The sequence below is a fragment of the Mesocricetus auratus genome, unplaced genomic scaffold (genome assembly GCF_017639785.1).
Source record: "Mesocricetus auratus isolate SY011 unplaced genomic scaffold, BCM_Maur_2.0 Super-Scaffold_100003, whole genome shotgun sequence".
Classification (NCBI taxonomy): Eukaryota; Metazoa; Chordata; class Mammalia; order Rodentia; family Cricetidae; genus Mesocricetus; species Mesocricetus auratus.
The window spans coordinates 469,249-541,337 of NW_024429188.1; the positions used below are offsets into that span (position 1 = coordinate 469,249).

Below are 72,089 nucleotides of genomic sequence, written 5' to 3' on the forward strand. Positions count from 1 at the left end.
CCTGTCTATCCTTTCTACCTGACCACTAGCCAAACAGTGTTTTATTCATTAACCAATAAGAGAAATATATATACATAAGGATATCCCCCACCATTCACAGGTAGGATTAACATAGTATAAATGGCAATCTTACCAAAATCAATAAATGGGATCTCCTGAAACTTATAAGCGTTTGTAAAGCAAATTGCAAATTTAGTAAGAGAAACAGCAGCTATAGTATGTGAAAATATCTTTACCAACCCCACATCTGACAGAACACTAATCTTAAAATATAAAGAAGTCAAGAAATGACATCAAAAGACCAACTAATCCAATAAAAATTGGGGTATAGATCTAAACACAGAACTCTCAACAGAGAAATTGCATATGGTCAAAAGACACTTAAGGAAATGCAGAACATTCTTAGCCATCAGGGAAATGCAAATCAAAACAACTCTGACATTCCATCTTATTCTTGTCAGAATGGATAAAATCAATAACACCAATGATAGATTATGCTGGAGAGGATGTGGAGAAAGAGGAACACTCGTCCACTGCTGGTGGGAGTGCAAACTTATGCAGCTACTTTGGAAATCAGTGTGGTGATTTTTCAGGAAAATGGGAATCAGTCTACCTCAAGATCTAGCAATTCCACTCTTAGGCATATACCCAAAGGATGAACACACACACACATACACACCACAAGGAGATCTGTTCAACTATGTTCATAGCAGCATTATGTGTAGGAGCCAGAACCTGCAAGCAACCTAGATGCCCCTCAATTGAAGAATGGGTGGAGAAAATGTGGTACACTTACACAATGGAGTACTACTCAATGGAAAAAATGGAATCTTGAAATTTTCAGGCAAATACACAGATTTAGAAGAAGCCATCCTAAGTGAGTTAAACCAATCCCAGAAAGATAAATATAATATATTTTCACTCATAAGTGGATATTAGCCATAAAGCAAAGGATAACCAGCCTACAACCCACAATCCTAGAGAACCTAGGCAACAAAGAAGACCCTAAGAGAGACATATATTGAACCACCTAGGAAGTGGAAAAAGACAAGTGTGAATTGGAAGTGTAGGAGGTACAGGATGGGGTGGAAGGGGAGGAGGGAGGAGAGAGGGGGAAGGAGGGAGAGGGAAGGAGGGAGGAAGGAGGAGGGAGGAGTGAAGAAGACTGGGGAAAATGTATAGCTCAATAAAAAAATAAAATTTATAAAAATAAAAAAATGGCTTTTAGGTTTATCCTATGAGGAATGTCCTAGCATCTCAATATGTTGTTTGGTTTCCTTTGTTGTCACAAGCTGTCGTGAGCCGTGATGTAATTACAACTGATGACACCTCATATTTATAAGGTGGAACCAGCAGGTAAGCAACTAATCTGACAGAGGAAATTCATAGGCAAGGCCCATGAAAATATTGCCTCTAAATACTGACTGCTTCTTTCTGTAAATTCACATGTTAAAGACAGATTTGGTATCTCCCCAATACCTCTACTGTAATGTTTAATCTCATGTGATGTGTATATGTAATCTCATGATTACATCTCAATCTTTTGGACACATATATCTCTAGATAGTCAGGAAGATAATTTCTCATTAAGAGTATAATTTTGATATATACAAAACATACTAGGATATGCTTCGTATCCAGATCTATTATTCCACAAGGACTATAAGACACTTAGGCCCTGCTTTTTATCAGTAGCTCAGGCTGGCATAAAGAAAATTTCTCAGTTCCAAGATAAGCCACATGCAATTAATTGGTTCATAACCTTAAGAGCAAATTCAAACTAGACTGAATGTCTCTGTGAACAGACTGTAAGAATTTTGCACATGGACAGAATTGCAGGTGTCTAACAAAGGTTAATAACACAAAGCAGCCTAGAACTGCTATGCCATCTTCTTTAGCCAGATCTGGCTGACAACAAAGACGGGAGACCCGCCCCCTGTCGGTTGCCATGGTTACTTGCAGACTGCTCAAAAATGGCCCCCAGCAGGACTTCTTTATTTCTTCCTTAGACCTCTCAACAGTTTAGCCTTTTCTCTTCTGTATCCCCTTGTAAGCAAACTTCTTAAGAGATAACACTACAGCCAATACCCCCTTTTACAGCTGCCTACTAATCAGAAGCTGACAAGTTTATTTCTCAGGTGTCCCTTATAATTTACTCAAGGAATACATTGTCACCCTGAGAAGATTTTATAACCTTTTTTATTGAAAAAAGTTTGCTGTGTAATGTATGTATAAGCTGTATGAACAAAGGACCTAGAGAGAATTGGAACAGAGAATTAGATCGAAAGAATTAGAACCACAAGAGCTAGAAATAAAAATAAAATGATCTTCAGATGTATATGTCTTTTTCTTTTAGATAGATAGGAAATTTCCCCAAAGTCCTCATTGTTGGAAGGAGTTCTTGATTGCCACCCTGGAGGCAGCCTGGGGAGCAGGACTTCACAGGCTGCTACACTTTGTTAAAAGATTTTCAGCTTTTAAGGCTTTACAAAAACAAAAATTCTACTCACAGACAACAGTTCATATAAAGTTTTAAAAACACACAACCAACAGGAGTAGAACTGCTTTGAAAATTAAGTAATTGTATACAGATTATAACTATCTAGTACCTATGAATCTTTAGAAGGTTCAAATAGTTTAAGTGGCCTCTTATACATAGATCTATCGAAAATTAGTATGACATAGAACTATATAAAAGCTACTTCTAAAGAAAATTTTTAAAATTTGGCAGAATATGTTTTTAGCATTGACAATCAAAAATTTAAATCTCGTATAAATTTTGAGTACAGTGCTAGTTATTACAGAGTATGAGTAAATATACCTTATATATACAAGAGCAAAAATGTTTACTATCAGAGTGTACACACACACACACACACACACAGAGAGAGAGAGAGAGAGAGAGAGAGAGAGAGAGAGAGAGAGAGAGAGAGAGAGAGATTTTAATTAGCAAAATTTCCAGAATGACAGCTTTTGATGCACTTAAGTCTGAGTGACAAACAGAGATCAGCATTACACCATACAGGTCAGTGAAACCTTTGGGAGGGACTCTAAAGGACCATCATTATCCATCCTAAACAGGTGTCAGTTGGTTTCAGAAGTCAGTAGTTAGTTTTGTGCTAATCCAGAAGTTCTCAATTTGTAAGTCTTGACCCCTTTGGGGGTTGAATGACCCTTTCACAGAGGTCTCATGTTCCTTTCACTGGGGTCATCTGTCTGTGGAGGTGTGAGTGAGTTGGCTCTGAGGGTGTGAAAGTGGGATAACTGGTCACTCCCCCTTGTCTCCCATGTGGTGATGAGGGTGAGAGAACAATGCTTTCCTCCCACTTGCTCCTGCCACCTATGGGGAGCTGAACCTCCCCCTTACCGTCTGTAGCACTTGGGAAAGAGGACTTTGCACCTCTCCTGGGCAGCCCAGCAGGTCTGACCGTATTGACAGGGGTACCAGTGAACCAGCCTAAAGAACTTAAGCTTAGGAGATCTGCCCACATCCCTCATCTGCCATACGGTGGGTGGTGTGGGCAGGGGAGAGATGACCTAACCCCCTCCAGTCTCCACACCTTGCCACCTGTGGTGGGTGGGAGAGTTGACCTGAGATCATAAGAGCAGCAGAGCTGTTCCTGCCCCTCACCAGCTGCAGCACTAAGGAGAGTAGCCCCTGAAGCTCAACAAAGCAGCACAGTAGAGATGGACCCCATGGTTCAGGTATAGAAGATCTTATCTTGAGAATGTGAAAGCAAGAAAACTGGCCCACCCCTTCTCGTGACTGCAAGGGGTGAACTCACCAGGGCAATGCAGGAGGGCTCATCCTGGTGGTGAGGACAAGGGAGAGCTGGTGGACTGACCAACTCTGCAACTACTCAGAACCAGAACTAAGATAATGAGTTGTCTCTCCCCAATATCCACCCCATCTGTGATCTGCTGGGGCATATGAAGAAGCCAGTCCTGCAGACCCAAAGCTGCAGGATTTCCATGACCCAGGGCAACAGTAGGATAACCAAGAAGAGCACCAGTGAGGGCCCAGCATTGATAGTGTAGCAGAAACCTGAGGCCTCCAACCAGACCAATGGTTCTTTATAATGAACTCTTGCAAGATATATAGGCAAAAGGGTTTAATGTGTGATTCACTGTGTCACACTATTTCCGTTTTCTTTTTTCTTTTTTTTTCTTTTAAATTTTATTGTATTTTATTTTGGAGGGGAGGTTGTAAGGGCAAAGGGCAGATAAAAGATGGGAAATGAATGGCATGGAGGTGCATGATGTGAAAGACACAAAGAATAAATGAAAGACAATAAAAAACAAGGGAAGGAAGGGAAAGAAACAGGGCACGTTCTGTTCTCATGTGTCCATTGCTCAGGTTGGTTCTGACTGACTGCAATCCCTGTTATTGTATCTCCCATTATTACACCTGGTTGCTTGCTGAGAAGGTACTGAACTGAGCAATAGTACTTGTTGGTTATTTTGCATTTTTACAACTTACATTCCTTTAAGTGGATAAATTTGGCATAATTTAGATACATGGCTATATATGTTTCTCACCACAGATAAATTAACTGTATTAGCAGTTATCTAAAGCAATTGCTTACAAAGAGGTCATAAAATACTTCAATATAAACTGATCCATAAATGAAATTATATATTGTTAAACAAAGTTCATACATAGCCAAAAGCCTGAAACACAAACAGCAGAAAACAAAAACAAATTAACAAAATATAAAATCTTATGCTCATCACAAAGAACAACACAGTCTCTTTAAGAATGTATTGTTGTTTTAGAGGTAATAATTAGGTGCATTTCTTACATTGCTATTTTTACATGAGAACATTTACAAATTTGAAATAGATTAATTTTATTATTTCTGAAACTATAGATTTTATGATTGGGGTGTGGTACAATTTTCTTTTATATTTTAATCTTTTGTCTTAATCTGAATTATACCCAGACTAGATTATTAAAATACAGAAACATTCAAGAGTATCAATTAAATGATTTAAGTTTTTAATTGTCAGAATCTCACAGGCAGCCATTTGTGGTGTGTGTGCGTGCGTGTGTCTGTGTGTGTGCCTATGTGTGTGTGTCTGTGTATGTGTGTGTATATGTGCATGTGAGTATGTATATATGTGCATGTGAGTATGTGTGTGTATATGTACGTGTGAGTATGTGTGCGTATATGTGTGTGTGAGTGTGTGTGTGTATGTGTGTGTGTTATGGCACACAACAAATACCATATTAAGCAAAAATATTATTTTTCAAATAAATGTTTAGGTAAATTAAAAACAATCTTATTTTACATAACAATCCCAGGCCCTTCTCCCTCCTATCCTCCCATGCCCCCCACAAATCCCCATACCACCCCCCATCCACTCCTAGGGAGGGTGAGGCCTCCCATGGGGGATCATCAAAGTATGTCAAGTCATTTGGGACAGGACCTAGGCCTTCCCCCATGTGTTTAAACTGAGAGAGTATCCCTCCATAGGGGAATAGACTCCTAATGTCCATTTGTGCACTAGGGATAAATACTGGTTCCACTGCCAGAGACCTCATAGACTTCCCAGGCCTCCCAACTGACATCCATGTTCAAGGGTCCTTGTTTGGTCCTATGATGATTCCACAGCTGCCAGACTGGGGTTCATGAGTTCCCACTTGTTCAGGTCAGCTGTTTCTGTGGATTTCCCCAGTATGGTTTTGACCCCTTTGTTCATCACTCCTCCCTCTCTACAACTGGATTCCAGGAGTTTGGTTCAGTGTTTAGCTATAGATGTCTGCTTCTGCTTCCATCGACTATTGGATGAAGGCTCTATGACAGCATTTAAGGTAGTCACCAATCTCATTATAGGGGAACAGCATTTAACGTAGCCTCTCCACTATTGCTTAGATTCTTTTTTATTTGTTTGTTTTTTGAGGCAGGGTTTCTCTGAATTGTTTTGGAGGCTGTCCTGGAACTTGCTCTGTAGACCAGGCTGGCCTTGAACTCACAGACATCCACCTGCTTCTGCCTCCCAAGTGCTGGGATTAAAGGCATGCACCACCAACGCCCAGCTTTGCTTAGATTCTTAATTGAGGTCATCTTTGTGGATCTCTGGACATTTCTCTAATGCCAGATTTCTCTTTAATCCTATAATAGCTCCTTTTATTAAGGTGTCTCTTTTCTTGCTCACCTCTATTCTTCCTCCGACTCAATCTTCCTGATCCCTCATGTCTTTCTCCCCTGTCCTCTTTCTCTTACCTTCCTCCATGCTCGCAATTAGCTCAGGAGTTCTTGTCCCTTTCCCCTTCTCCAAGAGACCATGTATGTCTCTCTTATGGTCTTCCTTACTTCCTAGCATCTCTGGAGGTGTGGATTGTAGGCTGGTAATCCTTTGCTCTATGTCTAATATCCATATATGAGTGAGTACAAACCATATTTGTCTTTCTGTGTCTGAGTTACCTCACTTAGGATGGTTTCTTCTAGTTCCATCCATTTGCCTGCGAATTTCAAGATTTCATTATATTTTTTCCACTGAGTAGTACTCCATTGTGTAAATGTACTACATTTTCTTTATACATTCTTAAGTTGAGGGGCATCTTGGTTGCTTCCAGGTTCTGGCTATTACAAATAATGCTGCTATGAGCATAGTTGAACAAATGTCCTTGTGGTATGAATGGGCATTCTTTGGGTATAAACCTAAGAGTGGAATTGCTAGATCTTGATGTAAACTGATTTCCATTTTTCTGAGGAATCTCAGTACTGATTTTCAAAGTGACTGTACAAGTTTGCACTCCTACCAGCAGTGGAGGAGTTTTCCCCTCTCTCTTCATCCTCTCCAGCATAGACTGTCATTGGTGTTTTTGATTTTAGCCATTCTGACAGGAGTAAGATGATATCTCAGAGTTGTTTTGATTTAAATTTCCCTGATGGCTAAGGATGTAGAGCAATTTCTTAAGTGTCTTTTAGCTATCTTAGATTCCTCTATTGAGAAATCTCTATTTAGCTCTGTAACCCACTTTTTTTTTAATTTTTTTATTAATATTTTTTTATTTTCCATTTTAAATTTAGATAAGAAACAAGGTTGCTTCACAAGTCAGTACGAGGTCCCTCTCCCTTTCCCTCCCCTCCTCCCGTGCCCTCCCCCCCCCCCGTTATCCCCTCATTCCCCCAGGGAGGGTGAGGCCCTCCATGGGGGTGTCCATAGTCTGTCATTTCATATAGGGCAGGGCCTAGACCCTTCCCCAAGAGTTCAGGGTGAGAGTGCACCTCACATTGTTCTATGGGAGTCCAGAGACCGTGTGTATACTTGGGATGGGTACTGATCTGCTGTCCAAGGCTCAATAGATTACTTAGGCCTCCTCACTGACACCCAGATTCAAGGGGTCTTGATCAGTCCCATGCTGGATTCCCAGGCTGATGCCTGGGATTCAAGAGTTAACCTTTGTCTGGTCAGCTGATTCTGGGGGTTCAACCAGCCCAGTCTTAATCCCTTTGATCATCAGTCCTCCCTCTCTGATACTGGCTTTCTTGAGTTCAGCTCAGTAACCCACTTTTTAATTGGATTATTTCGTGTTTTTGTGACTAGCTTCTTGAGTTCTTTGTATATTTTGGAAATTAGCCCTCTGCCAGATGTGGGGTTGGTGAAGATCTTTCCCCATTCTGTGGGCTGCCGTTTTGTCATATTGACTGTGCCCTTTGCCTTACAGAAGCTTCTCAGTTTCAGGAGGTCCCATTTATTTATGGCAATCTCAGTGTCTGTGCTACTGATGTTATGTTCAGGAAGTGTTCTCCTATACCAATTTGTTCGGGGGTACTTCCCACTTTCTCTTCTAAGAGGTTCAGTGTGGCTGGATTTATGTTGAGGTCTTTGATCCATTTGGAGTTAAGTTTTGTGCATGGAGATAGATATGGATCTATCTAAAACCTACATGCCAGCATCCAGATATGCCAGCATAATTTGTTGAAGATGTTTTGTTTTTTTCATTTTATAATTTTAGCTTCTTTGTGAAAACTCAGGTATTCATAGGTGTGTGATTAATATCAGGGACTTCAATTGGATTCCATTGGTCTACCTGTCTGTTTTTATGCCAATACCAAGTTGTTTTCATTACTATAGCTCTATAGTAGAGCTTGAAGTCAGGGATGGTGATGCCTCTGGATGTTCCTTTATTGTACAGTGTTGTTCTGACTATCCTGGATTTTTTGTTTTTCCATATAAAGTTGAGCATAATTCTTTCAAGGTGTGAAGAACTTTGCTGGGATTCTGATGGGCATTGCATTGAATCTGTAGATTGATTTTGGTAAGAGAGGTGGGGTCACTCCTGGTGAGTCCAAGGCTCTCTCCCAGTGGAGGTGCAGGCAGGTCCAAGACTCAGATGGCTGCAGTCTTTGAATGTCTTGGTCTACCTCTATGTCTCTCTCCTGGTGGGTGCAGGCAGTCTAAGACTTTCTCGGTGGGTGCAGGAGGGTCTAAGGCTCTCCTGGTGGGTGTAGGTGGTCTAAGCCTGGATTGGCGGCAGACTCTGAGTGGTTTGGCCTGCAGGTGCACCACTGCTATGTGGGCGCTGTCCCCCAGGTCAGGGGCCATTTATCTCTTAACTCAGGGCCCAGTCTCACACATTCTCAAGATGTGCCTGTTGCTTCATCAGTCTACAATGCAATTGCCCTTTTCCAGAATCTTCCCCAGTGATTACTATCCACCAAAGATTTCCTTGAGTCAAATTAGTAGATGGATGAACAACTGGTCAGATTTTGACAAAGCTCAAATGTGTGAACTTAAATATTTACACACATGCACACACACTACCACAGAATGGTAACAAAAGTAAGTATTAAAGAGGCCACAGACTTCAAAGAGAAGCCTTAGTTAAGGCAAGGAGCTGCCGCTGCTTAAGTTTCCAGCTGGAGAGGTGCTGGAGGAATACAGACCCCAGTCCCAGACCAATCTATAAAGGCTTTGGAGCTCCCAGAAAGGTACAGGACAAGGTCACGATGGGGGGATGGACACTTTCAAGTATTAGGGACTATGCTCACCTGAAGCCCTGAGGACAGTTAAGAGTTCCATACCTATAGGTCCCTTTATTCACACTGCTCACATACTTGATGGTTAGACAGAGAGGTCAATGGGGTGATTGTCATCTCATAGTGTTAGGTGTCCTTGCTTTCATAGATACAAATGGGAGTATAGCACCATATTTGATCTAATATGTTCACAATAAGTTCTCGGCCCTGTTTTGCTATATTGTGTTCATATAGCAATGCACCGATTTGTTTCCAATTTGCTTGAGTAAGTTTACAGGTGGTGCCTTATTACATGAATACATCATCCGTCTGTACCTCACGCTTGATGCAGGACAGATGCTGGTATCTATGTGCTCAAAGGAGATGCAGAGTCATCCAACTTCTGCTTTAGCACTCAAATTTATGTCAACTACTGTTTGTAAGATGGACTCTCCAAGGGCAAGGCACAGTGTGAGAACCAATATTTCAGATATCTTAAATTGGGGCAGTAATGGCAAAGGCAACAGCCAGATTTCACACTGAGTTTTCTGGGAAAGGGCCCAAACACAATGCTCACAGACATCTGGCAATTGTGGGTCCTCATCAGATAGCCTTGAGTAGATTATGCCTCCTCAGACTGGCTGTAAGAGAAGACCTGTTTAAGGGCTGCCTGCACTGATGCACGCTGTCTTTATTTCCCTATTGATTAAGAGATGCGGATGCACTGTCAAGTCAGGCAACCGGATGGATACAGACAAAAAATGCTCCCTATGTTCTCTGCCTCCAGGTATCGCTGTCCATCATGAGAATGACCACATCGTGCCATGACTGGGGAATAGATTAGGGTTCTGATGCGAGCAAGGTTAAAACTCAGTAAATAGAATTGTGGGTCAAAGAAGTAATTTTTTCTTTCTAAAATTAGTCTAATTTGTGTATTTTCTTCTACTAAAAGAAGACCACTAGCATAGTGCTAAAATAGAATTAGGAGTCAATGGCTAATGGGATCTTGGATCAAATATCTTGGCTCAGTGAATAACTATGGTCAGTATCCAGGGGTGACTATAGATAGAGTGTGGTTCAGGGCTCAGAACTGGATTTATTTCGGAGACCTAATGACTGGGGTGAAATGGCTGTGACCTAGTGTTGACTTAGTGTGTAACCAGAATCAAGGATCTATGCTAACAGATTCAGTTCAAATCTTACATCTGGCATATATGTATCACCAGGCGTCTAGTAGAAGGTCAACCATCAAATTAGATGAGATAGTGTATCTCCGGGTGGTGTGACTATTAATTATGACAAGTATTTAATGGACAATCAAGTTTTAGCATGCACATGTATTTGGATTATAACTATTTCTTCTGACCCTAACTCGACCATAGACCATCACTGAGAAGAGATTGTCATGCTGACCTACAATAACCTTAAGCCTGTAGTCATGGTACTAGAACAAGCAGAGCAATAGTGATAGTTAGGTTTATAGTAATAGTGGCAAGGCTGTTAACATATCCTCATAGGTGAGTGGGAGACAGAATCATAGGACCATCACAAGAGGTTCTAGTAATTACTCCCTTCTGGTTCTCAGCTGCAAGTGACCTGGCTTGAGTGGTGCTAAAGTATGTTGGAAGCAGGTAGAATGTTAACTAAAGGCAAAACATCACAAATGCAGCATTCCTAACATCGTCACTCATGCAGGGATGGTACATTTTGGTGATACAGCTTCTTTGAGTCACTCATGCTCCTAGAAGCAATCCCTACTCATGGTCCCATAAGTAAGTCCAGTGACCACATTCAGTTGACAGGCTTGGCTGGAATGGAATCCTTTCTATGATCCTTCAGTGTCCTCTTTATCCAGGGGGGTAGAAATTTATTCACATGCCCCCAATACAAGAAATTCAATAACATGTCATCAGGGAGGGGTCTATTTACTCGCCCATGCCCCACAGATGGAAGAAGGTACAGGGTGGAAGATGACTAAACATGTTTGCCAGAAACATTGACAGATGCTCTTTCATGGACTAGATGGCATTTGCCCCCAAGACAAGGACTATGGCTTCCATTTCTCCTAGGAAGGAAACGGTTCAACAAGTATAGCTTGGATTGGCACAGGGAGCCAGAATCATGGACAGTGACTCTGTTTGCTGTGCCCACACCACTCTGCTGTTGGAGATGACAAACCCTTGCAGAACTCAAGGATCTGGGATAATGAATTCCTTGTGGGAGGCCCCTTCAGGTCATGGTCCCACTGTTAGCCTTCTGTCCTTTGGACTCAATTACAGCCCTCCCCCAACTGGACTGTTCATTTGATTTCATTTTTATTGGGGGAATGTTTTTGCTCAAGCCATTTGGGAGCGACATCCTTCAAGCAATGTGAAGAAAGGAGACACAGTTTGGGTATTTCACACAGTGTTATAGAGGTAATACCTTGCCCTGCTTTGGTTTCTAGTTGATGAGCTAAAATACCCTGATGAAAGCAACCTAAGGAGGAAAGATGTATTTGGCTCACAATCCCAGGTTGCAACCTGTCATTTAGGGGATGTTGAAGGTGCCAGGGACTTGAAGTAACTGGTCACATGACATCCACTATCATGAACAGAGAATCACAGTTTAATGCATGCATGCCAGTCCTTATTTTGTTCTTGCTCTCCTATTCGGTTAGTCCAGCCCATGCAAAGATGCTGCTACATTTAGGGAGGGTCTTCACATTTCATTTAAGACAAATGAGAAAATCTCTCACGGGCATGTCCACAGGCTAACCTAATCTAGACAATTCTTCGTTAACCTCCTTTCCAGGTGAATTGTATACATGACAAGTTGACAGTCACAACTACGACCCCAGTTCCAACTAAGTCTGGCCCCTGCTGCTGTTACTTTCAAAGTTGTGACAGAAAAATGAAGGAAGAAATTAATAGGAATAATGTCAAAAGGGGGGAAGGAACAGGTATGTTAGCTTTTTGCTTTTTGTTTTTTCAAGGCAGGGCTTCTCTGTGACTTTGGAGGCTGTCCTAGAACTAGCTCTTGTTCTTGTAGACCAGGCTGGTTTCGAACTCACAGAGATCCACCTGCCTCTGCCTCCTGAGTGCTAGGATTAAAGGCATGTGCCACCACTGCCCGGCTGGTATGTTAGCTTTTAAAAGACAGTATAACGGTACATGTTGATCAGTGCCTCCAATCACATTTAAGCCACTGAAAGAAATAGGCCAAGGACTCACTCGCTGATTTGGGCCAAAGAAGGATGAAGATCAGTAAAGAACCTAAAGACACCACCTCCCCTGGCACAGCTGTGACACGAGGAGGTGAGAGCATTGTCCAGGAGCAAGAAGGAATATTTCAACAGTACAACAATGGACCAGCCATGAGCAGCCTCAGGACGTGGCACTGGAGTGTAAGGAGGTTCTTTGTAGCATTTAGTACTGTTGAATGCTAGAATACTTAGTGCTATCTGAAGTTTTTCTTGACTCTACTGTAAATCCTTTGAATGTTGCCTATGTGAGACTCAGACTCTCAGGACTGGACTTGTCACAGGCTATCTGTCTGCTTGTGCCAGTCACTCTTAAGCAGCTCCAGTTTGGAAACCTACTGAAATGTCCTGGTTGTGGCCTGGTGGCTTGTATAAATGCCCAGATGCCTTGAGCACATTGCAGTGCAAAGACACATGCATGTCAGTACCAGCTCCAGAAGAAGCTCTACCTACCACGGTGATTTCAATAGATTTCAGGAGATTTTGTTTGGGTTTGCATTTTGGCATCACAGCCCTGGGTATATACATTAGAAGGCTCTGCAGCCATTTCCCCCAGGCCAGAGGGCAACACTTGCCCTGGTGGCCCAGTGGGATGAATACCATTGACACAGTTCACAATACTCCATTAGCATGAAGGTGCCACACCCCCATTCTTGCTGTATGAGTTGGCAGCTTGATTCACTTTCTGGGTCTGCTTGTCCTCTGCTGTTGTAAGGTTAGGTCCATTAGAAAAACATAGTTTTTTCTTGCCAGTGTGGGGTCTAGGCATTTGTCGCTTGTGATACACTGGGCTAAGCTGGTAGCCTGCAGAGGAGACGGCAGCTAAGGCAGCAGGCAGCACACTCATACAAGCAGCATCTGCTGTCCCTGGAGAGGCAGCAGCCTTTGTGGTAGCTCCAGTGGCAGAAGGGGGCAGTGGAAGAGTTCTTGGGGCAGACAGACTAGGGCAGAAATGGTGGGGAGCAGAAGGAGGGGATGCACCAATGGACAGCAGAAATGCAGAGGAGGCAGAGCTCTGATGCTGGAGAAAGACAGATGGCTGTGAAGAGCCAGGGATGAGAAAGGCTGGAATCTCCCTCCCCGGAAGAGTATGAGGAGTCTGGAATGGCCGAAGGTCTTGAGATTCTAGGTCTTCAACCTGTGACAATAGCACCGAACAGGGAACAAGGGTTCCAACAGTGCAGACCTGGGATGCTGGCCTCAAGGAACTGAGCTTCCTAAGGAACACATGTAGAACTTCGAAGTGATTCCTAGTTCTGGTCCTCTCTACTGCTCAGAATCAGGGATTGCATTGGCTCTATTGTCTCACAGACACTGGGGATTAAATCCTTGCGCAATAAGCCTCCAAGCAAAGATCAGGCAGCCAAAGTCTTTAGATTCTTAAGTCTTAAAGAGTATTTACTACCATTATTCTGCATAATTGAAATAATATTAAACTTCCCTCTAACTTGTATTTATTCCACGCATTAGTTCATCTAAGAACTCCGCCTTTTGCAGTAGATGGCAATTAACACAAAATCTCTAATGGTCAACAAGAAGAAAGTAAGCAACTCAGATGCCACCCCCAACCCCCTGAATGGGACATGTAAAGCATGAATCTGTCCCTTCTAAGTCTCTGAGGTCCTCAAGAAAGAACAGAAACAAAGACTGTTAAAGTCAGAGGTGGCTGATGTTTGTAGGAAAACTCTATTTGTTGGACATACAAGACAGAACTGTTCCCCACATGAATTCAGAGGCAGCTGTAACCACATGCACAAGATCAACCCAGGAAAAATCTCAGCATGGATTAGGGAGCAGTTCATGAATTTACACCCCTAGCTGAGGATCTCTAAGCAATTGATGTTTATAGAGGAAGATTCCAGTTTCGTTAGGAATTTGGCTAACGAACATTCAGTAGACATTCTTAAACCCATGCACATGCAGGCACCATTACATGGTGTCAGAAGGATGTGAAAAGGTACATGAAGATGGGAGGGGAAGGTGGCATGAGGGACAGAAGAGAAATTTTATGGTAGGTGTGATGAGAGCAAATTATATGCACCTATGAGACAACAGAATGATAAAAATAGTTAAAGGCCTAGACAGCAAGTCTGATGATCAATTTTCAATCACATTCCAGGTAAAATTAGGAAAGAACCAGCTACAAGTTGTTACTCAACCACTACACATAGGCCATAACATGTATCTCCACAGAGACACAGAGAGAAATAAATATAGGAACACAGTTTTAAATTTTAAAAAAACATATTGAACAATGCTTTAGTTTATGGGCATATTCTTGTGATTGTAGACATGATCACTTCACAGGAAAGTCCGTGCTTCAACAATTTATCAGATGGCTAAAGACCTTCATTTTCCTCAAGTAGCTGAAACTAAATAAAATGGGTCTGCTTTCCAAAAATATCCAAGGAAAGGCACACACAGCTAAATTTGTTAATTATAAAATAACATTATATACTGTGTTTCAAATTTTCTGGCTCAGTAGGTCCCGCCACCATTCTCTGCCCCAAAGAAGCACACAGATGCTATATTAATTATTAAACTGTTGGCCATTATCTAGTGTTTCTTGTTGGCTAGCTCTGTCTTAATTATTAACTAATTTCTATCAATCTAAGTAGTTCCATGTGGTCTTACCAGGGAATGCTGAACCTGAAACTCCTTTGCCTGCTATGTGATGACTACTCAGCATCTCCACAGAGAAGAGAGGAGAGTTATTTCCTGCTTGACCCTGCTTATATCCTGATTCTGCATAGCTACATCACTTCCTGTCTTGTCAATCAGCCAGTAAGTGCTTTATTCGTTAACCAATAAGAGAAACATATATACAGAAGTATACACCCCATCAATACACAAATCCCCTGAATAATTTAGCGCATATAGCATCTGTACATGATGATATTCTCTTATTTAGATGTGCAATATTTCATTTTTTCACCATATGAAATATTTCTGTGTTAAAGAAATCATTGCATTAAAAAACAACTGTAACAAGTGTAGGTACTGTTACTGATTCAGATAGTTTTCTGCTTTAATTTAGATAGAGACACAAGTCAGGAAAAAATTCCAACTGTAGCCAACAATAGATTCAGTCAATAATGTATGTAAACACTTTTTGTCTAGGTATAACTTTTGCATTTTATATTCAGCTTAATTTATTAAAGATTGTTTATTTGAAAAGTGTTTAAACTAAGTGAGATATCTTGCCATGAAGTGTTCTCTCTGACACTAAAACAAGATTAAAGACTACAGAAGGATAAATGAATTTAGACAAATATATGACTAGAAAAAATTAGCAATTATCTTTAATTAAATAGCTGATGCAAAAATATCCCTATAATAACATATGAAGAATATTCAAGAATGCTACCATCAAGTATGACAAACTAATTATTTGTGTAAAGAGGGCATTGGAGGAAGACATAAGGGAATGAAGCTTTAAAGTACATTGTAGACACTGTTTCAGGGAAGCAATCAGTCAGAGTGTCATGGTAGCAGTCAAGGGAACTAGCTACCGTGACATAATAATTGTTGTTATAGCAACAGGAATGATCTCACAGTACACGAGTAGTATCTGTTTGTAGCCACTAGAGAAAAGGACAGAAGAGCAGCTACAGCAGAGAAGCTCTACGTACATTGAAAGGTGCCCTGTGGCAGGGCCTAGAATTCTATACTATAATCTGGAGCGAGTATATAACTGGGTGACAAGAATGGGCCTGGCCAGGTAGAGTTTTAATGTTTGTCCATTAATTTCTTCATGTATTTGGTCCCAAACAGTGGTTCAAATGAATATTCTGGCTTGGCGATCTTGAACTTGGCCTTGGGTAAGCATGGAAGTTCTGCTGGACATGTGTCCTCCACTGCATAGTGCCATCTGCCTGCCAAGTGTGTGAACCCAGCAGTTCTGACTGGTTCATTCCTAGACAAGGCTGCAGATTTGGGTATTCACACAGGGCTGAAAGTTAAACCCCCAAAAGTCAATTGCTGAATGATGACAGATTTTCCTCTCCCTTTGAAAACTATTTTCAGGAAGAGGCCACGAGAGGACAAGGAAGACAATCATGATGCTCCTCATTCAAAGAGGAATAAGAAGGACCAGGCCTTCCAGGACTCTCGCGCTGTAGAGGTAAGAACCACAGTCACACAGCTTCACCGTTTGACTCATTGCTACTCTGTGGCATTCTTTTCCTTCTCCAGGATGGCAAGAAAACCTTCCTAGATGCCCTCATGAAAGTCTCCTCCTTGGCTGCAATAGTTTTGAGACAGCAGGATTTTAGGTGTTGTCTTAAGCATGGATTTACCACACAACACAATGCAACACAACACAACACAACACAACACAGACAGGGCCAACAGAGAGGCTTTCCTGAGCACAGTCAGGAGGAATGGGCTTCCAGGAATTCCCCCACCTTGCAAAGGGGGGAAAATGGAACCCACCCTTCTATGGTTAGAACAGAAATAAACTTGAGGAATGGAGATGCATGCCACTAGCTGCAAAGATCTTGCTTTCTCCCAGAAAAACCTGAAAGCAAAGTGGAGGTTGTGTGAAGAGATTTGGGAAAGCTTTAGCGATGCTTGCACTGAGGAGCTGACATTTCAACTTCAAGAGTCTTAACAACCAGGAAGTGGGTAAAGCAGCATGGTTTGAAAGGAAGAATAACTCAGTGAGGAGGGGGCACTGTAAAGATTTGCTGGACAAGGCTCACCAGGTAATGAGGAAGTATGGTTCACTTTGACTTACCTCGAGAAAGAGATACAGGGCTTATCCACATGTGCCAATCCTCTAGGACACAAGCACAGGTAGGTTTGAGATAAAATGTGCATAGATCTCCCCGATTCAAGCAAAGAGTGTTCTTGACCCATAGAATTCTCTCTTGCATGTGGTCACCAAAATATTAACATTGGCCTGTGTTTCCAAAGTTAGCATCTTTAGACCTTCCCATGTAAATCTGCTCTCTGGATCACAGGTATGAGATATGGTAGTGCAAACATAAAGACTGAAAGCCTCTGTACCTGTCTGTCTTCCTCATAAAGAACAAGGGCTTCACAGTGTTTTCCTGATGACTGGGTAAAGCAGGAAATGAAGAGTGCAAGGAGAGCATGAGGATTACTGGTACAGATCCCAGACTTCACTCTGCTTTTGATCACACGGAACCACTGCTCAAGCTCCAAGGAAAGCAGCAGGAATACAAATGAGAAACATACACTAAGGGCCTCACACCTATTTAGGGTAGACAACTGTGCATTCTTGATTTTCCCCACCTGTTGGGACTATAGCTCTTTGTGACAGCACTGTTTGAAGCAGGGTAAGTTAGGCTGTCTGCTGGAATGTTAGGCAACCTGTTATATTTCTTTCCACTGTTACCAGTTTTTGGTCTGTGCTGCTTAGTTTAATGGTCAGCTTGGCAGGACATGGAACCACCTGAGATGAGAATCTCTTTTTAATACTCTTTTTTATTCTTTGGCATTTCATGCATGGATACACTATTCTTTGTTCATCTTCACCTGTAATCTCTCCCTGCAACTCTATCCTGGACACCCCCAACAAATATCTGTCTCAATTTCATATCCTCCTTTTGATTGCATAAATATGTACCTATTTAACCCACTGTGTCCAGCTAGTTCTTCTCAAGTGCACAGAGTCCTGGGGTCATCCACTGATGACCAGGATCCATCTCCCCAGAGAGAAGTGGCTCTTCCTTCTCCGGCAGCCATCAACCATGCTAGATGTTCAGCCACAACAGCACCTCCAAGGAGCTTATCCTGGCTTTAGTGTGTCAGGTCTTGTGAAGGTAACCACAACTACCATGTGTTCACATGTGCAACAGCCATACCATATCCAAGGGACAGTATGTCATAGTGCTCCTCCCTATAATCTGGCTTTTATGTTCTTTCTGCCTCCTCACCTATAATATTTCCTGAGCTTAAAGACAGGGGCAAGTGGATGTAGATATCCTGTCTGTGGCTTAGCACTCATAGTTGCTTAGTGTCCACCTGTAGAATAGTGTCTGTACAATGACCACTACTCATTGTAACTACAAGTTCCTCTAACCAGTGTGGAAAGCAGTTCAGACTTATGCATGCAAACATGAATGTATGGAAGGAAGTTTAAGAACACGATCATTTAGCAGAACTAAAGTAAGTCCTCCCTCTGAATTTCCAAGGAACTATGACCTCAACTTTATTATTTGGTCACCTCTGGGGATGTCCGGTCAATATGGAAGTAAGCCGTGTGCAATGCTGAGACTTTTATTTAATGATCTATGGCTTTTGGGAATAACATTTAGCACTATCTTTGTATAAAATAGCATCTATTGGGCCTGAAGACATGGTTCAGTTGTTTAGAATACTGTCTTCTCTTCTAGGAGACCTGGGTTCAAGTCCCTGCACCACATCACCTGTCTGTAATTCAAGTTCTAGGGCATCAGATACCTTCACACAAATATACATGCAGGCAAAACACCAGTGCACAGAGGAAAAATGGATCATTAAAAAATAGCACGTATGACCTCGTTTTCCATCTAGTGCATTTGCATAAAGCTTCTTCACACATCCTTAGTTTTCTTTGCATGTCCACATCCTCACTTCTTGTGTCCACTCCTTTCTCCTATTCTCACCTGAACTTGTCTCCCCCAGCATGCCCCTCGCGTTCTTTCCTATCCCATGGCTTCCACCACCTTTTACTATGCATTTTACTTGGGGTCTAAGGTCATCTGTTCTCATGTGGCTTCTTTCTGCACACTTCCCTTTGGTTGATCCTTCCCACAATCCCTCCTTTTCCCACTCTCACCAGTCCACAAACTGCTTGAATCTTTCTGACACCAGGATTTCTGCTCTCAAATTTTTTTTTACCAGTATTCTTCTATTTCCAGTTCTTTCATGTAAACTTCCCACAATCCTATGGCCTATGTCTAGTTTCTTGATTTCCATGTGGATTCTAGGATGAATACACAATACAAAATTGGAAGCTACGACCCACACAGGAGTAAAAAGATGTGGTGTTTGTCCTTTGGGGGTGGGGTGACCTTACTCAGTATAATTTTTTTTCTAGTTCAATTCGTTGACTTTCAAATAGTCTTACTAAGGAATTACTGAAATCATGTTGGGATATGTCTGTGGGAGTCATCTTGATTGTTAGTGAATATGGAAAGACCCAGCCCATTGTAGGTGGTGCCATTCCCTGGGCAAAGCGTCCAGAATGCATAAGAGAAAAGGAAAGGCAAGTATAAGCAAATGATCAAGCAAGCAAGGATCCCTGTGCTTATTCTCTCTCTGATCCTGACTGTAGGTGAGATACTGCTCTTAAATTCCTTCTCCAGCAATGAGGAATGAAAACCTGGATCTAGAAGCCAATGATATCATTTCAACCCTGAGTTGATTTGGTCAAGGTGTTTTCACACAGCAACAGAGATGAAATTAGCAGGGGGCGATTTACATCCCTCTGGATTTCTCTGTATGATCTGGAAGGCAGAACTTCGTGAGAGAGACATTAGAGGGTTCTGAGTCTGTTATTGAGAAAAAGAGATGTCATTAGTCGTGTTGTCAAAGCCTAAGCATTTATATCTTTGAAGATACATTCCTTGAACCTGTGTACTTGGGCAGGGGAGCTCTGCCAAAGATGGCCCAATAGCTTGTAGACATTTTAAGATTCCTTGTCCATGGATCGATCATGCCAGATTATGGCAAGCACTCTCATGTAGAATTTCAAGTTAGAATCTGAGTTGTTGATTGAAGATAAACAAGTCCACATGTTTCCTACAGGTAAGGATTTCCAAGTCATTTTTGTTGCATTCACTTCTTTCCCACAGATGAGGTGATATGCTTTGCAGTTTACTTGGAATTTTGCAGTTGCAAAACTGCCTGATACTCAAGGTCTGTCCCAGTTTTACCTCCTGGTCTTCTGGAAGCCTGAATTAAGGCCGCTACCCACACACAGAATTCCACAAATGGTGCTATTCATTCCCTTGCTCCTTTGCAAAGCGGCAGTAATTCAACACCCTGCTTCCTTGGATGCTCTCTGACTCAAGAGAGTGTGCACTGTTTGGGTGGGATCAGCAAAGGTGGGGCTGCCATTGACAATGTGAGGCGCCTTTGGCAGTTCATAGTCTGGGGACTTCAGTGGGTTTGGTTGGGCTGTTCAGTGTCAGTAAACATGTAATTCTGAGTTGCAGTGGGTATTAAGGATGAATTTTCTTCCACTGTTAGGGTTGAACAAGTGTCTCTGAGGTATACAGGAATGGGATGGGACAGAAAGCTAGAATTGAAGATATAAAAATCTTGAATTTACTTGTTGTCACCTTAGGAAGCAGTATCTAGTTCTATGTCATGAATAAACGTCAATTGCCATTCAGTTTCAGCAATGATATTCTGTATGAACAATCCTCCTTATCGCTTCTATATCCATTTTCCCAGCATTTGTATCATTAGCCAATTGAGGCTGTTTCCACCTACTGTGAACCCTGGAGACCTGCCTTATTTCCAGGTACTGTCTTCCTTCTCACCTTTGATTCTAATCTGCTGCTCTCATTCCCACGACCTTCTGTTTCACAGTTCTTATCTGCAGCTGCTCACTGCACCTTACTTTCTACAGCTGCCCCATATTTGCCACAGCATACACTGGAGGACTCAATCTTAGAACCTGCTAACCTCAAACACGGGAATGTTTAAATTGCCAGGTGTTGTCTGCAGTGGTTAGTGTGTTCTTGTGTGTGTGTTCAGTGCTCCAGCGACTCTTTCCTCCTTCAGTCTCTGGGGATCACTAGAGTTACTTTGTGTTTCTGCCAGCATCACCAAGACCTGCAGGGACTGTTTCTGGTTTCTTTGTAAAACTGTGTAGGAGGCCTCTGTGCTCTTTGTCCTCCTTTCCCTTTCATTCATTAGAGTATCTGTCTGGTTGGCTCAGTAGAATTCTCAGCATGACATCCAAGGTCTCCAAGTGTTCTTGCCTTGTCTACTCTTGCAAGTTCTATGGCTGGAGAACTTCATTAGGGACACAAACGGTCTTCTGATCAGCATCTGTCTGCCCCTCCAAATCTTCCTCACTCTTCTTCAGCTCATGTTCTCCCCAATTGTCACACTCTGTTAACATTCCTTCCATCCTGCACTGCCTGGTACAAGTGGATTTCATTTTTTCTTTGATCATTTATTGTATTATTTAAGGTTATGTTAGAGTTGTATCATTTTGCCCTTCCCTTTGCCCCTTTCACATACCCTCCTTATTTCTCTCTATCAATTTTTGGCATCTTTTCTCTTTAATTGAGGTTACACACACACACACACACACATACACACACACACACACGCATGCACAGAGAGAGAGATTAAAAAGTACAACCTAACCTATTCAGCATCTATAATACTACGTTTATGCATGTCTTCTTTATTGAGCATTTGGTATGGATAACCAATTGGCTTTTCCTTTTCTCTCACTATCAATATCCCTTAGTTGGCCTTAGGGTTTGTTTTAGTTTTGTAGCATTGAAGTGTCCTGGGCATCCCCTGTCCACTTTGCAATATCTGTTGTGGTTGTTCTTCTGTTCATGCTTAGGCCGTCATGGTGGAGGGACTTTATGGGTGTAGCTCCTGACATTTCTAGGAGATACAGTCTCACAGCAAACTCCATGATCTCTGCTTCTAACAAACTTTCTCTCCCCTCTTCCACTATGTTCATTGTGTCCACTGTGACTGGGCTCCACCATGCTGCACTTTTGTTAGTTGTGCTGTTCTTGAATGGTCTCTGTCTGTTAAAAGAAGTTTCCATGATGATGCATGGGGACTGCACTTTTCTGTAAGTATAAGGATAATATTTGGAATGTAGTTAGGGATTATGTTGTCTTGGTAAAGTGGCAGTTACTGGTTCTCCAGATTCCATTACTGTATCTACCCCTGGGTAGTTGTTTAGGTTTCCTGTACCAGGTCTGACTTCCTTTTTCTTGAGTGGGCCTGAGGCTGAATAAGGATCTGTAAGTCACCACTAATGTATGTATATTTAGTGTTTTCTTACCATGCTAGGCATTGCAATAGCATGTGCTCACCTAGCATTCTTTCACATTGCAGCCCAGGTAAGGAAGGCTCCCAGCCACTGAGAAGAAAGTTCCAGATTAGATTCTGTGTCTTGTCCTCAAACACAACTGTGGCAATTCTCAGGAAGCCATGAAACTTCTTGGGCTCTGTGTTAAACATGCAGATTTTACTAAGGCCTTGAACAAAGCATAACAGTGATTTGCACATGGGCCTAGGCCACATCATCATTGTTTAGCATTCTTGGAATTTTTAAATGGTAATGGCTTCCTCCCCAGATCCATGTTAATGATGCTTTTATTTTATGGAATGCATGGATCTGCAAGGACATGACCAACATAAGTGCTAAACTGTGTTGGAAGTGCAGGGATATCAGAGTGGGCTTTGTGTGACTGGAGAGATGGCTCAGCAGTTGCTGATAGTAGCTTGTCTTTCAGAGGACCTGGACATCCATATTGAGGGGGTTCCATCCACCTGTAATTCCAGTTAGAGAGCATGCATCTCCATATTCTGACCTGCATAGACACCTAAGTATTCACCGTGCACACAGCATATACTCAGGAACACAGAAATCAATAAATCTTTTTTGTTTGTTCATTAGGAACTCAGTCTGCACACCAGAGACCTGACTCCCTCTGACTCCCATGAGCAGTTTAAAAGGCATGTACCAACACCAACATGGCCAATAAACATCCTTTTTTTCTAAAGCATTGGGCTTCCTGATTGAGTGGGCATTGTGAACAAATGATTATGGAGGCAGTCAGAACATGCTAAGAAGCATTCACTTGTCAATAAAATTTTGGACAGTCTTGGAACATTTCAGGTCTTGTATGTTCTGGGAAAAGAACTTGTTGTCTATGAAACTCAGGTGTAGGAACATGGAAATATTTCTGTTACCAAGAGCAGTTTTGCCTGCCAAAGAACAGTCTGATCAAGCAGTAAAAAAATTCCAATTGGCCCTGTATTATAAACAACTCCAATTCAAGAATTTCTCTTCAAGGTCATTCTCACAGCAAGAGTGTTACAAAGTACAGGCTTTGTAACGGGGAAGACTGTTGATAGGGTGAATGGCCTTGAGGATGGAGAGAACACTGCTGTGGGATGGGGAGGTAGACTGTCCTTACCACTTTGTAGGACACTGAGCCCTCTCCCTAAGATTTCTTTTCCAGCATTACAGTTCATTAACCTCGTTTTGATGTCAGAAGGAACTGAGTCTCATAATCTATTTTCATTGGCATAATGATAGTATCTGTGATTCAGTTAAAGCAGGAATCTCGGTTTTCTGTATACATCATTTGTAGATGAGATGGAAAGAGAAGATATCCAGTTGCAAGCTGAACAAGTATGTGGTGGTTTGAGTAAGAATGGCCCCAATAGACTCATATATTGAAATGCTTGATCCTCAGTAGCTAATCCTGTTTTGGAAGGATTAGGTGGTATGGCCTTGTTGGAGGAGGTATGGGCTTTGAAGTTTCAAATGCTCACATCATGCTTTTCCCCGTTAGTGTCTCTCTCCCCTCTGTATGTGTGTGTGTGTGTGTGTGTGTGTGTCTTCCTCTTATTTCTGTCCCAAGTTATCAGCTTTCAGCATCTGTTGCAGCAGCATGCCTGCCTTCCTGCTGCCTTGGTGGTCATAGACTCTAACTACATTCTGAAACTTAGGTCTCCAGTAGGTTTTCCATGGGCTGCCTTGCTCATGGTGTCTTCACAACAGTAGAATGTAACTATAACTAATACAGCAGGAGTGTTTTCCGACCAATGATCAGTGTTGACATTCATTAACTACACCTCAAAGTTTTCAAACAACTTGGGAAATACAGACATCCCATAAGAAATCACAGACATCGATGTATATCTGCAAAACAAGACTATGTCATCCTCGTCACCAGAAATGGGCCTGAAGGCTCTATTTGATTAGTAAGTGTAGTATAGTTTACATTAGGTGATTTTACTTCATCCTTTCTTTTTTCATTCTTTCTTTCCTTTTCCCTGCTTGCCTGGCTGGCTGCCTGTCAGGCTGTCTGTCTCACTGTTTGTGCAGGTTCTCAAAACACAGCAGGTCTGGCCTGGAACTCAGTATGTAATCCTGCAGGGCCTCCAGATCCTCCTACCTTAGCCTTCCAAGTGCTGGTATTACAGGTTTGTGCTAATATACCCTGCCAGTCACTTCCTTTATAAAAATTGGTTAGTGATTTCTAGTTGTTAATACTTAAGATGCTGAAGGTGTACAACCTGTCAATGAACATTATTGTAATGAGGTGAACTATAGAGACTGGTCCATCTACTGTCTTCTTCACAATGACTCTGAAGAATTCCTTTGCGGGCTGTGAGAATTCCTGTAATTTCTCCTAAGCAAAGGGTCTCAGGAGACTCAAGTTAACATTAACCTGGCTATGTTGACAAAGATGATCATAACCTTGACATTGTGATCCTGCAACCTCCATCTGCCTCTACAGGAGTGCTTCTTAGCACCTGCAGTACTGAGCTGGGTTTCAAGCCAGGACTTCCTGTGTGCTAGGGAGCTCTCTACCAATGTCACCATATACTCAGCCCCTTAATGTACTATATGTCCTCTTCACATTATGCTGACATCTTCATGACACAAGAGTGTAAACCAAATCTGCTTCCATTTGTGATAGTTCCCTTACTTGCCACTTTGTAGAGAATATAATCCAGCAAAAAAGGAAAATGCCACACCAAACCAAAAACAAAAAAAAAGAAAGAAAGAAATCTCCCTAAGGGAACCAAAGAATGTACTGGGTGTTTTTTATCCAATGTGACAGGTTACCTGGATTTTGAGTGTTTATAAGCAAACCATATAGTAAAAGTGTTACATAGAGATGTTTACACTGCAGACCTTAGGTATAGTTTGTCTGATTTCCTCTGATATCACTTTCACAAACGTAGTGTTACATCCAAGTGATACCTATTAGACAGTTGGCTTCTGTGTCTCTCAAAGACAGCCTATGAATGCATGAATCTTGGTGCATAAATACTGTCATTTGATACTTCAGATGATGTAGTGAGCTGAGGAGTTAAACATGACCTGAGAATGATGACATGTCTTGATTTCTGTCATCATTGCAGTTCCTACCTGGAAAAAATGGCCTTATAAGACATGCAATACCAATATTGTTCAACATTTCTGTTCACATAAGTGTCATTGTGATCACCTCCTCCTCCTTTGATAGTCTCAAGATTTTAGGCAAGCAGTTCTGGAGTGTGTGTACAAGTGTGTGTTCTGTACCCAAAGAGATGGAAGTCAAAGTCCCATGAGTTTGAGGAAAGCACTCTACCACTGAATTTCACCCCTAGCTACAGAATCTCAGAATATAGCTCTTTGGGTGTATAATATAATATCACTACATATCATCATCAATATTACAGAGTGAAGTTATTCCCAGGACAGACAATATTAAGAGCAAACTCACCATATACAAACTAAACTAACCCCACAAATAGGAGACCAGGGGTGTTAGTCATCAGAAATGCAGTTGTCATTGAAATATATCAAAAGTACTTCAAGATGAGTGGAGCCTTGAATTGCTGTATGTTCACTCTAGGTCATAGGTGTGGAAAGACCCCCTTATTTGTATTTATGCACATGTGGACATATATGTAAATGGAGCTTTCCCCATCATTTCTTTGTCACGTTGGGACATGGACCTACATTCCAACTTACTTATTTTGATCCTAATACTGATCACATTCTGCAGCATTGATTTCTGCTTTCTCCTGGAGGTTTGGAGCTTACTTTCCTGCTGCAGATAATTGAAAAACATGGTGCCAGCAGGGCCAGAGGATATTTGGAAGGATTTGGAGTGAGAAAACCTATGTTTGTACTCTTTGGGCCCATCACACATCTCCTTCCTGGTCTGTCAAATGGGTGCTATTAACGCAGCTAGAGTGATAGTGCTGCTGTGATGAGGAACTGAGCTACCCAATGACTGCACTTTATGGACAATACAGGCTTTTGTAGAGTGTGATGCCAGTATTTTTAAAGCTGAACAGGAAATGATGACACTATCATAATAGCTATCCTCCTTCTGTCTTTCTCCTTCCAGTCATCAAGCAGTGGTAATTCAAGGAGCCACAGCAGCACCAGTAACACCAATACAGAACGTATGTCAGACAACTGCTTAAACCAGAATGTGCCTGAACGTAACTACAATGTCCCTGAGTTTTCTCAGAAGTATACAGTGTACGAAAATCAAGGGTCTTACTCCCATATTAACCAGATATTGAAGGAGGCTCATTTCTACAGCCTACAGCAGAGAGGACAACCTCCAATATGATGACCTGGATACTCCTCATCATTTGTTTATAAAAAGTAATGGCATCCATACAAAGAAGTCTTGGCTTTTGCATGTAATTTCAGTAAGAGGTCAATGGGCGTTTGTACTCTTTCGCTTGTTTGCTCCACCACTCGAATTCCAAGGTTCATTCATGATACTTTGATGTTTTCTGTCAAGTCTGGTGTCCAATTCATGTTAAGTAGTAACAGGAGGAATTCTCCTGATACTGAACAGCTTATATGTCCAATTTGGGTTGGGTTCTAGGTCACTCTTTTAGAGTCTCCATGTTAAATGTGGTTTTAAAATGTGACTCCTTTTTCTGAAAGGCTAAGTGGCCTGGGAAAGTGTGTGGTTTCATTAAAGCATTAAAGGAAAAAACCATCAACAAACAAGCCAACACCAAACCTGTGATGATCATTGAGGAGGAAGGAGAATGTGACTTGTTTTCATTCTGAAATGAATGGCATGGTTGCTCCTCACAAGGGAGATGCTTCACAGAAATCTCTCTCTACCTATGATGGGGACAATGTGAACCCATGCAGTTGTTAAAGTGAAGCCTGTGTCTGGTAACTGCACTCTTTGCATTCCAAGGGAGAAGCCTTCCTCCTTTAATGTCTCAGCGTGTGCCCTTCAGACCTGTGGAATGCACTGGCAGTTCTGTCCGTGAAGTGCATAGCAATGCTGTGGTTAAGTGTAAAGTCTAGATATGAACAGCTTATGTGTTGTTCTTTACAGTTCCATTTTTTATGCCTAATGGTGATAAAGTCTAAGCTACTGGACGACATAGCTGACTTCTGAGGTGTTGTAAAGCTGGGTGGGAAGGCTGTTTATTGTATAACAAGCCTTTCACGGGGAAGAGGGCATCACATAGCATCAAAACAATACAGTTCTTTGGGGCAGGGTGGGCCAGTGAATCAGAGCCTACCAAGCCTGTGGCACACCCCAGTAATAGTAAACATATCAGCACAAGTAATGTGAATCATGGTAAGTGAAGGGAGACCCCATTAGATGTAACAGGCAATGCCATTTAGTGATGGTTATGTTTCAGTTGTTAGTCATATGGAGCAGTCAACCCAATGTCACTTCATTAATGCCTGTACTTTCTCAGTGATCAGGGTGGTGACCAAGGAACCACAAGGCAGCAGACCATCTGCCCTGGAGCTGTGAGGGCTACCACTTGCTTTTAACCTTTAACAGAAAGAGCCTTGATAAGTTTGCTAACAAGCTCCCTCTATAAAGGGAACTACATGCCATGCAAAGGACATTTTTTTCTTTTATCATTTTTTATTTTAATTTTAAATAGCTTGTTTTACATGTCAATCCCAGTTCCCTCTCCCTCCCCTCCTCCCGCACTCCCCTCCCCCCCCCAGCCTCCCACCCTATTGCCAAATCCTTCCACATAGGGGATATCTAGAGTCTGTCATTTCACTCTGGGTAGGCTCCAGGCACTCCCCTAAGAGTCCAGGCTGAGAGAACATCCCTCTTTGTGCTATGGGCACACGATGACTGTTTGTATTCCAGGGATAGACACTGATCCACAGCCCAGGGCCCCATAGGTTGTCCAGGCCTTCTCGCTGACACTCACATTTGGGGGGTCCAGATCAGTCCCATGCTGGCCTCCCCACTGTCGGTCTGGGGTTCAACAGCTCTCCCCTGTTCAGATCAGCTGTCTCTGCTGGTTTTGCCAGCCCATTCTTTGCCAATTTGCTCATCACTCCTCTCTCTGTCACTGGGTCCTTGGGTTCAGTTCAGTGCTTAATTGTGTGTTTGCCTCTGCTTCCATTAATCACTGGATGAAGGCTCCCGGATGGTTATAGACATCAAGTTCATTATCAGGAATGGGCATTCGAGGTGGTCTCTCCACTATTGCTTAGCTTGCCAATTGGTGTTATCCCTTTAGATCACTAGAGGTCACTCTGGTGCCTGATCTGTCTTCTAACCTATGATTCCCTCTTCCCCCTATCCTACCCCCACCCACTCAACTTCCTGTTCCCCATGATCTACTCTCTCTTCCTCTTCTCCCCTCTCTTCTTCCCAGCTCCCACTCCCCCCTACCCCTTGCCGTGTTCCCCATCCATTCAGAGGATCTTGTCTCAATCCTCTTCTCTTGGGTACTATGCATACATGCATATCTTTTAGGTTCTTTCCTGTTTCCCAGACTCTCAGTAGAAGTGCAGACTGGCACTATCCTGATCCATGTCTAAAATCCATATATGAGTGAGTACATACCATGTTTATCTTTTTACGACTGGGTTACCTCACTCAGGATGGTTTCTTCCAGTGCTATCCATTTACCTGTGAATTTCAAGATTCCATTGTTTTTTTCTGCTGAGTAATACTCCATTGTGTAAATGTACCACATTTTCTCTATCCACTCTTCAGTTGAGGGGCATCTAGGTTGCTTCCAGGTTCTGGCTATTACAAATAATGCTGCTATGAACATAGTGGAGCAGATGCCCTTGTTGTATGAATTTGCCTCATTTGGATATATGCCTAAGAGTGGAATTGCTGGGTCTTGTGGTAGATTAATTCCCATTTTCCTGAGGAATCTCCATACTGATTTTCAAAGAGGCTGTACGAGTTGGCACTCCCACCAGCAGTGGAGTAGAGTTCCCCTCTCTCCACATCCTCTCCAGCATAAATTTTCTTCGGTGTTTTTGATTTTAGCCCTTCTGACAGGAGTAAGATGGTATCTCAGAGTTGTTTTGATTTACATTTCCCTGATGGCTAAGGATATTGAGCACTTTCTTAAGTGTCTCTTGGCCATTTTAGCTTCCTCTATTGAGAATTCTCTATTTAGTTCTGTACCCCACCTTTTAATTGGATCCTTTGGTGTTTTGGAGACTTGTTTCTTGAGTTCTTTGTAAATTTTGGAGATTAGCCCTCTGTCAGATGTAGGGTTAGTGAATATCTTTTCCCATTCTGTGGACTGCCTTTTTGTCTTGTTGACTGTGTCACAAAGGACATTTTTTATTTAAATTAAAACCAATCTTATTTTCCATACCAATCCTAGTACCCTCTCCCTCGGATCCTTCCATGCTCCCTACAAACCCCTTATCCCACCCCACATCCACTCCTCAGTGAGAGTGAAGCCTTCCATGGGGAATCATCAAAGTCTGTCACATTATTTGGGTCAGGACCTAGGCCCTCCTCCATGTATCTAGGCTGAGAGAGTATCCCTCCATAGGGAATGGGCTCCTAAAGTGTGTGCACTAGAGATAAATACTGGTTCCATAGCTAGAGGCCCGTAGATTGCCCAGGCCTCCCAACTGACACCCACATTCAGGGGGCCTGCTTCTCTCTTATGCTGGCTCCCCAGCTGTCAGACTGGGGCCCATGAGCTCCCTCTTGTTCAGGTCAGCTGTTTCTGTGGGTTTCCCCAGAATGGTCTTGACACCTTTGCTCATCACTCCTCCCTCTCTACAACTGAATTCTAGGAGTTTGGCTCAGAAGCACACAGATTATTTTGCAAAAAATCCTAGATCTCTTTACTATACAGTTAAGAGGGAGGCAGACTCATTTAACTTTGGATTGCCAGTAAACCACAGGAGACTCAGTCAAGACAGAACTTGACTATTCAAGGTCCAAAGATTAATAATATTTCTAAGAGTACTATAATAGACATAAACAACCCAAAACCTAGAGCACCCAAACACTTCTGGCATTTTATTTCTAGTTGTGATAAGAAGGAAAGAGGAGCCCACATGCTGCTTCTAAGTCTACTAACAGGACCACTGATGAGTGTAAGTCAAAGCACAGACTCTCCAACCAAGATAAAGGACACAGGATAGGAAAGATTAACACTGTTTCTTGGAGTATTTTGTCCCAACACTCTCCCAAACCCTCTACCAAACACCCTAACAAATGCGTAGGATACAACAGAATGGAGGGAACACAACGTCAGTGTTTCAAATGCACACAACAGTCAGCACAGACTACATGAAAACCACCAAGTTAACCAAGAGATGTTGACAAGTCCCAGTACACCAAGAAAATATAACTATCTGTTTGAACAGAAGACAAAAACAGAAAAGATGCTGAGTAAGGCTAGAGAGGGTAGTGCTGAAGATATGTGAACAGGAGATATCATCTGGTCAGGCAGTTGAAGAAGTCTGAAATGTTCCTGGTTTTGTCCTGGCTGAGCTCAGAATTTCCAGCAGTACTTCAATTTAAGCATCTATCAGTGTCTTCTCGATATCCCTTAAAGCCTCAAACTCAGCAAGAGTGGAGACCCTAAGTCTTTGTATGCCCCAATCTTAGCGCAGTTCCTAGTCTCCTGATGAAGTAGTATTGTAGGATATGCAGTTTGGATATTTTCTAGAATGGACCCCTCCCTCAAAGTCAGCTATGAATTCCACCCCAGTTTCCTAGTGACACTAATAAAGGAAACATCACAACTACCCCTGTTTAGGATTTAAAATTCCATATTAAGGGTGGAGATACCACAGCATTTTTGAACCCCTTAAAGGAAACCCACTTAGCCATGAATGAAATCTGAGGTCTAGGGTGTCCTGGGTGAAGGCATGGCCTTCTGATCTGATCCAAAGACAATAATATGATATCCTAATGGCCCTTCTCATGAGATTTAATTTATCAGGCAGAAGAGATTTTTCAATGGTTGAGACTGCTTCCTTCTTTTCCAGAGGACCCGATTGTTTCCTACCATTCAAACAGGGAGGCTAACAACTGCCTGTAACTCCACTTCCAGGGATCTGAAAACCATTTGTGACCTCTGCAGGTACCCGGATTCACATGCCAACTGCCACATTCTGGCCTCTCAGGCACTTGCATTTGCAAGCCCAATACCAATCTGGACCCTGCAGGCACTTGCACTACCATGAGGAAAGCCCAGCTGGCCTCTACATGCAGCAGCCCTCACATGCCCACTACCTACATAGCCTGTACTCACACGCCTATCACACACATCTGGCTCCTGCAGGTGCCAGCAGTGCTCACATGCCAACCCCAGCTCTGGCCATTGCAGGTGTTTGCACTCACATTCCTACTCCTTCTTATTTGATTTTTCCAGGCACTTAAACTCACATGCAGACTTCTCTCCTCTCTACTCTGCAGGCACCTCCACTCACAAGACTACTGCCTGCTCTGTCTCTGCAGGCACCTACACTCACGTACTCACTGCCCCACTCTGTCCTGTGCAGGAGCCTGCACTCACATGCCCACGGCCCCCCTGATCTCTGCAGCAACAGAACTCACATGCACACTGCCTCCTTCTAGCATTCCAGGTACCAGATTCACTTGTCTACTGCATGCCTGGCCTCTGCTGAAAGCTATACTAACATGGCAACTACCCCCCTCTGGCCTCTGGAGCAACTATAAACACAAATCCACTGTCTCAACCTGTCCTTCAAAAGGCACCTGCATTCACATGCCTAATGCATGCCTGTACCCTGTTTTCACATGCAGCCTCCTGGATAACCTCTGTATACACTTGCAGTCACAAAGCCACACCAAGTCTTTGGCCATATCAGGTATTTGCCATCACATTCCCACTCTTACATGATTTTTCCAGGCACCGGAACTCACATGCAAACCTTCCTCCTCTATACTCTGCAGCCACCTTCACACCCATGACCTGTGGCCCACTCTGGCCCATGTAGGAACCTACACTCACTTGCCTCCTGCCCCTATGCCTATGCATGCACATGTAATCACATACCAGCTGTCTCCTCTGGCTCATGGAGGCTGGAGCACTCACATGCCCACTGTCCAAATTGGATATTAGAAGGAACTTGCACTCGCATGCCCACTGCCCCATTCTGGCCTCTGCAGTCACCTAAATTCACATGCCCGCTGCCGACCTGGCTTCTGCAGGTACCTGCAGTCAGATGGCCACTAACAATGTTTGTCCTCTGAAGGTATCTGTACTCACATGCCCACTGTTCCTCTGAGCTCTGCAGGAAACTGCACTCAAATGCCCATTGGCCCCCAGCCTTTGCATTCTATTTTTTTTTAATTTGACAGCATTTCTCTATGTAGACCTGGCTGTCCTGGAACATGCTCTGTAGAACAAGCTGGCCTTGAACACAGAGATCCACCTGCCTCTGCTCTCCAAGAGGTGGTACTAAAGGCATGCATGCCATCACCTGCCTCTGTTTTTTGCAAGCAAGTACACACATGTAACAACTGCTGCCTTTGCCTCTGCAGGTACCTGCACTCATATGCCCACCAACCCATTCAGGCCTGTGCAGGCAACAGCAGTCACCTGCCCATTGCCCTACTCTGGCCTCAACATGCAAGTGAGTTTGTAAGTCCACCGTCATCCCCAGCCTCTGCTGGCATCTGCACTCTTATGCGCATTGCCCCAAAATGCCATCATCAGGTACCTGCAAACACATGTCCACTGTGTCTCTCTGGCCTGCATGGGCTCCTGCACTCACACGCCCACTGCTAACTTGGGTCCTGCAGGCCCCTGCACCACCATGAGTGAAGTCTACCTGATCTCACATGTCCACTGTCACCCAGTCTCTGCTAGCACCTGCACTCATATGCACATTGTGTCTATACGCCATCAGCAGGTACCTGCAAACACATGTCTACTGCACCTCTCTGCCCTTTGTAGGCACCTACACTCATATGGCAACTGTCACCCTCTGGCTTCTTCAAAAACCTGTAATCACATGACCAGAGCCCATTTTTGCCCATTGCGAACACCTGAACCCACATGCCAGATGTCCAACTAGCCTCCATAGCACCTGCACTCAATGTCAGCTGTCCCTACTTGCCTCTGTAGGTCTCTCACTCACATGCCCACTTTCTCATAGGGCTTCTGAAGGCAACCACGCTCACATGCCCTCCAACCCCTTCTAGTCTCTGCAGGTACCTGCACTCACACGCCTGGTGCTCCCTTCTGGTCTCAATATGCACCTGAACTCACATGCCCACTGCCATCCCTGGCCTGTGCTGGCAGCTGCTGCCATATGACTTTGTGCCAATATGGTCTCAGCAGTTACCCTCAAACACATGCGCACTGCGCCTCTCTGTCTTCTGCAGGCACTTGTACTCACATGCCAAATGCCAAGCTGGTCTCTACAGGCACCTTCCCTCATGACCACTGGCCCACCCATAGCATCTGTAGGCATCTACACTCCCATGCCCTCTTCCTCATTGTGCTTTTCCAGGTACCCGCTTCATATGCACACCGCTGCCCTTTGCCCTCTATAGGCACCTGTTACTCACAAACCCACGGACCCTTTCTGTCCTCTGCAAGCACCCGAATCACATGCCATCCACGCATTGTGACCTGTACAGGCACCTGTACTCACAAGCCTTTTCAACCTATTTTTTTCTGAGCCAAGGTTTCACTCCAGCTTGCATCTGCTCTCATGGCCTCTAGAGCAATTGTACTCACATGCTTGCCAACTCTTTCTGTCCTGTAGGCACCCGCACTCACATACAAATGCTTCCTTGGTCTCTGCAGGCACCTGTGCTCACATACACTTTGCCCCACTATCCTCAGAAGGCACCTTAGCTCACATTCCGAATGTCACCACTGGCCTTTGCCAGCACCTGCAGGCACATGCCTGCAGCCACCTGGTCTCTGCAGGCACCTGCACTCACACGCACAGGGCTTCCCTGTCCTCAGAGTGCACCTTCCCTCATATTTGTAAATACCCCATCTGGCCTTTGGATGTGCCTGCAGTCAAATGCCCACTGCCTACCTGGCCTCTGAAGGCACCAGCGCTCATATGACCACTTCCTGCCCTGCTCTCCGCACACACCTATGCTCACACACCTACTGCCCCACTTTGACTCTACAGGTCCATGCACTCATGCCCACTGTCCCCCTCTGGCCTCTCCAGGCCCCTGCACTCACACGCCCATTGCTCCACTCTGGCCCACAAAGGCCCCTGCATTTACATGCCCACTACCCCCTTCTAGCCTCTACAAGTATCTTGACTCACATGTGCGTTGTCTCCTTCTATTCTCTGCAGTCACCAACACTCACATGCTACCGCCTCCCTTGTCTCTGCAGGCACATGCTTTCCCATGCCCACTCTCTGCCTGGCCTCTCCAGGCACCTGCACTCACATGCTTACTGCCCCATCTTTCTTTTGCAGGCGTAGGCATTTGCATGCCCATTGTCGACTTCTATCATCTCCCAAATGCCCCCTTGTCTTGGGCAGATCATGCATTCATATGCCCACTGCCTCCTCTGGCCTCTGCAAGCAGGAGTGTGGCACAAATTCTAAATGGGCTTAATAATAAAAACTCGGAGTCAGATATTGGGTGTGGGGGTTGAAAGATCAGAGAAACAAATCAGTCAGCCACTAGCTCTTACCTCAGACCCAAGGGGTGATCCTGTCCTCTGACTGTATCCTCAGACTCTTCAGATTGACTGCCTCAGACTAACTGCTACTCAGACTGCCCAGAGCTCCTGTCTGCTCCCACTTTATAGCCCTCTCTCTACCCAGCCATATGGCTTTCTGTCTCCACCTCCTTGGTGCTGGGATTAAAGGTGTGTCACTCCAAGTGCTGAGATCACCTTTGTGTGAGTTCTGTTTCTTTTCTAGACTGGATCAATTTTGTGTAGCCCAGAGTGTCCTTGAACTGACAGAGATCCCTCTGCCTCTGTCTCCTGAGTCCTGGGATTAAAGGTGTGTACCATCACTGCTTGTCCTCTAGTTGCTAGCTCTGCACTCTGATCTTCAGGCAAGATTTATTTCACTAAAACACAAACAAAGTATCACTACACAGGAGCACACACATGTGTACGACCCCCTTTTGTTCTCTGCAGGCACCTGCACTCACATGCCCACTGCCTGCCTGGCCTCTGCAGGAGTCTACAGTCGCATGTCCACTACCCCCTCTGGCCTTGGTGCCTACCTGCACTCACATGACCACTGCCCCGTGACTTCTGCAGAATAACATTCCAATGCACACCACCTGCTTCCAGCCTTTCCAGGATTCTGAATTCACTTGGCCACTCCCTGCCTGGCCTCTGCAGGAACCTATAGGAGCATGTCCACTTACCCTTTCTGGCCTCTGCAGGCATATGCACTCATCATACCCACTTCCCCAATGACCTCCAAAGACCAATGCCCCCACATGGCTATTGCACCACACTGGAATCTGCATTCACTTACATTCACATAACCACTGCCCCACTCTGCCCTATGCTGGTACCTACCCATATATAACACTGTGTCCCTCTGGCTTCTGCAAGCATATGCACTCACAAGAGCTCTGCCACCATCTGGCTTCTGCAGGCATCTGAATGCACATACCCACTGCCAGTCTGTCTTCTGTAGGAACATGCAGTCACATGCCCACTGCCAGCCTGTGTTCTATAGGAACATGCAGTCACATGCCCACTGCCAGCCTGTCTTCTGTAGGAACATGCACTCACATGTCCACTGCCAGACTCTCTTCTGTAGGAACATGCACTCACATGTCCACTGCCCCATGCCATTTGGCCCTCACTTGCATTCACACGCCCCTGGCTCCGTAACCTCTGGAGCAACTGCACTCACATGCTACGCCCTGGCTGGCTTCTTCAGGCCACAGCACTCGAATGCAAGCTGCCACCCCCTGGCCTCTGCAAGCACCTGGAGTCATAAGACCAGTACTCCTTTCTGAACCTTTCACATGCCTAGGGCTCCCTTCTATTCTCTCCAGGTACCTGCATCACAAGACCACTGTCCGCATTGCCTCTGGGGCACATGCACTCACATGCCAACCGTTCCACTCTGGCCTCTTTAGATACCCGCATCCCTATGCCCACACGTACACTCTGGCCTTGGTGCCAACCTGCATTCACATGCACCCTGTTCCCTGCTGTAATAGCACTCACATGCGCACAGTCTCCTTCTGGTCTCTGCAGGCACCAGCACTCACATACCCACAGGATCCCTCTGGCCTCCACGCCCCTGCACTCACATGCCGACTGCCCCCTGGTGGCTGCAGAAATGGCACTCCCATGTCCACTTCCTTCTGCAAGCACCTCCAGGCACCTGAATGCACTTGCCCACTGCATGTCAAGCATCTAGAGGAACCTAAAATCACATGCCCACCTCTCCCATCCCTGGCCTCTTCAGACATGCACAATGCACTGACATGCACAATGTCCCCTTTATCCTCTGCGCTCACACGCTCGTTGCCCTGTTATATCCTCTCCAAGTACCTGCACTCACATGCCTACACACCCCATTGCCTTGGTGCCCGTCTGTACTCACATGCCCAGTGAGTGCCCCCTGGCTTCGGAACAATTCCACTCACATTCCCTCTGACACCGTCTGGTCTCTGAATGCACCAGCACTCACATGCTTACTGCCCCCTCTGGCCTCTCCATGTAACTACACTCACATGCCCAATTTTCCCATCTGGCCTCTTCAGGCATGAGCACCCTCAAGTCCACTTCCCCTAGCAATCACATGGTCAGCACCTGCACTGGCCTTTGCATGCACCTACACTCACATACCCGGTGCACTACTATGCACTATACAACTATTTACACTCATATGCCCACCACTCCAACCTCTTGAATTCTTCAGGTAACTACTCATATGCCCTCTGCCACCATCTGGCTTCTGCGTGCACCTAAACTCACATGCCTTATGGCTGCCTGTCCTTAGCAGGAACCTGCACTCACATGTCCACTGCCCTCCATATGCCTTCTGCAGGCATCTCAACTCACTTGTCCTCTGGCCCTCTCTGGTCTGTGTAGTACCTGCACTTCCAAGCCCATTGCCCTCTTGGATCCTCTCCGGGAACCTGCAGACACATGCTCCCTGTCTTTCTGGCCTCTGAGGCTCCTGCCCTCACTGTCACCACCCGGCCTCCACAGGTTCCTGCAGTGCAATGCCCACTGTTCTTTTATTATCCTCTTCAGACATCTGCACCCACATGTCCACTGCTCATTTGGCCTCTGATTGCACCTGCACTCAGACGGCCAATGGCTGCACTGCCCTCTGCATGAATCTACACTCACATTCCCACTGCCCCACTCTGCCCTATGCAGATACCTACCCTCATATGACACTGTCCCCCTGTGGCATCTTCAGGCATCTGTAGTCATCGGCAACCACGTGCCCTCTTGACACCATCTGGATTCTGTATGCACCAGCACTCACATGACTACTGCAGTCACAAGACTACTGCCCCCCTCTGGCCTCTGCAGGCACCTGCAACTACATGCACTCTGACACCATCTGGCTTCTGCAGGCACCAGCACTCACATGCACCCTGTTCCCTGCTGTAATAGCACTCACATGTCCACAGTCTCCTTCTGGTCTCTGCAGGCACCAGCACTCACTTGCCCACTGCCTGCCTGGCCTCTGCAGGAACCTACACTCACATGTCCACTTCTCCCCTCTGGCCTCTGAAGGGCCCTGAACTCACAGGGATTCAGCCCGCACTGGCCTCTGCATGCACCTAGACTTATGCACCCACTGGCCATGCTGCCCTGTGCAGGTACCTACTCATATGCTACTGCCCCCTCTGGAATCTGCGGGATCTGCACTCATAAACACTCTGTCACCTTCTGGCTTCTGCAGGCCCCACTGCCTCCTTCTTGACTCTGTAGGAACATGCAGTCACATACCCACTGTTCCACTTACCCTTTTCTGGTGCCTGAACTCATTCCCATTGTCCCCCTGGGGCCTCTGCAGGCACCTGCACCCACGTTCTCAATGCCTTTCTCTGGCCGCTGCAGGCACCTGTACTTACATACCCACCACCTCCATCCAGTTTTTGCTGTCTTAGGTAGGGTTTCTATTGCAACAAGACACCCTGACCATGGAAACGCTTACAAAGGAAAACATTTCATGGTGGTGACTCACTTACACTTCAGAGATTTAGTCCATTATCGTCATGCATGCAGACAGACATGGTGCTGGAGAAGGAGCTGAGAGGGAGTCTGCATCTTGATCCACAGGCAGCTGAAGAAAAGACTGCCATACTGGGTGTGCCTTGTGCATATATGAGACCTCAAAGCCCACCTTCACAGAGGCATGCTTCCTCTAACAAGGCCACACCTCCTAATAGTGCCACTCCCTGTGGGCCAAGCACTCAAACACACGAGTCTGTGGTGGTCATTCCTATTCAAACCATCACACATGCCCACTGCCAGGAACCTCACTGTAGGAACCTCACTCAACTGACCACCACTCTCCTCTATTATCATCTGCAGCCATCTGCACTCACATGCCCAGTACTTGCCTAGCCTTTTCAAGCTCCTACACTCACATGGCCACTGTCCACCTCTGGTCTATGTGCACACCTGCACTCACATGCCCCCTGATCCTCTAGCTGCAGTTGTTGCATGCCTAATTCCCCACTGGCCTGAGCAGGTGCCTGAACTCAAATACCCAATGTGAATCCCCCACACACACCTCTGCAGGCAGCTGAAGTCACTTGCCCACCACTGCCTTCCTGCTTCTGCAGGTACCTGCACTTACCTTCCCACAGACTTCCTCTGGCCTCTGCATGCCCCTACATTTACACACTCACCCCTCATATATACATAGTTAAAAATAAAATAAAATCTTGTTTTTAAATGCATAATATATATATATATATATATATATATATATATATATAGAGAGAGAGAGAGAGAGAGAGAGAGAGAGAGAGAGAGAGCGCACCACCCTGTGAGGGTGCCCTCAGAAACCAGAAGAGTACATCTGGTATTCTAGAGCTGGAGTACAAGTGGCATGAGCTGTCCAACTTGGAGTTTTGTAAACTGAGCTTGTGTCCTCTGGGAAGAGCAGAAAGTGCTCCTAAGTACTGACTTATCTCTGTAGCCCCATCTACAATACAGAATTCATCAACAACAAAAAAAACAATACAGAATTAATTCATATAATCTGGTTAACACCTGTCCAGGAGGTCACTCCTCCTCTGGAAAGCTGATATACTTGAAGATATAATAAGGAGCTAAGAGAGGTAACAGTCTAGCTCTTTGGGGAGACAATGTACTTTACATTTCCAGAAGCCTCTTCACCAGTGAGCTGCCTTACAGCGCTTCCACCATGCAACACTAAGCAAGCCTGGTTTTCTGAGATCTAACTCAAAAAGCGCTGCTTTTCCTTTGTCTGTTTTTTTTTTGTATATCTTTTTTTTGGATACATACCACAAGCCTAACACTGCTTTGCCTGACATGCTGGGTTTTCTCACTCATTCTCAGGTGCAAGCCCCACCTCCTCCCCTTCCCATGATGCAGTGACTTGCTGATTTCCATTGATGAATATGAAGTCCGTAGACTGCAACTTCCATGGGAACTCATTTTCTTGGATTTTCTTCTGCTATACAGAAGCTTTGCTCTTTATTTCTCTTAGGCCTTCACATAAAATCATGTAATAAAATTCATTTCTAAATGCACCCTAGTATGTATGAATAGAAATTCTTTAAGGAGCCACTGGTGTGAGGATGCTTTTGTGACTGTTTTTACCTGGACCTCGTGAACTTAGTCATGCTCATCTGACATAAGAAAGCCTCCATCAGTGATTTCTGTATCACTAACTTTTTGTACAACAATAGAAGAATAGGATCTTTTTATGAAAAGGAAGAATGAAAGGAAGGAAGGGAGTAAAGGAGGAAGAGAGTGTGGTAGAAGCAGCAAATTTCAGAATGGATTTTTGATGCAGAAATTCCATTATAATGTCACAGGGATTAGCAACTTTGGGAACCACTGAGGATGGAACTGGAAGGGATCTCTAGCAGGCCCGAGCATGGCAAAACTGGCACTAGTAGGTCTTGCCCTTCTCCACACTTCTCTCTCCCTTGCTAAACCATTCCTAAAGCTAGCCACCGAGGTCTATTCCCTTTGACCACTTCCTTATGCCTGACTCAGTCTTGAAACTGAGCACCAAAGGTCCAACTATCAAAACACCAAGGTCCAGTCATCAAAATTCATTTTTTGGCTACCCTAATTAAAATACACAATCAGAATTTACCAGTCCATCCTAGTCCAGAGAAAAACATTTTTCTTCTTAAGATCCAGTGGCAACCCTGCCCCCTTGTCTCTCTGGGTAAATGCATTTCCTTTGTGGTGAGAATTTGGTGTCTGGGTATATTCTGTGCCACCTTCAGACCCCACCTCCAGTCTCTTTGGTAACACTAGAAAGGTAAATTAAGCCTTGCCATTCCTTTACAATACTTTATAAAATGATGGGGGTATCTGGTCTTTTGTTGTCCAGGGCAAAGCTACTTCCTCTGGGTCAAAAGAAGAAAACCCAAGTTCAAGGTCTACCCTTGGATGGAAAACTGACATTATAAACTCCTGGCAAAGATTGTGCACTATTCTCTCCCCCTTTTAAGAGTTAAAGGAGCTGGGCCTGTTAGTCACCTAGCCAGGAAGTCTGAGTTATCTTAAGGTGCTAAAGAGACAGGAGCACTAATTAGTCCTTTAATGCATGTATCTTTTCTAGAAGTCCCTCCAATACTGCAGTGGATTGCAGAGCTTCCACTGTGTAGCTGAAAAACCTGCCTGCTTATTTTAGTTACTTAGAACAGCATAGCATTTACCTTTTCTTCTATTCTTTTCATTTGAATACTGATCAAAGCTGGGCATGTCTTACTTATGCTCTGGGATTTTTTGCTGTTTCTCTGTCTGTCCGTCCCCCCCCCTGCCCATCGCCCCACTTTATGGCTGCTTACTATGCCCATTGCAGAAGGAATGGCTTGTTACTTCCTCTACTCCATCTTTCTCCTCCAGGCACCTGCCAAGATCCACAGCTTGCCTGTCCTGTTGTTTTCTCTCAGACACAAAATTGTCTCAAGCTTCCGTTTGAATGTGTTTTGAAATTCTGTAATTAGTGAGAATAAAAATTCCCAAAGGAAATTTGTTGTCCATGGCAATATGCTGCAGGTAATATTAAACACACACACACACACACACACACACACACACAATTGTTCCATATTAATTAAAAATACATCTGAAAGTTAATTTCTAATAGCATTTCACCATGCTGCATCTTCTAGTATTACATTAAATAATCATAGTATCATATACATAAATTATATAAAGAGAACATTTTCTGTTATGAACATAGTCAGTTTAATGGTCTAATTAACAGAGACTCAAAATCTAATATTGCCTTTTTATGAATAATACTGGTGTTATCTTTATAATCCTGGAATGTACACACACACCAATTAGACATTAAAATATCCAATATCAGTCGGGCGTTGGTGGCGCACGCCTTTAATCCCAGCACTCGGGAGGCAGAGCAGGTGGATCTCTGTGAGTTTGAGACCAGCCTGGTCTACAGAGCGAGTTCCAGGACAGCCTCCAAAACAATACAGAGAAACCCTGTCTTGAAAAATAAAAAAAATCCAATATGGTGACATTACTTAAAACAGAAGATACATGATTTTACATTACAAATCTCTCACTTCAAAAAGTATGAGTCTATTCTGGAGCCCAATGGGGTGACCATTGTCCAGAAACATAGATTTTCTTTAATTCAAATCCAAGTTTCAGCTTGGTAATAGATTAATGAACTTTTTATAGCAACAGAACAAAAAAGTAAGTCAAACACTTTTTAAATACATTGCTTGGTATCAGGCATGGTGAAGTACACTTTTAATCCCAGCATCCAGAAGACAGAGGCAGGGTGACATCTGTGACTTTGAGGTCAGCTTGGTCTGCACAGTGAATTACAAGACAACCATGGCTACAGAATAAGACCTTGTCTCAAAAATAAACAAATTAATTAATTATTGTACATTGGTGAAATAAATAAAAATACATTGGTGAAAAACGTAGATAGGCAAAGCAGGGAAACGTCTGCTATTGGCCTCAAATGCTATCTGATGATATTCTTGTCTTTGGAGCTGGTGGAAGCTAGTGTTCCCTACATTTAATACATCCCCAAAGTTTCAAGTCATAGGGTCTCTAAGAGAGTTGAAGACTAGATAGCTACAGTTATGATGTTATGATTTTTTTTGTTTACCAGATGCAGAAAAGAAACTCACTGAGGTGTAAAGTGTAAAAGGTTGAAAGGCATTAAAAGATAACTTGATAATACAAATTAGAATAGAAAGTGGATTAGGTACAACATTTTGTACTCACCAAGATAGGATAGATAATGGAGTATTTTCTCTGAATTTGTCAAATGCAAATGACTAGATATTGTTGATGTGCTTATATTGCCTATATATATTATGTAGTTATTGTACTTATTTTATATACTTGTATGTAGTTTTCTTATAAAAGTTATAGCCTTTTTATTTTAGACAAAAAGAGGAAATGTGATATTTTGTTTATTATCTAATAAAGGTAGGCAATAATGGCTATTTGGGGGTCTAAAGATAATTTGCAGTTAGGCTCTGGACCTGCAACATTCGAACCTCTCCACAATCAATGGAATTTTAATCAGTCAGTTTGCCTTTAAGACTGTTCAGTGTAAGGACTTCTTTTTCTAGAACTTTAGTTTTAAATGTATTAGCAATTAGTCCAGCAGCAAAATTAGCTCATATCAAAACTGATAAAATATGTGTATATTTCATATGGATCAAAGCCCAGAAATCAGGCAAAAGTATCTCTGCATTCAGGCCAATCTTAAAATCATTTTTTAATTTAAATTTGATATTTGAATAACAAAAAACAGTTTAGAAATTCTTTGGTTATTTGGTGAAAACATATTTTAACATTCAGTTACCCTTTATCTTTCTTATAAATCCTGGAACAGGATTTTTTCTTAGCATCAATTTCAAAAATTAACATTTGAAATCACCAGTTTCAAATCATTCCATCAGGAAGGATGCTCATAATTAATGTGTCGATTTGCTAACATTTGAGTGGGTGTGCCCGAAGTAAAGTCCTTTATAAGAAGTTTATTTTTTCCATCTCAAATTCTTACAATTTTTGCTAACTTTTTTCAGAGTGAATGAAGAAAACTCCCCACCACAGAAGCAAAAACCTATACATATCAGTGTAGTTCAAACACATTAGTTTATACACATACATTTTATTTTAATTATACATGTCAATTTAATTTCAAATTAGCATACAAATTATTAGGTAGTATAATTTTCATTTTCAAACAGAACAAATTACAGTTGATTATCCTCTCTCTGCATCTCCTACACCCTGTCTCCTTTACATTCTTTTTCTGCACGTCTTTTGTCCCCATGTCATATGTGTCCATTTGCAGTCTTCCCACTCCTCAACACATCTCTTGATCCGCTCGATCTTTCTAGTGTTTTAGGCATTCTTTATTCACATTTACACCTGCTTATATACATACAAGAACACATTATGAGGTAGGATGGTAGACTTTGCCTAAAAGATATAACACACAGTTGGAGTCTTTCTGAATTTGGGCCATCTCACTTAATATAATACTTTCCAGTTCCATCCATTTTCCTACAAATTTCACTTTCTTTGCAGCTGAGTAAACTTTCATTATGTACAGATACCACATTGTTATTGTTTATCAATCTATTGATGGGCATCTAAACTGATTCCATTTCCTTGCTATTATGAACAAAGCAGAAATAAACATGTATAAACATGCATGTTCTCTGTAGTAAGATAAAGAGACCTTTGAACATATGTCCTGGGGTGGCATAGATGCATCCCTTTTTGAGATACCATCATACTCCCTTCCAAAATGGCTATACTTGCTTGCACTCCCACCACAGTGAATAAGGGTTCCTCTTTTCTGGCATCCCCACTAGCATTTGTTTCGTTTCTTGCTGATAGTCATTCTGACTTGGTTGAAATAATAACTCATCTCAAAGTAGATTTAATTTGCATTTCTCTGATAGCTAAAGATATTGAACACTTAAAACCATTCTGTTTTGTTATTTGTGGTTTTTTTTTCTTATTAGATCTGTTCATTTCATTAGTTCATGTGTTGTCTGACATACAGTTCTAACTTTTGGTGTTTTTGTAGGTCTTTATAAATCCTGGATAATTCATAGCCTGCCGTCTGAAGTATAACTGGAGAAATGTTCTCCCATTCTATTGCCTGTCTGTTAAATCTGCTGATAGTTTCTTTTGGGGGCTTCCTTCACAAAACGGAAGAAGAAAATAATCTAGAGCTTATCCTGGTGAGATGGGATGACCTACATGTTTAGGCGGGCTTAATGTTACTTACATGTTTACAATACTATTTCTATTTATTATTTAAAATTGTCATACATGTATTCTATGCATTTGATCATGTGACATACCACTACCTCCTTCCAACTCCCCAAATGTTCCCTTCCCTGTCTCAGTATCAACTCCATGTCCTCTTTTATAAATGTCACTAATAACCTTCAGAATGCAATGAGTGTTGACCATATACACTTGGGTATGTACCCTTCCACAGTATGGACAATCTACTGGCACCACTGTCCCCAAAGGAGTGACTGTCCCTCCCTCAGCAGCCAACAACTGCTAAAAGCTCTCCTGTTAGTGGTCTGGCCTCAGGGATCCCTCCCCCATTTGTGCTGGAATTTTGACTGGCTTGACCTTGTGCAGCTTGTGTATAGGTGAACACAGCAACTGTGAACTGATGTGTGTAACAGCCATGTCATGTCTGGAAATCAGCATTCCACAGCCCTTCCCACCACCTGCCTGTTCCAATGTTCTTTTTGCCTTCCTCTTCTGTGATGTTCCCTGAGCCTGGGTTTGGGGAAGGTTGATAGAGGTTAAACCATCTATAGCTGAGTAATAACAGGCACTTATGTTCAGCACTTGGACCAGTTATGAATCACTGCAGTGACTACCAACTGCAAAAGGAAGTTTCGCTGACTAAAGTCAAAAGTAGCACATATGTGCGGGTACAAACATAAATATTCACAGGGTAGTTTGACAACATGATTATATATATACCAAAACAGCAAGAATAGGTGAATAGGTTCCCCCTAGGGCATATGATCTACCCAATCATGGGCTTTTGTCTAGGCATTTTATAGAGATTTTTTAAAAAGAGGAGGCAGAGGAAGGGATCAAAAAGTTACAGATGGTAGCAGAAGACAGGAGAGACTGGAGACACCAGGATTACATTTTTCAGTCACTCCACTAGAGCAGCAACAGTGAGATGCATTAAGGTATACTTGCTGAGGATGGTGCCATACACATTTAATCCCAGCACTAGGGAGGCAAAGGCAGGTAGATCTCAAGTTCCAGGACGGCCAGGGATGCACAGAGAGACCCTGTCTCAAACAACATCAACAACATCAACCAAATACTAGAAAACAAAACAAAACAAAAGCCTTCACTGTCATCAACTTGGTAGCCCCAGGCCATGAGTGAACCACACTTTCAGGAATTCAGCATAAATGTCAAGGGAGGATATGCTGAAACCTCTACAGTGGGAAGAAAATTTCAGAACCACACAGTATTTAGGACGGAAAGAAACTTGAGAGAGCCAGATTCTGGCCCAGGAACACATGTAGAGTTCCAAGCAAAGCGATGAACATTAGGAAATACAACACAAACTGGGGCCAATATTCATAAGCTTATCTATGAAGAAACACCCGAAGTGGGACTAGAACCCATGAAAGACTGCCCATTGATGGGACTAGCATCTGTGACTAAGGTTGCTAAAGGCAGGTATAGCAGGCATCTAAGAAGGAGCCCAGGAAGGAATACAAGGAGTTGAGATGAGACAGGAACTAGTAATTATCACCCCAAAACAGCTTCCCTTCCTACTTATCCCTTCTTTAATACCCATGCCAATTTAGCAGACCAGCTCTGCCCTCTTGGTCCTTGTCTCTCTGTACTTGTCTTCCTTCCTTCCTTTCTTCCTTCCTTCCTTCCTTCTTTTTTTTTCCGGAATCCATAGAGTCCCATTAGTGTTGCATACTGGAATATTGCTTGGTCTGGTGGAGGTTTTGTTGCAGTATCCACAGCTCAAGGTAGTTCAGGATTTCAGTAGACATATCATTCCAGAGGACAGCATTTCACAGTACTACTCTGGCTCCTACACTCTTCCCGTGTCCTCTTCTGCAACTTCCCTCATATCTTATAGAATTGATAGAGATGTCTTATTTAGGGATGATCATTCAACAGTCACTTATTCTCAGGATTTTGTCAACTTAGGAATTTCCATATTAACTTTTGTCCACTGTAGAAGAAGGTTCTCTGGCCAAGACTGAGAGCAACACCAATTTATGAGGCAATTACTGACAAGCTGTGCTGCATTGAAAGCTGAAGTCCTTACATAGCTCTGGCTTTAGCGGCCTTTTCCTGGTCCTGTGTTTGGGAGGGCTTAAGTTGAAGCAACTTGACTCAGCAGCCTCTTTTTTGTGTGTTTCTGGCATGTTGGGGTTGGGAGTTTTGGAAGAACTTTGGAACATTGAGCAAGAAGCCACCAAGTGTTTGGACCTTGATGAGTTGTTCTGTGGGTACTTGCAAGAAAAGGGTGTTGAGAGAAAAGCAGATGATGGAGGCCTGACTTGTGAAATTCCAGAGCGAAGTGTGAGACTTACTTAAAAATTACAGGGGCCATTGCACATTTGCTCTTTTGAATTAAGATCCTGCAGTTCTGCTGAGCTGGGGTTGAAGAGTCAGCTGTGATTAACAAGAGAGCAACACCATTGGAGTGAAACCTTTGCTTTACTGCAACAACTGGTGCTGGTCAGCTGGAGTTGACAAATACTGGTAATTAAGAAGAGACCATCATTGAGGTAAGATCTTCTGCAAAGTGTTTCTTGAGAATCAGTATACAGAAGCTGTGTTCCTTCCAGAGGTGACCAAGGTTATATCTCGCACTGGTAGATGAACTTGGTAGTGTAATGGTCACTCAGCTGGTACTGGCTTTGAAGAAATGAAGGGGTCATGGAGAGCAGCTGAGGCTTGGCACTGTAAGGCGAGGAGAAGTCACTGATGAAGGTGCAGCCTCTGTGAAGGCCCAGGATTAAATGGAGCAGGAAAAGAAGTTGAAGCTTGGCATCATGAAGAGAGCTCAGGAGATGATATTGGTGAAAGTGCAGGCCATTTGCAGCAGAAGATGCCAGTATCTTGGAGATGTTAGGACTGTGGGTAAACCACCAAGAACAGCAGCAGGAGGCCAAATCTGAGAGACTTTAAAGTTTTAAAGTATTTAGGGAGTTCTCAAAGATTTTAGATTTTAAAAGATACTGTGTATTTAAAAAATAATAAATTTATTTATTTATTTGTTTGTTTATTTATTTATATTCTAACCACAATTTCCCTTCCCTCCATCCTCCCAGCCACTCCCCATACCGCCCTCTGTTCCACTACCCAATCCACTTCTCATCCATTTCTGTTCAGGGCAGGTCTCACTTCGATATCAATAACACATGACATATCAAGTTGTAGTAAGACTAAGCACCTCTCCATGTATTAAGGCTGGGCAAGGCAACCCAGTATGAAGAGTAGGGACTCAAAAACTTGCAAAAGAGTTGGAGACAGCCCCTGCTCCCACTGTTAGGAGTCCCACAAGAAGATCAAGCTACACAACTGCAACATATATGCTGATTGACTAGATCAGTGCCATGCAGGCTCTCTAGTTGTTGGTTCTGTCTCTGTGAACTCCTGAGTCCTGGTTAGTTGTTTCTTTTTTCTTTGTAACGTTCTTGACCCCTCTGACTCCTACAATCCTTCCTCCACTTCTTCAGCAGGATTCCCCAAGCTCAGCCTAATGTTTGGGTGTGGGTCTCTGCATCTGCTTCTATCAGTTGCTGGATGAAGGTTCTCTGATGACTATTGGACTAGGCACCAATATATGAGTATAGCAGAATATAGTTAGGCATCATTACATTGACATTTTTTTTCCTGCATTCATGTTTGGGTTTGGTTCTATCGTAGGTTTCTGGATCATCCAGCCTGTGGGAGACTGACTTATTTTTTTAACTTTCTTTGAGACTGGATATTTTTAAAGAGACAAAATTTAAATTGTTTGAATTTATAAGACTGTGGGACTTTTTAAGTTTGCAAAATGGTTTATATTGTGATGTCTTTATTAATGTGTGATCTTGGGGATGAATAAGAAAGGAATCAGTGATGTATTTGTGTGTCGACATGACAAGGGCTCAGTTGTCCTGGCTAGTTTTATGTCAACTTGACATAAACTATAGTCACTTGAGAGGAAGGAACCTCAGTTGAGGAAATGCTCCCTTAAGATTGGACTGTAGACATTCCTGTGGAGCATTTTCTTAATTAGTGATTGATAGGGGAGGGTCCAGCCCGTAGTTGGTGGTGCTCACCCTCGGCTGCCGGGCCTGGGCTCTGTAAGAAAGCAGGCTGAGCAAGCTAGGGGAAACGATTCCTTCATGGCCTCTTTTATTAGCTCCTGCCTCCAGTTTCCTGCCCTGTCTTAATCCCTGTTGTGACCTCCTTGAATGATGAACAATGATATGGAAGTATAACCCAAATAAACCCTTTCCTCCCCCAACTTGTGTTTGGTATAGTGTTTATCATAGTCGAGTATTTCCCAAACTTCCATGAAATTGAAAAAGAGAAAACCACTCAGACTTATTTCATTCATTAGTTATACTTCACATTGAAATGCTCCCCAGGGCTTCTTGTGTTTGAACTCAGCATCCAGTCGGTCCTGCAATTTTGAAATGTGCGGCCTAGTGGAGATCAGGGGGTAGATAAGGAATGGCCTGGAAAGGTTTTATCTGTTTCTGCTTCTGACCTGTATTTCCGACTCATATTTGCTACCAAATTAGTCTAGTCATACTTTTAATGTCTCCAAGGGTTCAATTCATTTCTTCTGATTTTCTTTTCAAGTTTGGGCATGTGGTTTGTCACAATAACCTGTAATGATAAATTGTGTCGTGATGGTATTTTGCATGATTTCAATTTTTCACCTCTCATTTTTTGTATATGGTCATCATTTTTCTTGATTTGGCAATAGGGTTTTTGGCATTTAAATGTTTTTTATTTTATTTTTATTATTTATTTTTAAATTTAAATTAGAAACAAGGGTGCTTCACATGTCAATTCCAGGTCCCTCTCTGTTTCCCTTCCCTCCTCCCATGCCCTCCTACCAGCCTCTCCAATATCCCCTCATTTCCCCAGGGAGGCTGAGGCCATCCATGGGGGTGTCCATAGTCTGTCATTTCATCCAGGGCAGGGCCTAGACCCTCCCCCAAGAGTTCAGGGTGAGAGTGCAAACCTCATTGTTGGATGGGAGTCCAAAGTCCATTTGTATGCCAGGGATAAATACTGATCAACTGCCCAAGGCTCAATAGATTACCTAGGCCTCCTCACTGACACCCACATTCAAGGGGTCTTGATCAGTCCCATGCTGGATTCCCAGGCTAATGCCTGGGATTCAAGAGTTAACCATTGTCAGGTCAGCTGTATCTGGGGGTTAAACCAGCCCAGTCTTAATGCCTTTGGTCATCAGTCCTCCCTCTCTGTCACTGGCTTTCTTGAGTTCAGCTCAGTGCTTAGCCATGGGAGTCTGCCTCTTCTTCCATCAGCCACTGAATGAAGGTTCTGTTTCCCAGACTCTCTGGCCATGGGATTGTAGGCTGGCACTCCCAAGATCTATGTCTAAAATCAATATATGAGAGAGTACATGCCATGTTTCTGTTTTTGTGACTGGGTTACCTCACTCAGGATGGTTTCTTCTAGTGCCATCCATTTGCCTGCGAATCTCAGGATTCCATGTTTTTTCTTTTCTGCTGAGTAGTACTCCATTGTGTAAATATACCACATTTTATCTATCCACTCTTCAGATGAGGGGCATCTAGGTTGCTTCCAAGTTCTGGCTATTACAAATAATACTGCTATGAACATAGTGGAATAGACATCCTTGTTGTATGAATGGGCATCTTTTGGATATATGCCTAAGAGTGGAGTTTTGGGTCTTGTGGTAGGTTTATTCCCATTTTTCTGAGGAATCTCCATACTGATTTCCAAAGGGCTGAACAAGTTGGCACTCCCACCAGCAATGGAGGAGTGTTCCCCTTTTACCACATCCTCTTCTGCAAAATTGTCATTGGTGTTTTTGATTTCAGCCATTCTGACAGGAGTGAAATGGTATCTCAGCATTGTGTTGATTTGCATTTCCCAGATGGCTAAGGATGTTGAGCCATTTTAGACTCCTCTATTGAAAATTTTCTATTTAGTTCTGTAGCCCACTTTTTAATTGGATCCTTTTGTGTTTTGGAGACTTGCTTCTTGAGTTCTTTGTAAATTTTGGAGATCAGCCCTCTGTCAGATGTGGGGTTAGTGAATTTCTTTTCCCATTCTGTGGGCTGCCTTTTTGTCTTGCCGACTGTGTCCTTTGCCTTACAGAAGCTTCTCAGTTTCAGGAGGTCCCATTTACTAATTGCTGATCTCACTGTCTGTGCTACTGGTGTTATGTTCAGGAAGCTGTCTCCTGTACCAATTCGTTCAAGGGTACCACACACTTTCTCTTCTAAGAGGTTCAGTGTGGCTGGATTTATGTTGAGGTCTTTGATCCATTTGGACTTAAGTTTTGTGCATGGTGGTAAACATGGATCGATCCACATTCTTCTACATGCCAGCCTCCAGTTATGCCAGCACCATTTGTTGAAGATGCTTTCTTTTTTCCATTGTATATTTTTAGCTTCTTTGTCAAAGATCTGATGTTCATACATGTGTGGGTTAATATCAGGGTTTTCAATTCAATTCCATTGGTCTACCTGTCTATTTTTGTGCCAATAACAAGTTGTTTTCAGGACTATAGCTCTATAATAGAGCTTGAAGTCAGGGATGGTGATGCCTCTGGACGTTCCCTTGTTGAACAGGGTTGTTTTGGCTATCCTGGGTCTTTTGTTTTTCCATACAAAATTGATTATTGTTCTTTCAAGGTCTGTGAAGAATTGTGCTGGGATTTTTAATGGGGATTGCATTGAATCTGTAGATTGCTTTTGGCAGGATTGCCATTTTTACTACATTGATCCTACCTATCCAATAGCATGGGAGATCTTTCCAATTTCTGAGGGCTTCTTTAATTTCTTTCTTTAAAGGTTCAAAGTTCTTGCTATACAGGTCTTTCCCTTGTTTGGTTAGCATTACCCCAAGGTATTTTATGTTGTTTGTGGCAATTGTAAAGGGTGATGTTTCTCTGATTTCTTTCTCAGCCCTTTTATCATCTGTTTATAGTAGGGCTACTGACTTTCTTGAGTTGATCTTGTAGCCTGCCACTTTTCTGAAGGTGTTAATCAGTTGTAAGAGTTCCATGATAGAGTTCTTTGGGTCATTTATGTAAACTATCATATCATCTGCAAATAGTGAAAGTTTGACCTCTTCCTTTCCAATTTGTATCCCCCTTGATCTCCTTTTGTTGTTGTATGGCTCTGGCCAGAACTTCAAGTACAATGTTGAAAAGGTATGGAGAGAGTGGACAGCCTTGTCTTGTTCCTGATTTTAGAGGAATTGCTTTGAGTTTCTGTCCATTTAGTTTGATGTTGGCTGTTGGTTTGCTGTATATAGCTTTTATTATGTTTAGGTATGTTCCTGTTATCCCAGATCTCTCCAAGACCTTTATCATGAAGGTGTGTTGGATTTTGTCATTGGCTTTTTCAGCATCTAATGAGATGATCATGTGATTTTTGTTTTTCAGCTTGTTTATATGGTGGATTACATTGATGGATTTTCATATGTTGAACCATCCCTGCATCCCTGGGATGAAACCTACTTGATCATGGTGAATGGTTGTTTTGATGTGTTCTTGGATCCGATTTGCCAGTATTTTATTGAGTATTTTTGCATCAATGTTCATGAGGGATATTGGTCTGAAGTTCTCTTTGTTAGTTGTGTCTTTGTGTGGCCTGCGGATCAAGGTTATTGAAGCCTCATAGAAAGAGTTTGGCAAAGACCCTTCTGCTTCTATTGTGTGGAATACTTTGAGAAGAATTGGTATCAGCTGTTCGTTGAATTTCTGGTAGAATTCTGAACTGAGGCCATCTGGACCTGGGCTTTTTGTGGTTGGGAGACTTTTGATGACTGTTTCTATTTCCATAATGGTTATAGTTCTATTTAAATTGCTTATCTGTTCTTGATTTAATTTTGGCAAGGGATAGCTATGCAGGAAGTCATCCATTTCCTTTAAATTTTTGAATTTTGTGGAGTACAGGTTTTCAAAATATGACCTGATGATTTTCTGAATTTCCTCAGAGTCTGTTGTTATATCCCCCTTTTCATTTCTGATTTTGTTAATTTCCATGTTCACACTCTGCTGTTTGGTAAGTTTGGACAATGGTTTGTCTATCTTGTTGATTTTCTCAAAGAACCAACTCTTTGTTTCATTGATTCTTCGTATTGTTTTCCTAGTTTCTACTTTATTGATTTCAGCCCTCAATTTGATTATTTCCTGGCGTCTACTCCTCCTGTGGGAGTTTGCTTCTTTGTGTTCTAGAGCTTTCAGCTGTGCTGTTAATTCTTTAGTATAACTATTCTCCAGTTTCTTCATGTGGGCACTTAGTGCTCTAAACTTCCCCCGTAGCACTGCTTTCAAAGTGTCTCATAGGTGTGGGTATGTTGTGTCTTCATTCTCATTGAATTCGAAGAAGTCTTTAATTTCTTTTTTATTTCTTCTTTGACCCAGGAATGGTGAAGTTGTGCATTATTCAATTTCCATCAGTTTGTAGGGTTTCTGCAATTTGTGTTGTTGTTGAATTCTAATTTTAACGCATGGTGATCTGATAAGATGCATGGAGTTATTCCAATTTCTTTGTAGCTGCTGAGGTTTGATATGTTGCCAAGTATGTGGTTCACTTTTGAGAAGGTTCCATGTGGTGGTGAGAAGAAGGTGTAGTCTTTTTCATGTGGATGAAATGTTCTATAGATGTCTGTTAATCCCAGTTGGGTCATTACCTCTATTAGACCCTTTGCTTCTTTGTTGAGTTTCTGTCTGGTATTCCTGTCTAGTGGTGAGAGTGGTGTGTTGAAATCTCCCACTATAAGTGTGTGGGGCTTTATATGTGATTTAAGTTTTAGTAATGTTTCTTTTATGAATGTGGATGCCTTTGTATTTGGGGCATAGATGTTCAGGATAGACACTTCATCTTGGTGGATTTCACCTGGGTTTTTTTTTTATTTTGTCCATCCTTTCAAAGAAACAACACTGCCTCGTTGATCTTTTCTATCGTTTTTTGTCTCTATTTCATTTATATATTCTCTAATCTTTGATATTTAACTTAATTGTGGATTTGGTTTCCTTTTGTTTTTAAAAACATTTCACATTTATGATCATCTTGATTGAAATCATGTATTATGATGCACACACTGGCTGGTATCTGTTTCACTCCTAGTGTCACTTCTTGTGGTACTTCAGGCTGTACTCCCCTTTCCATTTACTTAACATTGCTTACTTGCCCTTTTGCACTTCTTGAAATTCAAAATAGGCAAGCATAGTGTGATAAAATTAAAAATGGAAAAAATGCCTGAAAAATAACAGGAAGGAATGACTATTTAAAAAAAAGCCTCAGTAAGATTAAAGATTATAGATGTCGATGTTTGTCCACTTACTGGTCCCCATCATCTTTAATCCTCTGTTCTTTCCATTACCCCTTTTCTTTGTTTCAGTGGATTATTTTAAAAGACCTCTTTTCATTTGTTGTCATTTTTTGTTTTGGCTTTTGATATTAGTTATTTGTTATATTGTGGTTTGAATTTTCATATTTTTTGCTTGGCTCTTACTTTCTTTTTTCTAAGACAGGGTTTCTCTGTGTAGTTCTGGCTGACCTGGAAATCACTCTGTAGACCAGGCTGGCCTTGAACTCACAGAGATCCACCTGCCTCTGCCTCCCGAGTGCTGGGACTAAAGGAGTACGCCACCATCACCCAGCTCATGGTAACTTTTATAACGGAAATACATTTAATTGGGGTGGCTTACATTTTCAGAGATTTAGTCCATTTATTTTTTCATCATGGTGTCACATGGTGGCATTTAAGCAGACATGGTGCTAGAGAAGTAGCCAAATGTCCTATATCTTAACTTTCAGGCAACAGGAACTGAACTGAGACACTGGGTGTGGCTTGAGCATATATAAGACCTCAAAGCCGGCCTCCACAGTGACACAATTCCTCTAACAAGTCCACAACCATTCCAACAAAGCTGAACTTGCTAATAGTGGGATTCCCTTTGGAGTTATTTTCTTTCAAATCACCACAACCATAATCCAAGGTCCATCTTTATACAAGGTACTAATTTTGACCAATTGATACTTGTCACCTAATTCTACAGGGTACATCTGAATATTTACATCTAAGTTAAAGTCCATCCTGAAAAAATTGTTTCTCACAATTCTGTTGGGATACTCTGTAGCATTTCTTGTCTTCTGGGTCAATGTCTTTCATATCAAAAATCTCCTCGAACAGGATGTCCACCACATGCAGGAGACAAAAGCTGCAGAGTTGCTGAGTGCACAGCCACTGCTTAGGTTACTTGTTTTCTTGATATATAATTTTTAGGATATTTATATATTTTTGATATTAGCTCTCTATTTGATGTGTACATGGTAATCAACTTTCCCATTCTGTAGACTGATGACAATGTCCTTCACCATGCAGAAACTTCTCAGTTTCATGCAGTTCTGATTAATAATTGTTGATCCTAGTACCTGCAATAACAGAGTTCTGTTCAGAAAGTCTTTTCTTGTGCTAATGAGTTCAAAGCTATTCTCTACTTTTCTTCTGTCAGATTCAGTATATGGGGCCCATGTTGAGGTCCTTGATCCATTTGGAGTACAGTTTTGTGCAGTGTGATAGATATCATATCATCTTCAAATAGCAATATTTTGACTTTTTCCTTTCCAATTTGTTTCCCCTTGATCCCATTCAGTTGTCATATGGCTCTAGCTAGTTGTTGTTGTTGTTGTTGTGGTGGTGGTGGTGGTGGTGGTGGTGTGTGTGTGTGTGTGTGTGTGTGTGTGTGTGTGTATGTGTTTATGTGTGCTTGTGTGTATTTGTGCTTCCCTTTTTTGATTTTTTTGCTGGTCGGGAATTATTTATTCCCAGTGTTTTCTTAGTTATAGTCAACCTCTTAAGGTTCGATAGAGCTAGATTTGTTCACAGATATTGCTTAAATTTGACTTTATCATGGAATATCTTATTTTTTCCCTCTACAGTGATTGACAGTTTTTCTGGGTGTGTTATTCTGAGCTGGCATCTGGGGTTTTTTAGAGTCTGCAGCACATCTGTCCAGGCCCTTCTGGCTTTTAGTTTCCATTAAGAACTCAGGCATAATCCAAGTGATCTTCCTTTATATAATGCTTGGTATTTTACCCCAGCAGCTTTTGATAGTCTTTCTTTGTTTTATCTGTTTAATGTTTTAATTATTATGTAGCGAGGGGATTTCTTTTCTGGTCCAGTCTATTTGCTGTTCTGTATGCTTCTTATACCTTGGTAAGCATTTACTTCTTTGCTATCAGGAAATTTTCTTCTATGATTTTGTTGAAAGTATTTTCTGTGCCTTAGACCTGGGTTTCTTCTCCTTCCTGTATTCCTATTATTCTTAGATTTATTCTTCCCATATTGTCCCTCATTTCCTCAATGTTTTGTGTCAGACTTTTTTTTAGATTTAACATTTTCTTTGACTGACATATTTATTGTCTTCAATATCTGAGATTCTCTCTTCCATCTTTTATATGCTGTTGGTGAAGCTTGCCTCTGTAGTTCCTGTTTGATTTCCTAAATTTTTATTTCCCGATTTCCTTCAGTTTAGGTTTTCTTTATTGATTCTAGTTCCACTTTCAGGTCTTGAATTATTTTATTCATTTCTTTCCCCCATCTTCTTATGTTTTCATAGATTTCTTTAAGAACTGATATAATATTAATAAAGACTGTTTTAAGGTCTTTTTCTTGTGCTTCAGCTATATTGGAATATCCAGTTCCTGCTGGGCACTAGCGGAGACATATTTTCATGGTTGTTATTGGCTGTGTTTTTTATGCTGGAGTCTAGGTATCTTGGATTGGGATGATATCTAGGTGCTGATTTCTGGCTCTGTCTTTGTTGAGGAGTGTTTTGTTCCTCCGGCTTTTGTTTCCTGTTTGCATTTTAGGAGAGTGCTGTGGCTAGGTGTTGTCTGGTAAAATATTTTCTGTGGATTTGATAGGTGTTGCCACTGGGAGTTCCATGTAATGTGTATTTCTGAAATGTGAATTGTCTGCAGGCACTGAAGAGATTTATAAGAGGAAGAAAAGCAGAATTTTCCACCAGAATCCATTTAGTCCCCTTGGGAATGGAGGCAGAGAGAGAGAGGAGAGGCCACAGCAGAAGGTCTGCTACAGAGATATGGATGGTACTGGGAGATTAGATTTAGAGGAATGGAGGGGGAGGTGAAGATCTGCAGTGAAGGTGTGAAGCCTGCCTGCTTCCCTGGCTGAGTGGCCTGTGTGTTCCCAGGTAATGCCTGCTGGAGTTGGGACCAGGCATAGAGTAATAGGTGAGAGGAAGGATATTAGAGGGGAAAGATCTGTGGGATCCATTTGAGATGGGGGCAGGGGAAAGGATGCTGCAGAGCTGCAGAGCTGGGGTTTAGATTAGGGATTGGATCTGGATCTGGAGGAGCAGAGGGGGAGGTAAAGGTCTGCAGTCAGCCTTCCTGCTTCTCTCACAGGCGTCTCCTTACACATTTGACATCATTCATTCCCTTGTTACACACTTTGGCATCTTGACAGTAATATTATGGAAAGCTTTTTCCTTTTTATGCCTATTTGAGTTTATAAATACCTTTTGTGTTCAAGTTTCCATTTTTTTATCCAAGTAATTTTCTACTATAATTCATTGGATACATTTTCTGTGTTCTTCATTGTTCTTGTCATCATTTGATATACCATTCACTTTTATTTTCTCTCTATTTATCTCATGCTTATTGCTAGTCACATTCTGCTTATATTCTTTCCACTCTTGTGATTAGTAAATAATATCTAAATATGTGCTATACTACTCTGTAATGACAAATCCTGGTGCTGATGCTTCACAGACTCTGTGCAAATCAAAGTGGTACTGAGGTAATAGAAAGTGATACGACATCAAAAGTGATATTATTTGTACTATATAGCTTTTAGATGAATGTCAAAAGTATTTGGCTTCTATCTTAAACTGGATCCCCTTCACTAGGTTTATTTCCCATTTTGTCTCTTCTGGTGATGTTGTCCTCCTGTGGTGCCCACCCCAATTCATCAGTTGGTAGGACTTTTATATGTGCTCCACGTTTGCTCTTGACAAGTTGATAGGAACATAGCTACCAGATCACTTTCCTGGTCCTAACTAGAGTTGTCTCTAATCTTTGTGGTGATCTGGTTTCTCAATTTCTACCCTGAATCAATCTAAAAAAGAAAAGTAACCTGTAATCTTCTACTTTTTTTACTGACTAAGGAAAGTAGAAACAAGACCAGAGGCAGACATGTATGTCATATTCCACATTCAATAGTTTTCTATATCATACTTCACTCAGGGTCATTCCAGGAGAGAAGAAATGCTGAAAAACAAAGCATTAAGCACACTGGAGACCCAGGATAAGAATAGTGGACAAAGAGAATTTTTATAGATTAAAAAACTATTTATTTTTGTTATTTCATTGTACAGTTCTCAAAAGTGAACAATGCAAAATACAACCATTATTTTCACAATATCAAAAGTTTGGACATGCCTGCAAGATTTCCTAACTTCCTATGTTCCTATGATTCAGTATTTTTGCCTTATCAACTAAAATCCTATCCTGTGTATCTCAGGAACTGCTGGACAATCTCAGATAAATTCCTTTGAAGATAATACTTCAGAACTCATCAAAATCACATATATAACTATTGCAAAGACAAGAAAGTGTGATTTTGCCTTGAGAAGTCCACACCCGTACTTGGGTATGCATGTCTTACTCTTTAACCTACATGAGTTTTTCTTTCTAATAAAGCCCCCTGTGATCAAATTTGTGTCTAAAACCCCTTTTAGGAAACTCCAACCCTGTTCACACTAAAATTCTTTTTTGCAATCAATGTAAGGATCTGTTTTCACATAAGTAGAGATGTTGGAAAATAATTCCAGGCTGCTGTAGCCAGTATCATGGAGTCGTGTCTGCAACCCAGTATGAGCTGCCCCAACCAATAAACATAGTAGATTCTATTTACCCTGGGAAGCAGAGCCACGATGTAGGAGAAAAAAAAACTTCTGGGTATCATTTAGACTACTAAAATATGCCCTTTTAATGTGCCTTCTACAAGCTATGCCAAAGCCAACTGATTTCCTCTGGTTGCTCTGCCTTTCCCCCACCTCCCTCAGAAGCTCTGTGGATCTTATCTTTGGACAGTCTCTTCCCTCTGTCAGGCTGAGCCATCAAGTCTGAGAATGTAACGATGCTTGGTTGAGAGAAGACAGCCTACTTCAATAGAAAATCTGACCTTGGGTGAACACTAGGTTTTGAGGGTGACAAAACTTCCTGGTGACAAGAAGCCAGATGCTATGTGGCTGTGAAACAGCACTTGTCACAGGACAGGACCGAAGCTATCAGTGGATTTTACTTTATTTTATTTTTGAGACAGGATCACACCATGTAACCCAGGCTGCTTACCAAGTGTTGACATTAAATGTGTATACTACCATATCCATCCATAAGGATATATTAACGGCACTCTTTTAAATCAAAGGTCTAACAAACCAACCTAGGTTATGGTCTGTAAGAGATTCCCTTTTTTCCAACTTGGAGGCATAAGAACCTCCCAGTCATTAGCACAGTCTGTAGAACTGTCTTTTCACCTTTACACTTTCCAGGGACAACTGGGAGCTCACTGGATTGAAATGAATGACCTTTGACCACAGCAGGGATGATGTGTTATATGTTAAATTCTCTAGAAAATGATAAAGGAGAGACTAAGACTCTCAGAGGGACACACACTAATTTTCTTGGTCACAACATGTGCCTTTGAACTTATGGTCTTCTCTTGAGTAGGATGTGTGTGGAGACTTGATGATATGTGAATTCAGATAGAGGTCAGAAGAAGCAGCAGATGAAGGGTTTGTCTGCAGACCCTAGGAGGTAGCATTGGGGTTGTAATCTAAATGTTTTGAACCAAAGATGAACCCAGGAATGAAAGCCTTGTGTAGAGTGGTCAACCAATAAGTTGCCACTAGGCAACCACTGAAACTTCCATAACAAAGCATACATATCTCAAATGGTATGATTCAAGAATGTGATGTTAATTTTGGTGATAAAACTATCTCAATGGACAGTGAATATAACTTGAGAATCAATACTGATCAGATTTTGATAAGTACTTGGAATATAGCACTTTTCAGATAAGAAACTCAGTGGAAAGCAGAGAATCAAATAAATATGGGTAACATCTATCTGCACAGCTCTTGTTAAACTGTAAAGGAGAATTCTGAAATCTCTCAGATGTACTTCTTTTTATGTTGGGTCACTTGGTTAATATTTGAAAAATAGTGCAAATGGATAACTAAAATGCCATTTATACACCAGAACAAAACATCTCAGAGAACCAAGCTCATTAAAAGAACGGGAATTACAAGTGTTCATCCCAGTGTGAAACAGATCACTGATTTTATAAACTTGTAATTCCATGTCCTCTCTTCCAAATTGTTTCAAAGATTATCCAGCTTCCCTGGAAATAAAGAACCATGAAGTCACACCAGAAATAACGCCCTTGTTTTGAAATGGTGGATAAACCTGAGAAATTAGTACATTAAATGTGAATGACATATTCCTAGGTGGTATTCAAAAATCCAAATATATGGACCCTACCCTCTAGGCACACTAGATTTTCATGAGGCAACTTTTTATTCAAGGTCTAGCACTGTAGATACCTTGGTATCCTTACAACAACTATGTCCGACAGAGATTCTAGGTGATTGCTAAAGGGATCTGTGTACATTTCACATGGCTAAAAACATAGCTCTGTATGAGTTTCAAATGCTTAAAATATTCTGTCTCATCAAAAGATATGCATGTAAGAAAAAATGAAAACATTTATTTCATTCCAATACTGGTAAATGTAAATGCTGGACTCAGGAGATGGTAAACCAAATAAGTTAGGAAAACAGAACAGTTGTCAGTTGCTATGATAAATAAAAGATATGTTAAACTTAAAATAGGGAAGAAAAAAGTATCATGGAAGAAATGAGCACATGGTTGCTCAATAAGTTTTGCCAGTCAATGAACAATTTGCTATGAAGTTCAAGGAAGATTTTGGCATCTCTGATTCAGGAAGCAGTTTCTTATATCATTTTGAGATTGCTACTCCATACTCATAGGAAGAAAAACTCCTACTTTCATAATGAGTGCTTTGTTCATTTAAAACACTCACTCCACAAACTGAAAAACAAAAATACCTAAAACTCAAGCCATCAATAATACATGAAAGGATCATACACCATCTCAATAGAGACTACAACAATTCATTCAAATATGGTGAAACTGGGACCACATCAAAGAAGGCTTTTGAGTTCCGATGTTTATCTCCTACAATCTCAAACTGAGTCTATGAACCAAAGGGCTTACAGTTTTCCCCTGAAAGATAAGAACTAAAGATTTGAATTAATAGTTCACAAATGAACATTCCAATAGAAGTGTACAGATATACTGTTACATGTGTGACTTGTTTTAGTGTCCATGATAATATAATTTTGTAGTGTCCAAATTTATCAATAAGAATTTATCAATAAGAATTTAATTTAAGTATCAGTGTTATACCCATACACTGAAATACTACATAAAGAAACAACAGTATTAAAAATTACGAATGTCTCCCAGCACTCGGGAAGCAGAGGCAGGCGGATCTCTGTGAGTTCAAGGCCGGGTTGGACCGATAGCCTCCGAAACAATACAGAGAAACCCTGTTTCGTAAAAACCAAAAAAAAAATTACAAATGTCAAAATTGCTTTGAAGAAAGCAAGTTATGTAAGAGGATATACACTATGATTTGATTTTTGTAAATTTCTGTATATAAACAAATATACATGAATACGGTTTATATATATATATATGGTTTTTGCCTTTGTATGTATACACACACACACACACACACACACACACACACTGACTGTGACTAGACTTAAAGAGTTTATGATCATTTGAAGCCTTGAAATTGTATTGGAGTTGTTATTGCCTAATCTTGATCCGAGTATTGATAGACTTCATCCTATTAGTAATGTAGGAAGCATATTGACTCTGGTGTGATTGGCTTGTTCAAATCATAAAGCTGCAGAAAATTAAGACAGCATATATCTCACAGGGAATATGCCAGGTTTAATGTCTGAATCTGAAATAAGGACACAGGAGGCAAGCCTTACACTGAATATGAATGAGTTGAAAAAGTTTAAGTTGGTGAAAAACTTAGCTGGATCTTCACATTGTGGACAGCTGTGACAATATTGTGACCACATTCAGTGGTTGGAAAGCAAGCTGCCAAAATCCAAGTAAGTGAAAGCAGGAGAGAAAGACAGTCCTGAAAAGAGACCACAGAATTGGTTCACATATGAATAGTTAGCTGTCATTGTATTCAGGGTAGCAGTTTCCTTCTTGCCTTTGAGCTTCCTCCCAAACCTCAGGTCTGTTTCAAAAACAAGCTTATCTTGTGCTCACTTCCAGGATGAGATAGATAGGAGGTACAGTGCTGACTTCACAGCAATCACCTATGGAGGGCAGTTTTTCCTAGAGGAGATGATTTTATATGAATCAGCCCCATCAGAAACAGTGCATAGTAAAAGTAGACAGGAGAAAAAACCTGCTCGTTAGTGCAAGTGAGTCTAATAAAATAAAAGTTAATTAATTGAAAATCTCTATAAGAAGTCCAAACTATTTTATTTACCAGTATGTGCCCTAAGACACAAGTTAGTGAGTTATTACACAATTGTATGTGGGGTATTGCAATAAATTTGTCTTCCAGCCGAACTACTCTAGCTATGCTCTGTCCTTCCCAATTCTGCACCTTTGGGAAGACACATTTGTTCCTATTTCCATTACGCTCAACATCATCACTTTTTCTCATTTCTTCAGGATAGAGTATGTAATCTCTAAGTCAGCACTGTAAGGCAGGTGTGGATCTTGTATACCCTCACCAACTTCTGTCTCTGGTTACATGCTGTTTTGTTTTTCTGTTCTGTTTTGCTTTTTGTCAAAGGTCTAGGCCTGCTTTCATCACTGATACTTTCTTTGTCAAGATCTAGCAATCTGGCAGTAAGAAATTTCTTCTAGAGTACAGCAAATCAATCACTTAAGATTCCTCAGCCCCACAGTGGAGAGGCTACCATAAATGCTCTTCCCCTACAATGAGATTAATGACTACCTTAAATGCCATCCTAGAGCATTCATCTAGTAGCTGATGGAAACAGAAGCAGAGACCCACAGCTAAGCACTGAGCCAAATTCTTGGAATGCAGTTGTAGAGAGGGAGGAGTAATGAGCAAAGGGGTCAAGACCATGTTGGAGAAACCCACAGAAACAGCTGACCTGAGCAAATGGGAGCTCACAGACTGCAAACTAACAGCTGGGGAACCAGCATAGGACTGAACCAGGCCCCCTGAACATGGATGTCAGTTGGGAGGCCTGGGCATTCTATGAGGCCTCTGGTAGTGGAACCAGTATTTATCCCTAGTGCACGAATGAACATTGGGAGCCCATTCCCCATAAAGGGATACTCTCTCAGCCTAGACACATGGGGGAGGGCCCAGGCCCTGCCCCAAATGATGTGACAGACTTTGATGATTCCCCCATGGAAGGCCTTACCCTCCCTGGGGAGTGGATGGGGGGTGGGATGAGGTGTCGGGTCGGTGGGGGGAATGGGAGGACCGGGAGGGAGAGCTGTAATTGGTATGTAAAATAATATTGTTTTAATTTGAATAAATTTAATTTAAAAAATTCCACAGCCCCTCATCATTCATTCAGTGAGAAACAAGAAATGAAGAAGGTATCTCCAGTTAGCTACCTTCTTCACACACACACACACACACACACACACACACACACACACTCACAGAAACAAACAAAAAACACCGCAAAAAGGGAAATGCAGAAACCAGATAAGTGTCATAATGCGTGGTAGTAATTTTATGTCTATGGAGGTTGAAGAAGGAGAGTTACAAATGTGAGAACATGAAAAGACTCTGTGCTGTAAGAAAAATTTTTTCAAAGAAAAACAAAGTGAAAAGAACAGAAAATATTACACAAACCAATCAATCAAAACAAACAACTAGCACCTGAGACAACATTTATTTTATTTTACTGTTGTTTCAATAAGTGGCCTCTTAAGGTGCAAATTATAATTCAATGTGAGTAAAACTGTAAAAAATTAATTGATTTGATTCCCTCTATTTAATGGAGACAAAAGAATTGTGTTAGTATTCTGTGAAAACATTTGAATGAATGTACTAACTCATCTAGTTTATAACTGGCCTTCTGAGTTTCTATGGGACTGATGTTCTGCCAAGAAGCTGAAGCTCTTACTTCTCTTTCAGCTCTACTGAATAGGGAACCATTTCCTGGATATTTGTAGCATATCTAAAGTACCCACAATATTTTCAAAATAATTAATTAAACTGCTTTGTCTGGTTGCCTGCATAGAATTCTGAAGGAAATGGTATTAGAAACTTATTCACGGGACAGACTGCTCACATTCCAGTGTCTACTCGTAATTGTTATGGACAGATATACCTGTCTGCTCACTCCACATTGCTCCTTCACAGTTCATGGCACAGGACTATTAATGTGACTGGAGTTTGTAGGGGGAAGGCTCTGGCTCCCAGTTTTCCAACAACTAGGTTCTTAATCAATACACCCATTCAAGAGACAAATAATGGTGAAAAGTCAGAGGAAGGGGACTTAAACAATGTGGCCACAATAGAAAGTACAAATAGAGAGCTTCAGTGTGCCTCAAGCCCACATTTGGACACTGGCAGGAACTAGGCTTATAAGAGAGGAAGAACTAGAGGTAGGCAGCAAGCAGTCTGGTCAAAGTATGGTCTGGTTGATTATTATCTTAGCTCTGGCTTTGCAAGATTGTTCAAAGAGGTCCTTATTGCCCCAAGGAGCAACTGCTTTTCCATAAAATGATTAAGATTATCTTACCATCGCAGAGAGTTGCTTCTGTTTGGTTGATGATTTCTCTTGTGAGATTCATCACTGATTAAGGTGACTTTCAGTCCCTTATAAAACTGTTTATTCACCAGTCTTCTTGTTCCTGAAATTGAAGGAGACTGAAGGTTTATGACAATGACAACAGACCATCAGGTGTCTTAGGATCTGGAACAAGACACTGTAAAAGTTGATAATAACGGCATAGATAGAAAAAAGAAAGCAGGCAGACAGGCAGTGGTGGTGCACACCAGCTCTAGGGAGACACAGGCAGGCAGATCTCTGAGTTTGAGGCCAGCCTTCTCTACAGAGTGAGTTCCAGGACAGCCAGAGCTACACAGAGAAACCCTGTCTCGAAAACACAAAAAGAAAATAAGAGCAGGCATGCCTGGCTTTTAGTTATTTACTTTATGGGTTCAAGTGACTAGACAATGCCTCTAGCAAAAGCAGTTTCTGAGTGCTTACTATGTTGAGAACCACACCAGTATTTCCACACTCTTGCTTTACATAGATCCTCACCAAAGCCCATCAAGCACTTGAGACAAATAGAGGTCCCACCAGGTTCCCCTACACCTACACAACTACTTGGAAGAGAAGTTTGGTATCACTACTGCATGTTAACATTTAACCCCTCCCCCATATATTTGGGAGCTATGTATATAATTAAATGAAAAATAGACACTAGTGGGAAGCTGAGACATCAAATCAGTGACAAAGAGGAAAACAGTGTGGGTACAAAGGCTACACAGTTTTGACATTTTGTTTTCTTTAAAAACTAAGACAAGGTAAAAGGAAAAAATGACAACCATGGCACAATTGTAGCTTTGTAGTAGATATGCTGGTTTAAACCCTGGCTCCTATAAGTCCTTATTGTAATTGTAGTTATTTCTTCCTCTCTGAACATTCTTACTCTGTACAAACAATGTGATGGACAGATAATCATTTAAGTTTGCACAGTTCTGAAATTCTTTTGCTCTGTCCTCAACAATAGGTCTTTCTTATATATGTTAGTATGTTTAAAATTGGCACTTGGCAATCTTCTCTATCTCTAATTAACAGATTGGAATTTCTCTAGTGTGCAGTATGAATGTGGTATGCAATGAGAGACAAAACTAAGTTTGGAATGTATTCATCGAACTATTTTTGTTTGTAAGTGACAGAAAATAAAAGCAATATATTGTCTAATAATATTGAGAAAAACAAATGGAAGAGACACAGGGTACCTTTAAATCTACCAAATCAAATAATCGGATAAAGGGTGGTTCATCTCATTTGATGATTGGTTGTCCCATGTGCTACCTTCATTCTCATGTATGCTTTCTTCCTTCTAAGGTGGCCACTTACAAGTCTAGGATAATGCCACTATTAACATGAGTTTTGAACTTTCAACGAATAGAAACTTTCTGAACTTCAAATTTGAAAACTCATAGTTTCCATAATATTATAGACAAGAGTATTTTATTCTTACAATAATTACAGAAACTAGAACTTGTTTCTGGATTTTATACATATACATTTTCTTGAACAATAAAATGTATTAAATAACTTACAATAAGTGTTTCTGTGTGTGTATGTGATTATATCTCACAAGTGTTTCCTTGTTAATTATATTAGAGCAGTGGTTCTCAACCTTCCTAACGCTGCAATCCTTTAATACAGTTTCTCGTGTTATGGTGACCCCCAACCATAAAATTATTTTGTTGCTACTTCATAACTGTAATGTTACTACTGTTATAAATTTTAATATAAATACCTGTGTTTTCCAATTGTCTTGGGCAACCCCTGTGAAAGTGTCATTCGACCCCCAAATGGGTCACAACCCACAGGTTGAGAACCACTGCCTTAGGGCATCAGCAAAGTCTGGGAGGAATTGAGGATATAGTTCAATGTTGGATCCTTGGCTCAGCATGGGCAAAGTCCTGACTTTGATCCTCCATCACCAAACAACAACAGCAACACACACAGACACACAGACACACAGACACACACACACACACACACACACACACACACAGCTTGTCAGATATGTTGCATATTGGTATGACACCACCCCTTCACTTCATTGTGCCTTTGTGTTTCAAACATTTACAGGACCAAGTAGAAGCTACCTGATTTTCCCTAAGTCTTGGAGACAATAGCAAATAGCAGTGAAACAAGAAGTCTCCCTAGATAGGATCTGCTATTCTCCATTCATTTGCTCTAAAGGTAAAGCTCAGTGACAAGGGAGGAAATGCCTTTATTTTCTGAGGCTGACCACAGATAGATGTCTGACTCTAAAGAAAGTCTTGTGTTAACATCCTCGTATGGCAAATGGACAGCATCATGAATATCTCAGCATCATAGCTACACCCTCAGGTCTAGAATGAATATATGCATGAACTTCCTGCCGTGAGGGTCCCCAGCTCAGACTTGATTTGGTTTGCTGGTCCACAAAATCTAGGATCTGTGGTGAGGAACTGAAGAATGGAGTTTTAATCTCACTGCTGGTTGACAAGAGGACCTGGGAACCCACAAAATTCATTTCTCAGTTTTTCCTTGTAAGAAAAATGTAAAAAAAAAAAAAAAAAAAGAACTAAAGCAGGCAGCAATGGTTGGTCCACAAAGGGAAACTGACACATAAATTCAGACATAAGACTTACTGTAATGAAAGTGTCTCAAGGCCATGGTCTGACTCTTAGAGAGTACAGTTAGTTAGACAGACCCCCTTTTAAGTGGACAGACAGGGAGAAGGGCCATGGCTAGGATATAATGGAGTTGAATTTCCAAGATGGCGAGCTTCTTCTTTACCCTCCTGAACAGAGATAAAAGCCTGGTATCTCAAAGGTCTTATAGGCTTTTTCTCTCACCAGCATGCTCCTTGATGATGGACTGACTAAACAAGTTCAAGGCCTGCTGAGGACACTTCACACAACAGTTGTTGGCTAATTAACCATCCTATCTCTTCTTCAAATCGATCAACCCTGAATTAGGGGAGCCAAACCCTTCAAACTCTTTAAAAATAAAAAAACCAAGCTGAGCCCCTAAGAAGACGTTGGCTTTCTGGCTTTCTGGGAACCCCTATGCTGTCTGCTGCATGCATGCATTTCCTCAATTTCTATAAATGCCTCTCGTCCTCTGCTGGTTTTGTCTACTCTTATTGGTGGTATTTGAGATTTCTCCAATGCTACCTGTGACACTGAAATTTTTCCTGCCTTTTCATTATTTAATTGATTGGGAAAATGAATGTAATTGAGACCCCTAGACTGTATCAACTTGAGGTGCAGGAGTTGAGGGAGTACTAGATAGAAACAATACAATATATGAAGATAACTAAACATGATTGGGACTTAAAGAGGAGAGGCTCCCCTTAAAGCCCAGAGGTTAGCATCATTAAGAATAAGAATAATAGACAGGGAAAGTGTGTTTGTATGAGAGAGAGAGAGAGAGAGAGAGAGAGAGAGAGAGAGAGAGAGAGAGAGAGAGAGAGAGCGAGCTCCAAGAGAAAGATGGTAGGAGTGGCCTGAGCAGCCTCTTTGGAGAGCAGTCTTCATCTCAGAACCAAATCCTGAACAGTCTCTTCAAAGAGTCTAGGACCAGTCCCCTCAATGAAGCAAAGCTTTGACTTTTCCATAACCACTTAAGGGTAGCAGGAATTTTTACATCATGTGATGTATGTAGTTCAGCAGGAGATGCATGACAAGGAGTGTTCAGGACCCAGGCACTATAACTTGAGAACTGTCATGTCATAGCATATACTGCTTTCTAGCTTTCTGTCCAAGGGAGAACTACAGGGAGATGTGGCCAGATTCAGGCTACAAGATGGAGTCTAAAGGTACAGGGCTATGTTCTAACAACAAGGGAGATGAGCTTTTGACTCACAGAACCACTAGCAATATTATCAAGGAGGTTGTATATCAATTCAGGGACCTCCTAGTGACTTTCAGGACTATTATAACAAATCTTTTTCTTTTTGTCTTCGGAGGGAAAGACCCACGGACAGTGTTGCCTCTTTTAGCTACCAGGTGTTTAAAAACACTTGCTGAAACCCTGGAGGGGAACTTGTTGCTGAAGGAAAGTATCTAGACTATGGAGAGGCGTTAGATTACACAGCTGTAACTTCTGATGAGCTATCTATAATTTTGGAGTCAGAATAGTAGCAGGAAATTCCCAGCAAGTGCTAAAGCTCACAAATGAAGGTCATGTAAATACAGAAGACGGAGTGAATAACTGACCTAGTTAGGACACTGAGTAGCCTTCAAAATTGAACTATATCTTGACAAATAGAGCAAGTTTGTAGCCAAGAAATGCCATGAGACAGTGCATTCCAACAGGAGATATAAGCACTAAATCCAAGAGGCTTGGATGTTATACTTTGCAGAAAATGTTCTCGAACTTGGAAGTAGGAAATAGCAATAAATGGTTATAAGAATAGTTAATTAGTAAAGGTGGAGTAGGGTAAAGGACCAAGGAAGAAAGAACATCTTTCTCCCGAAACAGGATCTTAGAAGCAGCCTTTGCTAGACAACGCTGGCACCTCCTGTAGGTTCACAGAGCAACTAAAAGCAGCAGGAGAAGCTGGACTCTCTGTCCTCATTCTGTATCTCCTTCCCTTTGCCTCAGACTCCAGCTTGACTCTTCCTACCTATCTAGTTTATCTCACCCTGCTTCAAGGCTGCAGGTAGAAAGTCAAGTCATTTTCCTAACCCTATAGTCCAGCAACAGCAAAACCTTGCAGGACACAACTGATATTCCACCCACCCAGATGAGGGCAATTATCCATGAGTATGAAGCTGTGTTCTGGAGCAGAAATGAGCATATCCATTCAGAGAACCCCTTCATCTCCTCAAGAAACTTTGGATCAACTTTTGGAAACTTTGGACTGGCACTAAGAAAATGATCAAGCAGTCCATACCTAGACCAGGACTGTTTAATTATGCACACTTTTTTTGGTCTCTTTCCTGATTCTTCTATGCCTAAAGCTCATGTAGGTGTATTTGGACCCCATCATTTGTTTCTCTTTCAGTGTAGCCATATTAAATAAATCCCTCTCTACTTTTCACCATGACTGTTGTCTTTAATTGGTATAATCGCTTAGCCTGTTGAGTCTGCTGGTCTTGACAAATTTTGTAAGGTCAACATACACTGCATGTGCTCTATTGTATAAAATTACAAATAACATTTCCTCCATTCTGTGAGATTGTCTGCATTAGCAGCCATAATAAATTTCAGATGAAATAATTATATGTTCAAATTCATTTCAATACCTGCCTTCCTTTGTTGAGGATGGCAGTTTTCAGCATAGTAACCTTGGGATGCATGTTCTTTCTCTACCTTCAACTGGTGGTACTTGTGTGTATAGAGTACTTAAATTTTGGTGAATGCAAGGAAGAATAAGAGAAAAAAAGATCATGCTCCCCTATTTGTTAGTGTCAGAGTCTGAGTTTGGCAGGCCTGACAAGCTAGGCACAGCCACTCAGACTCAATAGGCCAATTAAAGATACAAGGAATAGTGAAAAAGAGACTAAAAGGATTGATTCAGTGTGACCACACTGGGAAAAGGAACAAAGAGTCCCAGTGAACACTACTGCCAAAGTACATCTTCTGAGTCCTGACATGAGGTTCAGATTTAAATAAAAGTATGCATAAGTAGCAGTCCTGATCAATATGAGGTCCCATCATTGTCTCAGCCCCAGGATCTCCTGCAAAGCGATGTGATTAGTTGTCAGAAATGTGTGAAATCCTGTCTTCCTTTGGATGCCACCAGGCTTCAGCCTTTTCCTTCTCCCAGTATGATATTCCTGGAAAATTTCAATTCACTGGGGACTGTTGTTTCAGTAATCTGATAGCCAAAGAGGGGGACACAAGTGTCTCTTTAGAATATCATCATTCCTACTGATGTAGTTTACAAAAAGAGGAGAATTAGAAAATAATAAGGATGTGTACCTTTGTCACAGCTGTCCTTCTGTTGAACGTTAGATCTGTGTCTTCACATGCAGAATAGAATGTTACAAGGAACAGTCACAATTTTATAGTGAGGAACTGATAGCGTCTCAAGCATCTGAAGGTTCTTTTGGAAAAGGTTGTCTTAGGGTTTCTATTGCTGTGAAGAAACACCATGACCACAGCAACTCTTTCCTTTTTTATTTAAATTAGAGACAATCTTATTTTATATGTCAATCCCAGTTCCCTCTCCCTCCCATTCTCCCATGCCTCCCACCAACCCCCATCCCATCCCTCTGCTGCTCCAAAGAAAGGGTGAGGCATTCTTTGGGGTATCATCAAAGTCTGTCACATCATTTGGGGCAGGGCCTGGGCCCTCCCCCATGAGTCTAGGCTGAGAGAGTATCCCTCTATGGGGAATGGGCTCCCAATGTTCATTTGTGCACTAGGGATAAATACAGGTTCCACTGCCAGAGGCCTCATAGAATTCCCAGGCCTCTCAACTGACATCCATGTTCAGGGGGACTGGTTCAGTCCTACGCTGGTTCCCCAGCTGATAGTCCGAAGTCTGTGAGCTCCCATTTGCTCAGGTCAGCTGTTTCTGTGGGTTTCTCCAACATGGTCTTGACCCCTTTGCTCATTACTCCTCCCTCTCTACAACTGCATTCCAAGAATTTGGCTCAGTGCTTAGCTGTGGGTCTCTGCTTCTGTTTCCATCAGCTACTGGATGAATGATCTAGGATGGCATATAAGGTAGTCATCAATCTCATTATAGGGAAAGGGCTTTTAAGGTAGTCTCTCCTCTATTGCTTAGATTCTTAGTTGGGGTCATCCTAACAGATCTCTGGATATTTCCCTAGTGCCAGATTTCTCTTTAAACCTATAATGGCTCCCTCTATTATGGTATCTCTTTTCTTGCTCTCCTGTTTTCCTCTCCCCAACTAAATCTTCCACAGCAACTCTTACAAAGAAAACATTTAATTGAGGGGACTGGCTTACAGTTCAGAGGTTCAGTCAATTATCATCATGGCGGGGAGCATGGTGGCATGCTGGCAGAGGTGGCACTGAAGCTGAGAATGCTGCATCTTTTAGTCAACAAGAAATCAGCTGACACACTGGGTGGTAATCTGAGCATAAGAAGTCTCAGAGCCCGCTCCCACAGTGACACAGTTCCTCCAACAAGGCTGTACCCACTCAAACAAAGCCACATCTTCTAATAGTGCCACTCCCTATAAGATTATGGGATTATGGAACTTATTACATTCCAACTACCACAAATAGTAAGCCCAAAGTCCAATTATTGTGCACTGGCTAAATCTGGCAGTGTGTTTATTCTTGATTTGTCTGCCTTAGTGTTTAAACAAGGGAAACCTATAGCCAAGTAATATTTGTATGGGAACCAGCAAATATCTATCAGACAACAAAACAATAGTGTCCATGGAATCAATCAAATATCAATGGGGCATTAACAGTTTCAATAGACCTGAGTGGCTGCCCAGTATTATGCAAGGGCAGGAGATGATTCCCTGCTGAAGTAACCTTCATGGAAATAATGTGTTACATAGCTAACCACTGGCAGAAGAAGCCTGATTACAACCCTTCCTGGTCTTTTGATGCTGCAGGTTCTCTGCAACATCATCAGTTTGCTTCGCTAGACAGGCATTCACTAGAATGAGCTTACAAATCTCATGGATTTAAATAAGACTTTAAT

General features: G+C 42.1%; 1 protein-coding gene across 1 annotated transcript; it reads left to right on the forward strand.

The window, feature by feature from the left end:
- Positions 1–15,789: 15,789 nt before the first annotated feature.
- Positions 15,790–26,921, forward strand: LOC121139794 (protein FAM104A-like). Its single transcript, XM_040743793.1, has 3 exons — positions 15,790–15,931; positions 16,237–16,333; positions 26,292–26,921. Exons 1-3 carry the CDS (start codon positions 15,918–15,920, stop codon positions 26,520–26,522), a joined length of 342 nt encoding a protein of 113 aa, XP_040599727.1. The 5' UTR covers positions 15,790–15,917; the 3' UTR covers positions 26,523–26,921.
- Positions 26,922–72,089: the final 45,168 nt, after the last annotated feature.

Excerpts from the sequence above, each read along its gene's own strand:
- LOC121139794 (XM_040743793.1), top strand. Across the intron at positions 16,334-26,291 it reads AGGACTCTCGCGCTGTAGAG|TCATCAAGCAGTGGTAATTC; the intron begins GTAAGAACCACA and ends TTCTCCTTCCAG.